The sequence below is a fragment of the Felis catus genome, chromosome C1 (assembly GCF_018350175.1).
Source record: "Felis catus isolate Fca126 chromosome C1, F.catus_Fca126_mat1.0, whole genome shotgun sequence".
NCBI lineage: Eukaryota > Metazoa > Chordata > Mammalia > Carnivora > Felidae > Felis > Felis catus.
Window position 1 is genome coordinate 51755491 of NC_058375.1, and position 72089 is coordinate 51827579.

Sequence of the window (72089 nt, forward strand, 5' to 3'; positions counted from 1 at the left end):
GCCATGGGGATGTAATATACAACATGGTAACTACAGTTAATAATACTATATTGCATAACTGAAAGTTGCTGACAGAGTAAATCTTAAAAGTTCTCATGAGGGGTACCTGGGTGGCTCAGTTGGTTAAGTGTCTGACTTTGGCTCAGGTCATGATCTCATGGTTCGTGAGTTCAAGCCCCATGTCGGGCTCTGTGCTGACAGCTCAGAGCCTGGAGCCTGCTTTGGATCCTTTGCTTCTCTCCCTGTCCCTCCCTGCTTGCGCTCTGTCTCTCTGTCTGTCTGTCTGTCTCTCTCTCAAAAATAAGTAAACATTAAAAAAAATTAGGGGTGCCTGGGGGCTCAGTTGGTTGAGCTTCTGACTTCGGCTCAGGTCATGATCTCATGGTTCATGAGGTCAAGCCCCGCATAAGGCTCTGTGCTGACAGCTCAAAACCAGGAGCCTGCTTCAGATTCTGTTTCTCCCTCTCTCTCTATCCCTCCCCAACTTGCGCTTTGTCTCTGTCTCTCAAAAATGAATAAATGTTAAAAATATTTTTTTAATAAATAAAATTTTTTTAAAAAGTTCACATCATAAGAAAAAATTCTGTAACCATGTATAGTGAAAAATGTTAACTAAATTTATTGTGGTGATCATTTTGTAATATATACAAATATCAAATCATTTATGTTGCACACCTGAAATGAACATAATGTATGTTATTTATACCTCAATTAAAAAAATGTTTTAAAGAGTATAAAAATTACATATGATCTCATCACCCTCAGAAATCCACTTATCACTTAATTATACAGCTTTCCAGATTTTTTTCTATGCAAATATATTTTTTTTAATTTTTAAATATAAATGGGACCATATTATACAGGCTGATTCATTAACAACACCAACATCTTGTCAGGTGAATAACAATTATTTTTTTTTAGTTTATTTATTTATTTTGAGAGCGAGAAAGAGTGAGAAAGAGTGAGGGTGAGTGGAGAAGGGGCAGAGAGAGAGGGAGAGAGAACCCCAAGCAGGCTCCATGCAATCAGTATGGAGCCTGATGCAGGGTTCAATCTCACAAACTGTGAGATGATAACAGCTGAAACCAAGAGAGGACACTTAACAGACTGAGCCATCCAGGTGCCCCAATAATTATTTTTTAAAAAGTTTTTAAGTTTAATTATAGGTTTTTACCTGTATTTACACAACTAGTTGCTTATTGTAGATTTCTAATTTCTTAACATTATAAACTTCAACTGTGGTGAACACCTTACTGGAAAAATCTCTGGGCACATTTTAAATTGTTTCCATAGAATAAATTCTTAGAAGTGGAGTTTCTGGGTCAAAAATTTTGTACATTTTAAGGCTGCTGATACCCTTTGCCAAATCGCTGTTCCAAAAGGTTTTACCAATATTTGTTCCCATCAGCATCCTCACCAAAAATGGGCTTTCAAAATTCTCATTCTTTTTTGTCTTTACTGAGTAGATAGATGAAAATGGTATTGTGTCAGGGAAATCTTCATAATCTGGGCCAAAAGCATGAGTGTGATCTGAGTAGGTAAAAAGTGGGAAGGGCTGGGGATGTAAGATATCAAATATTATTCAAATATCATGAGACCCCAATTATTCAATAAACATTTATTGAGCACTCAGTCTCTGCCCAAAGGAGTTTCATTGTGTGTCTGTGTGGGCAGGGTGGGAGGTCTACCATGACAACAGACAACGACATAATACAGCGTGAAAGCATGTAATGGAGAAAAGTACAGGGTATTATGGGGGTTTTTACAGTCAGGGAAGGCTTCCTGGAGGAGGCAGCCTTGAACTGAGACCTGAAGGAGGAGAAGAATTGGCCAGTGGTTGGTAGGAAAGGTTCAAGAATGAGTCCAGCATGGTTTAGGAAAGGACTGAATGAATTTTCTCCTTTCTTCCTTCATTCTATAACTTTGTGTTTCTGGCCTGCTATATGTCAGGCACCGTGCTAGGAGGCAGGGACATGGTGATCAACAAGAACAGATCCCTTCCCTCACAGAGTTTCAGTTCTAAGGTGGGGGTTGGGTGGAGCCATTGCCTGTAGAGCCCATTGGACTTTAAGCTCTGAGAAAAGGAGGCTTGCTTACCCTGGTCAACCTTGATATCCATGGCACCAAGAACAGAGCCTTCATGAAATCTGTGAAGCTATCAGATATAAGAAAAAAACCAGGGCTAACCCAGATAAAGGGGAAAAAAATGAGTAAGAGATCTGAGTTGCCAAGGAGAGAAGGAAGGCAGAGAACAGAAGCAGGTGAAAGAGGAGGGGAGAATCATGAAAAGGAGAAAAAAGAGAAGAAAGATGAGGATGCAACCTATCAGAGAGCAGCCATGGGGTGCCTACCCTCACAGCGCAGGTATCCATCAAGACCAGACTGCCTGCCCTCTCACATTCCCCACCCCACGCCAATGAGAGCAGACAGGGAGGAAAGAGGGCCATCCCCAGAAGGCAGAGCAGACCATTTCCCTTGCTCAAATATTTATGTGAGCAGAAAGCAGCTACAGCCAGGTGGCTGAGCTGACATCCAGGCCCTTCTATTTCTGAGGACTTTCTCATCAGGCTCATGTCATCTTTGGTTCTGTGACCTAACCAAATTGGACTTTTCATTTCTTAAAAACATACCTGATCCTCCCCCAAATGTTTTTCCTCTCACTGCTTTTCAAAAATAAATAATAAAAACCTACATCTTCCATCCCGTCACATTTCCTGGATTTGGCACATCAGGCTGTGAGGGTCACATCTACTTAAGTCACGTCTGTAGCCTTAGATCAGACAACTTGTGTCTGACTCGACCTGGCGTGACAACTTAGAAAGGATGAGACAAGAAAATCGAGCAGGAATGGGAAAAAGGAAAACGTCATCCCACGTTTTCTTTTTTTTTGTTTGTTTTCTTTTTTTTCTTTTTGGTCAGCACAACTTTACAAATACTTTCACATTTTGTTTCATTTTTTTTCTCCCTCCTAAAGCTGGCTGTCCATAAAAAATTTAGGATGAATGTTCATTCCCTAAATGTCTTGGGTAATTGGATGGAATTTCCAGCAAGTGTCAAGCATTGAGGATAAAAAAATATCTCCTGACTTCAGCAGTATAATCCAAAAACTCTCATTAGTTACTCCACTTTATTTAAATATATATTTTTTCTTCAATGTTTTAGGTGATGAAGAAGATTAAAAATGATCCCATAACAGTCAGTATAGTATTTTACATTCACTGACCTTTTGTGTAATTTGATATGTTCCTTTAGGAAGTCAGCTATGGCTGTGTTAGGTGAAAGCCTGATTTATAAACATTGTTCAGGGGTATGCAGGGAGGGGGTGAGGGGAGTATGTATTTTGTTCCCATCCTCAGTTTTTAATCTTTTAAACCCGGTCACACCTTTTAGCAGTTCATTAATGTATTTTTATTCTTCCTTCGAAAATGACTGCCATATTTCCTCTACTAATGCTCAGTTCCTCAGGAGAACTAGGCAGAGCTGAGGTGGAGGTTTCAGGGCTGAGTCATATGGAGGGGGAGACAAGGGTGTGACTGGGAAAACAAAGCTTCAAATCTGAAGGCAAAATTCTCAACCAGACAGACCATTTCTTTTCTTTTCTCTTTAAAAAATATTTGTTTATTTATATTTCAGAGGGAAAGAGAGAGAGAGAGAGGGAGGGAGGGAGGAATGGGCAAGGAGAGAGGGAGATAGAGAATCCCAAGCAGGCTCTGCACTGTCACTGCAGAGCCTGATGCAGGGCTTGATGTCATGAATCACAAAAACAAGAAAACAAGAGCCAAAAACAAGAGTTGGATGCTTAACCAAATGAGCCACCCAGGTGCCACGAGACAGCCCATTTCTGGAGTGGCTAGAACATGGCACAGGCTGAGGAGAGAGATCAGATCCCCAAACTGCCATAGTGGATCAGATTCACAATGAGTGGTGCATATTATATGCCCCCAAATCTAATGAATTATTCATTTAACTAGTAAATTGTTCATTAGTGAGAAATACCTGGTTGTTCCCTCTGAAGTACCATTCTCAAACATTGACCACGTTTCTCCCAACTACCCTTAAATTCCAAATCCACTGCCACTGATGCCTTATTACAGAGCTTACAGAACTAGTGCTTTATCTAGGCCCACTAGTTCATCTGATCCTCACAGCAGCTAGGATGGGTGTGTTATAAGGTTTGCAAATAGTGAAATGGGACTTAATAGCTTGTGACTTGCACACTCAGATCAAAGGTGCACTCTAAATACCACATCTAGACCCCTCATAAAGAAACTACAGAACAAAACAGGTTTGTTTTTTTTTTTAAAAAAGAAGATCTAAAATTTACCAGAGAGAAGTCTGATTACCTTCCAAACAATGACAGCAGATTTCTCTATGGCAACACAACAGAAGAATAACTTCAAAGTGCTGATGGGAGAAAAAATAAGGTGATGTAGAATCTTATACCCAGCTAAACCATAATTCAAAAATGAGTATGAAATAAGGGCATTTTATGAATAAAATTATAAGGAAGTTTACTGTCTATAGACCCCGTGAAAAGTGACCCATTCACAAGAGGAATGATGAAACAATGGTGAGCAGGCAAAATGGAAATTTAATTAATTTACTTTTCACAAGTAAAAATATTTTCTAAAATATTTTATAAATATTTAGTATTATATAAAATATTGTATAAAATAATATCTAAAGGTGAAATAAAATCTCTAACATAATAATGAATAATAAATAAAATGGGGAGAAACTTAATGGGTTGTTAAAGTTGCTAAATCCTTGTCATGTGAAGAACAATACTGAATAAATTTGAATTCTGTTTGGAAAGAATACAAGTTTGCAGGGAGATTAACATAGAAAGTTTTAGTTGTACCAACTTTTTTTTTCTTTTACTTAAAAAAAAAAAACTCGAGAAAATATGTCTTACCATTAAGATTTGCTCAGTCCAGGGGCACCTGAGCCGCTCAGTCGGTCAAGTGTCCAACTTCCGCTCAAGTCATGATCTCAACGGTTTGTGAATTCAAGCCTCACGTCGGGCTTTGTGCTGACTGACAGCTCGGAGCCTGGAGGCTGCTTCAGATTCTGTGTCTCCCTCTCTCTTTGCACCTCCCCTGCTTATGTTCTGTCTGTCTCTCTCTCAAAAATAAACATTAAAAAAAAAAGATTTGCTCAGGCTATGTGGTGGGTACATGGATATTATCTGTAGTTTTCTGTATATTTTGCATAATTAAAAAAATGAAAGTCTCCCTTTTTATTTGTCAGTCTACAACAAAAACATTTAAAGTATATCCTCTCTCAGGAAAGAATTTGACTCTAGAATTTTAATTTATGAAGATATACAACAAGTACAAAAGTTTAAATATAAGCAAGTTTATGGTACTGAAAATTAGAACTAAACTCCTTGAAGGCTTTATCTACTTTATACCTTCATCCTCTGAAGAACCAGCACTGAACTTAATATTAAGCCTTCAATAAATACATGTGGAAATAATAAGTCAACAGATGTACTAAATGTCAAGAGGCAGGTAAGTATGTAATATGTTAGAAATTTTACCACCAAAAATATTTAAAATTTATATTCTGATATAAGTATAAATATTTTGATTCATATTTCTACCCAGGTATGCCAGAATAAAGCTACTTCCCTGAACTTCCCTTCCCTGTTAACTCTCTCTCTCTCTCTCTTTTTTTATGTTTATTTATTTATTTTGAGAGAGAGAGAGCATGAGTGCAAGTCAGGGAGGGTCAGAGAGAGAGGGAGAGAGAGAATCCCAAGCAGGTTCCGCACTGTCAGTGAGAAGCCCCATGTGGGGCTCAATCTCACAAATTATGAGGTCATGACCTAAGCTGCTGAAACCAAGAGCTGATGCTTAACCAACTGAACCACCCAGGCACTCCCCCCACCCCCATTAATTCCTCTTTCTCCTAAATAGGTCTCAATCAAATTCAAGGGAGAGGCTAATCAGACCTTCATTGGACACTTAATACTTTTAGTCTTCCTCATACAGGTGCTCTCTCCTCCATCTCAACTGAATTCTCCTCACCAGTTCTAGCTGTCTCCTATGTGTCCTGCACCAATCTGTACCTCTGTCCTTTGTCACCCAGTACTTCTTCTCCCCCTGTAGTTCCTACTTTGATGAGCAATAATACAAACAAGAATTAATAATCTTTTTGAACGTCCACTGGTTATTACACGTATTATTTCATTTAATTCTCAAACATTTATGCGAGGTAGAGATTAGTATTACCCCCATTTTACAGATGCAGAGAGTAAGACAGGTGATTAAGAAACTTGCTCAAAATTACGGGCGCCTGGGTGGCTCAGTCGGTTGGACGTCCGACTTGGGCTCAGGTCATGATCTCGTGGTCTGTGAGTTCGAGCCCCGCGTCGGGCTCTGTGCTGATGCCTCGGAGGCTGGAGCTTGCTTCCGAGTCTGTGTCTCCCCGCCTCTCTCTGCCCCTCCCCTGCTAGTGCTCTCTCTTTCTCTCTCTCAAAAATAAATAAACGTTAAAAAAATTAAAAAAAAAAGAAACTTGCTCAAAATTAGACAGAGGGCAGGTGAATTTTTCCCCAGAACTGTAGCTCCTGACTAGTACAAGAGCCTGCATTCACTAGCTAAAGGAAGATGAGGGGAAGGAGGAGGAGGAAGAAGAGAAGAAGAAGAGGAAAAGGAGAAGAACGTGTGTACTTGAATCTGACATGTCCAGCCTAGTGTGGCTAGAACTGCTTTCTCTCATGCTCACTCAGGCAGCTGCAGAGTTGGAGCCAAGTGACCTGCTGGTTTACAGCACAGGAGGGTGGTCATAGTTCAGGATGATGGGGCCTGAGTGCCCCATCCTGGATTTTTAGTGCAAATTTCCAGATTAATGGATGATCAGTGCATGGTTAACTGGTAAAATGGGGGTATCCTGCCCATTGGGATGCGTGGCAAGCCTCTGATTAGAGTTACTATCCAATCCAGGTGTGAGCCAGGGACAGGTGAGCAGAGAAGGATGAAAGCCATGATTATGGAGAGAATAGCACATCCACAGCAATGCCTGAGGAGACTCTGAAGAAGAGAGATCAGAACCACGTTCCCTCCATCTTTCTTCAGGGATAGGTGAGACAACAGTGAGATAAAGATGCTAAATGCCTTGGAGATGGCAAAGAGGTCTTCTGCTCATCCAATTTTAAACACAGACTTCTAGCTCAACTCTGTGAGGCAGGCAGGGCAGAATTTACTGTCCCCATTTTACAGAGGAGGAAACTGAGGCACAGAAATTACATGGTTTGCAAAAGTTACGATATGAATGAATGGTAGGATTAAGACTGAAATGTGTGTGAACTTCCTGTCTCCAGGTCAGAGTTCAATCCTCTACACTTAGGCACTACCTGCCCACACGTGGCCTTTCCAGAATTTGCAATAGTGCCCCCTTCCTCCCAGCAGGAGTAGGAGGCACCCAATGGGGGCCAGGTTAGTGAACAGAACACTAGTTGGATCTCTGCCCCCTCACCCCCCACGGCACACCCTACACCATCTAGGAATGGCATCCTGCTCTGCCCCACCCAGCTTCACTCTTAGATCCTGTTCCTCTTTACCCATTAAAATCCCTCCTCACCTATGTACTGTCCACTGAGCAGCTCTGGTCCTGGGGATGCCATGCCAAATGGTTGTCACAGGCAGGAAGTCTGTGGTTGGGGGCTATGCTTCCCAGGGTTCAACTTGATGGGTATAAGGATGGCATCCATTACCCAGGTCCTGCCTGATCTGACCCCCCCAAACTCTGTCCTCATGAAGCCCCCCTTCTATTTAACATCTCCCCTATTACCAATGTCTTCTCTGGCAGCAAAGGACATCGTGTGATACAGTGCTTCGCACAGTGTGCATGCTCCATAAATATTAAATGATGACAGGACATTTTTTTCAAAAAGATGAAGGTTCCACCTCTTCGCACTCTCCTCGTTGTACATCTTTGCCAAGAGTGGGTTAAGATGGTCTGTCTTTTAGCAAGACTCAGGGTTTAGAGATTAGTGAAGTGAGAATTGGTCGGGTTTAATGGCACAGATAATATTTTATTTTTATTTCAATTTTAATACACTATCAACATGCAATGAAGTAAGATATACGGCAACACTTGAGGAAGGAACTGCCCTCCAACTTATCTTCAGTTACCAATTTGGGACCAGTTTCTGAAGTTATTTTTCTGCCAGTCTTGAGAATCTCAGAAAAATTTGGCTTCATCAAAATGATATATTAGGAAGGGTAAAGGTCACCTTAAACTTTGCACAAGAAATCAGAGTAGTGTTTGACCATGACACTTGGAAATTTTTCCCCCCAAAGATATAAAGAAGCTAGAAAAAAGGAAAACTTCTTTCCTCTGAACAATGAACTTTCTTCATTCTCTGATGGCATCCAAGATATTTATTTTGACCCCAGATACCATTAGATGTACAAATGGCTTAGCAAGCTAGGAAACTGATCTAGCTGTGAAGACCTTCAGGATTGTAATTCCTTATTTATGTCTGTGGCTCCATTGGACTGGGCATCCTTCAGGTCAGGGACCACATCTAATTCACCTTAGTGTCTCTATCACCCAGCACACTGCCTGGTACATAGAAGGTACCCATTATAAGTTTGATGAATAACAACAATAATAAAAATAGCTAACAGGTGTTGAGTATTTACAATGGGCCAAATGTCTCTGAGTATTTTATGGGTAGCATTTTACATTGAATATTCAGTATAACCTTATAGGGTGGCATTATGAACTGAATTGTGTCCTCCCCAAAATTCATTTGTTGAAGTCCTAACCAGTACTTCAACATGTGACCTTATTTGGAAATAGGGTTCATTGCAGATGTAATTAGCTGCATAGAGATGAGGTCACACTTGAGTAGTGTAGGCTCCTAATAGAATATGATCAACGTCCTTATAAAAAGGAGAAATCTGGATATCGACATGCACATAGGAGAACACCAGAAGATGATGAGGTCAGAGATCAGGAAGATGCATCTACAAGCCAAGCAATGTCAAAGATTGCCAGCAAACCAGCAGAAGCCAGGAGAAAGGCATGGAACAGATTTTTCCCTCACAGCCCTCAAAGAAACCAAGCCTGCCTATATCTTGATCTCAAACTTCCAGCCCCCAGAACTGTGAGACAATGTATTTTTGTCATTTAAGCCACTCAGGTTGTGGTGCTTTGTGACAGTTGCCCTAGGACACTAATACAACATACTGTTATTATTCCCATTTTATAACTGAAGAAAACAGAGCCCCAGAGGAATTAACTTTACTGAGATCAAAGAGATAGGAAGTGTTGAGAGCAGGACAGGCACTCAGGCTGTCTGACTCCCCATGACTTACTACATGACTTTCTATGTGTAGGATGATGTCCCTGGCCTGCTGAGACATCTGAAGGAGCTGCTTCGCCTCTCATTCTTGGGTTCCTCTTCATTGAGCCAAATGTATTGAGTGCCCATTCTGGGCATTGGAATACTTGCATAAAGGTAGGAAATACATCCTTTTCCCTCAAAGAGTTGACAGTACTGTTGGAAAGATGAGAAAAGTGAAGAGCCTACAACATATCAGGTGCTTTACACAGGGTATGCCAGACAACAATGTGAGAACACCACACTGTGAAGAAACTGAGACCTACAAAGTGACATTGTCAGCATCCTCACAGCTAGGAAATGACAGATCTGAGAGGTTCCGCCATGTCTGTCTGACTTCAGGACCCATGGCCTTTCTATTCCTCCTGTCACCCTACAAACCTACATAAAACAATCCAAGATTAAGATGTGAACAAGTGAATAACAATGGCCCCCACACAACTGATCAGGGCTCAAACCAGCTCCTGCCAACCCTGATACTGTGGCAGTGATAAGGCCAAGAGATGGGGTTAGAGAGGTGTGTGGGTATGTGTGTCCAGTGGTTTGGGATTTGAATACTCATGGTCATCTTATTTAACTCTCCCAACAGCTCAACAGGAAGACAGCGCTTACACTCTGCATAATGTTTCTCAACTGGAGGAGTTTTCACCCCCTAGCAGACATTTGCCAACATTGGGGGCATTTCTGATGGTCACTACTGGGAGTGGGGTGGAGGGGGGTGTGCTACTGACCTCTAATGAGTAGAGACCAGCAATGCTGCTAAACATCCTATAATGCATAGGACAGTCCACCCTCCAAGCAAAGAATTCCTGTCCCCAAGGTCAGCAGTTCTGAGGTTGAGGATCCCTGCTCCATTTGATGAAACTGAGGCTTAGAGAGGTAGAGACATTTGTTCAAGCTCACACTGCCAGTAAGTGATGGGGCCAGGATTCATACTGAGATCTCTTGTGTCTAGGCTTAGTGTACTTCCTACTCTACCACACTGCCCTCTTTTTGATATGAAACAGGAAGTCACATCCTAACTTTTGGGGAAGAAGAAATGTTTGAAATGTTGGTTGGAAAAATATTTCTGGTAGCTGTATTGTGAGGAGAAACAGGAGAACTCAAATGACTCCCCTTCTTCCTAGGAATATTCTCTCCTCTCCAAACTACCTGGCTGTAGTAAATACTGGGTTGCCCTATCTAGATCCCCCCTTTCTCCTAGCTGCTCAGCACCTCTCCCAGAACTACCCTGAGCCCAAGAGAGCCACCCTACCCAACAGCAAGCCCCCTGGTGGCTGACAGGTAGAAAGGTCTGGTCCCCTTGCCTCAAGATGGGACAACCCTGAAGGGCCATCCCAGCTGCAAAGCCCCCACAGCATTGGCTGGGGCCTCTTTGTGGTTTCACGTATCCCTCTGCCAGCCCTGCTTCTGTCACTCCCTCAAAGGTGCTGTTTTCCAGTAAACCGCCTACCCACAAAACTCCATCTTAGAGTCCTCGCCATAGGAAACCTGATGTAAGTTGCTAGTTAAAAATGATCATTTGAGTACTGTAAATAGCTCATGATGTAACAGTAAGTGAAGAAAATCACAACAAAGACTAGATATATGCTATGATACCAATTCTATATGAAAGAAGACAGCAATAGCTTGAGTTCCAGAGAGAGACAAACCTGAGTTCAAATACAACCTCAACAAGTACTAGCTGTGCAACCTTGAACAAATTGTGTAACTCCTTCAAACCTGTTTTTTTTTCATTTACAAAATGAAGACAATAACAATACCTACCTCTTGGATTGCTATGTTAAGAGTAAATGACTTGGCACATGTAGAATATTTAGCATGGTGTTAACTCGTTCAGGAAAAAAGACTGGAAGGAAATCTGATATGATGTTAATGCTCAATACCCATGAGTGTTGGGGTTAGAAGAGACTTTTATTTTCTTTTCAATTCTCCATACTTCCTAAAATTCTACCATTAACAAATTATAAAGGACATCTATGGTTATAGCATCATTGCCTCCATCTCAGCTGTGCTTAATTTTCATTTGGGGACAATAGTCCAGAGATGCTGGCTCCATGTTTCAACCACTACTCCCATGACCTGCATGGAGCATATAACTGAGACTGAGTCAGTTAGTCCTGGTGGCCCCAGGGACTGTTTCAGGGTAGGCACATGACCTAAGCCATTCCAATCAAAGAGAGTTTTTGGACTTTTTCTTGGAATACTGGGACAAAAGAGGACACTCTATCACATGCTGTGAATGAGGAAGTACTTGTCTTAGGAGCCTTGATAGCCATCTTGTAACCACAAGATGAGCCTGCCTTAAGGTGAATACCTTGGAAGGCAGAGCTAGGAAAAAAGCAATCTCGTCTCTGGTGACACATTGACTCTCTGGCTCAAAACACAACCTATCTCTAGACTTTTCAGTTATATGAGTAAATAAATTCTACTAATTATTCAAGTAAATTTAAGTTGGTTTTCCCACTACTTACAACATAAGGACTTTTGAAACACTTGCATTATTTTCATAGTTACAGTCAGTTGGGCTTCCGACTCCAACTCAGGTCATGATCTTGCGGTTCTAGAGTCCAAGCCCCACGTCAGTCTCTGTGCTGACAGGAGCCTACTTCAGATTCTGTGTCTCCCTCTCCCTCTCTCTCTGTGCCCCTCCCTCGCTCATGCTCTCTGTCTGTCTCTCTCAAATAAATATTAAAAAAAACAACAACAAAAAAAACCCACTCCTTCCACAGGGCTAGATCAAGCCCCTCCTCCTCCAAGAGTGGTCACAGACAGTACTAGCTGAGGCTGCCTTTCCCATCAGTGAATGGCTCTAGTCTTCTTTGTTGGGATCTTCATCTGACATTAAATGAACTCATGCTTTCTGTTGCTCTCTGTCCCAGATGTATATATATATATACATCTGTCCCAGATGTATATATCTGACTTCCTAGGGAATCAGAAAATGGCTTGAGAATAGGGGTCATGTCTTATCATTCTTTCATAAATCTTACAATGCCATTTTAGAATCCCACAGGGTCCTTTTCCCCAGGTCTCACATTAATGAAAAACTTCGATTTAGACTAACATTATCTCTACTGTGGCAAATATAATTAAAAAAAAAAAGTTTAAAGAGGAGAACAAAAACAAAACATTATCTCTAAAAGAGGTTAAACAAATAGATGTACCTTGTATATTAGACACATTAATTTGTCAGTAAACACTTTACCTTGCCAGTAAAATGACTAAAATATATAATTACCATTATCCTGTTTAGATGTTTCTTAACTTTATATATAGAGAGAGGAATTTCCAGAGATTGAAGATGTCCTCTGAAATGTCCTCGGTACCAAGTACAGTGTGAAGGACAGCATTTACAAAGTCATTTCATTCCCAGGGCACTTGGGTGGCTCAGTTGGTTAAGCACCCTACTTCAGCTCAGGTCATGATCTCACACTTCATGAGTTCGAGCCCCACCCACATTGGGCTCTGTGCTGACAGTTTGGAGCCTGGAGCCTGCTTTGGATTCTGTGTCTCCCTCTCTCTCTGCCCCTCCTCCACTCTCACTCTGTCTCTGTCTCTCTCTCTCTGTCTCTCTCTCTCTCTCTCTCTCTCTCTCTCTCTCTCAAAAATAAGTAAACATTTAAAAAAAAGCAATCACAAAGTCATTTCATTGCCAAAGCTTGAAGGAGCCTAAGTGTTCATCTAGTGCAATCCTTTTACATTCCAGTTGAGGAAACTGAGGCCACACAGGCAGAGGGACTTTAAGGCAGCACCACTGATTGGTGTCAGAGCCAGGCTTTGAACTCAGGTCTTCTGGGTATCTAATAAAAACTCATTAAATTGAATAAAACATACCACTAGAATTACCTACAAAATACTGTGCAAATTCACCTTGTAAGGTGCTCCATAAATGCTTCAATAAGAGTTTTAAAGCAGGTTCAAAGTTGTTAACTCATTTTTCAACTTGTCCAAGGCCCCATATGATATAGAGCACTAGGCTGATGTAGGAAGGGATTTTTCTCCACCAGTCAGTCAGGTGGCTTATTTCAGCCCCCGGAGTAGCTGTTAATCAGGTTTCAATAGACTTCAGCGTTTCACTCAGAACCTGTTGGCAATCCTAAAACTCTACCGATCCTGTCATCTCTGCAAAATGAGCTCCAGCTATGGCCCCATCTGTTTTCAGTTTTATTGAGGGATCCCTTCAGAACAGTTCCTGCTGCAGCATTAATACGGACCTCAGCAGGGACCCCCTTCTTTACCCCGAGCTGCTCTCTCAGGGTACAAATGATGTGCTCCCACTCCCAGAGATTTAATAGCATCAAGGCAAGTTTGTAATGTGCTCTTTGTCCCAGTGCCAGTCCAGTCCTTCCCATGCACAATGTGGGAGCTATTTGGAGCTAGTGATACTCTTCTCTGAGCTGTCAGACCCTATCTGATTTTTTCCTTACAACTTTGCAGAGAATTCTCTTGCCCTACTTCTTGATTTTTCTCAAACCTGTTGAACCATTCGTGTGACACTTCTGCATCCTTCTATCCCAACCTCCTTGGCCAAGCAGATCTAACACAAATATCATCTAACACTCTGAGCAACTACTAGCAGCCCAACTTGGATCTAAGCAGAGTATCTCATTCAAACTTCTGATCACCTATGGTAGGTATTTGCTATCAGCCCTCTCAGTTGAGGAAACTAAGGCTTCAGAGAGGTTAAGTAACTGATGCAAAGTTACATTATTAAGAAAAGTCATATCATTAAGAAATTTTTGTGTTGGGATTTTTGAACCCAGGCAGTTCATTTCTAAGGTTAGGACTCTTTTTTTTTTTAATTTTTTTTCAATATATGAAATTTATTGTCAAATTGGTTTCCATACAACACCCAGTGCTCATCCCAAAAGGTGCCCTCCTCAATACCCATCACCTACCCTCCCCTCCCTCCCACCCCCCATCAACCCTCAGTTTGTTCTCAGTTTTTAAGAGTCTCTTATGCTTTGGCTCCCTCCCACTCTAATCTAAGGTTAGGACTCTTTACAAATGCACTGTCCTATCTCAAAGTTTATGAAAGTGATTCCCTTGGGATCTGCTCACATCACGGCCACCCATATGCAAATGATCACCAACGCTACCTTGATAGTAGGCTATCCATTAGGCACTATAGTCACTTTGCTTAGAAACTATGGCTTTCTATGAAAAGTATTTGAAACCTCAAAAATTATTCTCCCCCAAATATTAATAGAATATTGCAAGAGGGCAACACAAAAGATCCTTGTGATATGGAACGGCTCAGCATCTTTATTATGTTGGAATATACACAGGTGATAAAATTGCTTAAGATTTAATACACACACACACACACACACACACACACACACACACAAATGAGTACAAGTATAATGGGAAATCTAAAAAACATGATGGATAGTATCACTGTCAATATCCTGGTTGTGAGATTATCATATTATAGTTTTACAAAATGTTAGGGGTAAGTGGGCAAAGTATGTAAGAGACTATTAGGGGTAAGTGGGCAAAGTATGTAAGAGATCCCTCTATATTCTTTCTTTTTAAAATTCTTTCTTTATTTAATATAGTTTATTGTCAAGTTAGCTAATATACAGTGTATGCAGTGTGCTCTTGGCTTCGGGAGTAGATTCCCATGATTCATCACTTACATACACATCCAGTGCTCATCCCAACAAGTCCCCTCCTCAATGCCCACCATTTATTCTATATTCTTTCTTAAATGTACATGTGAATTTACAATTTAAAAAAAACATGGAAAATAAGAACATTGCAAAATAAAAATTAATCGTGTTTAAATGTTCACAAAATGTAATATTATGTCAATTGGTTCAGTGTAATAAGTCAATGATTGCATCATTTTTATATATAAATTTAAGTCACAAAGAAAATTAAATAATATTTATCAAACTTAATATTATAAAAATCCTTTCAAATTTTGTATGGAAGAAAAAAAATTGTGTATGATTTTGGACGTTACTGCATTGTGATGTATTTGGTATGATGTGGGTAGAGACTTCAAAACTAAGAATGTCTAAGGCCTATTAAGGTTTAAATGACCCTGTTTGCCACCCAGACTTCTTATCCTACCTCCAGTGAAGTATGATCTCTTGAAAAGGATCCAAACTTACCATCTCTAAAAGTAGGCTCCTTATCTCTACAAAATCATTATTTATTTCTGCATTCTCTTAATTGCTAATGGTCCACAAATTGGCATAATCTTCCTGAAGGTAAATTTGGCAATATGTATCAAGAATCTCAAAATTCTACTACCCTTTGGCCAAGGAAATGGTAGTTCTCACTTTTGGAAGACTAAGGACCTCAGTGTGATGAGGTTGGGTGATTTTTATTATTTTCTTTATATTTTTCTGTATTTCTTAGTTTCAAAAATTGGGAGAAAGGGAAACTGAAAAAGGCAGTTCCAATGTTACTAGCCATGAGGGAATTCCTTAATCTCAAATTCAGTGTTATTAATAGGACACACAAAAAATCATGAAAAATGAAATACTAATACAAGAAGTATAAATAAAAAAGAAGAAATTTTCAAGTAGTTAAAAAGCTCAACTTCCTGGGAGTCAAAGGATTGCAGATGAAAAGACAGGTAATCATATTTTATCCAACAGATTGGTGAAGATTAAAGAAAATTGTAATACCCAGGGTTGGAATGAATGCAGGAAGCTAGGTGCTGCTAGTCGAAGTATAAATTCTTATAATCCTTTAGTAGTAATTTGGTGATACATACCAAGAACTTAAATAATTCTCTTACCCTTGGATCCAATAATTTTCTTTCTAAAAATTTGCCTAAGAATCCAGGATGTATACAAAAATATTTATGCATAATGCTATAAAAATTTATACAGGAATGTTGTAGAGTTATTCATAATAGAAAAAAGAAAATAATCTAAAATGTCCAACATTAGGAGAATGGTTAAACTATTATGTATTAGTATTATTGGAGTACTGCAAAGCACATTAAAAGTGATAGCAAAGAGAAATATTTAAAGACATAGAGGGATAATTATGCTTCTTGATAGAAAGGGGGGGGGAAGAAGATTATAAAACAAGAGAAATACAATCCTATTTACATAAACACTCTCTTTACACATACATAAACACATACTACACATGAATATAGAAAACAGAAATTTTGGTTATATGCCCAAATGGTAAAGATCATTTTTCTGAATGGTGGAATTAAGGAAAATTGTTCTCTTTGATTTGGCCTATATTCTTAAAACAGAAACTGAAAAAAGGAAAACATTACTTTTGAAATGAAAACAAAACCCAAACTTTTTAAAAACAAAACAATAAATAAAAAGTATATTTGAATGCCTTCTGAATAGACTAGAACTTACCTCTGGAGAACAGTTATAGACATAAGGTCAAAAGAACCCTGGATATGCCATATATAAAATAAAGTTAATGGTGCCATTTTTTTGTTCACCACACATGGGTGTTTGAGGATTAGAAAAGAAAGTGGATTCAAAGAAGACACTTTAAAACCATATCTATATTATTATTGCTGTTATTATACTTGATAATATGCTATATCTTGTATGATAAAATGTGTCACCAAGAAAAGTATTTCTTGTTGTTGTTTAAGAAAACCATTCCCTTTTTTTTCTTATACATTTTGTTACACAGTAGTGAGTCTGATAACCAGATGATCATCTCAATAAATGAGGAGAAAGCATCTGACAAAATCTAACACTTTTTCATGATAAAAATACTCAACAATCAAGGAAGATACGGGAACTTCTTTAGCCTGATAAAGGGCATCTACAAGAACTTTACAGCTAATGTCAAACATAATGGTCAAAGTCTGAAAGCCTTCCCCAAGATCAGAAACAAAACAAGGATGTGCACTCTTAAGACTTCTTTTTTTTTTTAAGTTTATCTTTATTTATTTTGAGAGAGACAGACATGGTGCGAGCAAGGGAGGGGCAGAGAGAGAGGGGGAGAGAGAGAATCCCAAGCAGGCTCTGTGCTGCCAGAGCAGAGCCCAACATGGGGCTCAAATCCACAAAACCGTGAGATCATGACCTGAGCTGAAGCCAAGAGTCAGACGCTTAACTGACTGAGGCACCCAGGCGCCCCTCAAGACTTCTATCCTACATTGTATTAGAAGTTCTAGCCAAGGCAATTAGGCAAGAAAATGAAATGAAAGGCATCCAGAATGGAAAGAAATAAGTAAAACTATCTTCTATTTGCAGATGACATGATATCGCATACAGAAAATCCTAAGGAATACACACGCGCGCACACACACACACATACACACACACACTTATCAGAGCTAATAAGCAAGTTCAGCAACATTGCAGGATACAAGATCAATATACTAAACTGTATTTCTTTACACTAGTAATGAACAATCTGAACATAAAAATAAGAAAACAATTCCTTTTCAATAGCATTAAAAAGAATAAAATACTGGGGAACAAATTTTTAAATTTTAAAAAATTTTTATTTATTTTTGAGAGAGAGAGAGACAGAGCTAGGGAGAGGCAGAGAGAATGAGGGAGACACAGAATCCAAAGCAGGCTCCGGGCTCTGAGCTGTGAGCACAGAGCCCCATGCAGGGCTTGAATTCACAAACCACGAGATCATGACCTGAGTCGAAGTCAGATATTTAACTGACTGAGCCACCCAGGTGCCCCAGGAATAATTTTTTAAAAAGAAGTGTAAGTCTTAAACCCTGAGAACTACAAAACATTGTTGGAAGAAAGGAAAGAATTTCTGCCTAAATAAATAACAAGCCATGGATTGGACGACTCAGTACTGTTAATATGTTAATATTAATACGCCAAATTGATTTAGAATTCAATACAATCCTTATCAAAATTTCAAGTGCCTTTATTTCTGCAGAAATGGACAAGCTGATCCTAAAATTCATAAGGAAATGCAAGAGTAGCCAAAATAATTGTCAAAAAGAAGAACAAATTAGAAAGACTCACACTTCCTAATTTCAAAACTTACTAAAAACCTACAGTAATCACAACAGGCATAAGAATAGATATATGGAACAAGGGAATAGAATTAAAAGTCCAGGAATAAATATATACATCTATGGTCAATTGATTCAACAAAGGTGTCAAGATAATTCAGTGAAGAAAAAACAACCTTTTGAGGAAATGATGTTGGGAAAAATAGATATCTACATGAAAAAGAATGAATTTGGACCCTTATCTCACATGATATACAAAAATTAACTCACAGTGGATCCAAGACCAAAATAGAGGAGCTAAAATTATAAAACCCTCAGAAGCAAACCTAAGTGTAAATCTTTGTAACCTTGAGCTAGGCAATAGCATGACACCAAAAGCACAAGCAACCAAAGAAAAAATAAATTGGATTTGATCAAAATTAAAAACTTTTATGTGTCAAAGGACACTAACAAGTAAACAAAAAGACAACTCATAGAATGGAAAAAAATATTTGCAAGTCATATATCTGACAAGGGTTTAGCATTCAGAATATATAAAGAACTCTTACAACTTAACCATCAAAAGACAAACAACCCAATTTTAAAGTGGGGCAAAGGATTTGAATAGATTTTTCTCCTCAAAAGATATGCAAATGGCCAATAAATGCATTAAAAGATGCTTAACGTCATTAATTGTGAGGGAAACACAAATCAAAACCACAATGAGATAATCACTTTACACCCATAATAATGGCTTTAACAAAAAGGACAGACAATCACATGTATTGGTGAAGATATGTAGAAATTAGAACCCTCATACATTGCTGGTAGAACTGTAAAATGGTGCACTCACTGTGGAAAACAGTTTGGTTGTTCCTCAAAAAGTTAGACACAGTGCTACCATATGGCTGAGTAATTGCACTCCTACATTTATACTCAAGAGAATTGAAAACAGTGGCACCTGGCTGGCTCAGTCGGTAGAGCAAGCAACTCTTGATCTGGGGGTCCTAAGTTTGAGCCCCAAGCTGGGCATAGAAATTACTTTAAAAAAAGAAAAAGAAAATTGAAAATATATGTTCACACAATAACTTGTGCATAAATGCTTATAACAAGCATTCAGAATAATCAAAGAGTGGAAATAACCCAAATGTCCATCAAGTGATGAATGGATAAACAAAATGTGGTATAGTCATACAATGGAATATTATTCAGCCATACCAAGGAATGAAGTACTGATATATGCTACAAGATGGATTAACCTTGAAACATTATGGTAAGTGAAAGAAGCCAGATACAAAGGGCCATATACTACATGATTCCATTTATGTGATTTATGTGAAATATCCAGAAGAGTCAAATCCACAGAAATAAAGTTTCTTTTTTAGGCTGATGAAAATGTTCTGGATTTAGCTAGTGATGATTGTTGCACAGCCTTGAGAATATTCTAAAAATCACCGAATTGTACACCTTAAGATGGTGGATTTTATAGTACGTAAATAATATCTTTAAAAAAATAGAGTGAGTCTGGATGCAATGTGGCAGTCTCAGCTGAACCAGACCCCCATTTTGGTGGGCAGTTGGCTTGGAAGCTGCTTTCCCAACCAACTAGCCTAGAGCAGTAGCTAAGCCTGTGCAGTTGCTAAGAAAGCCAGAGCAATGTGTGTGTGTAAGGGGTAGGTGTAGAGCTGGCAACAAGGGAGGGCTGGTAACTTGCACACCTCTGACTTCTTCCATACAGACCAACAGATTTCCCCACATGCTCTAATCTTTCCCTCCTTGGTGTCATTTGACTTTTTAAAGATGAAGCTCAGGACTTGGGTTGCTCTTCACCTATAGCACCAACCGGCCATTGCAATCAACTTACACTATGCTTCCCCTCCATAATCACCTTTTCAATACTAATAGAAACAAGCTTTAAAGATTTTTATTTTAAAATGTAGCCAATAAAGTTAAGTGTTTCTCAGGAAAATCAGCACTAGAGTGTTGTCATCCTCTCCTCCCCAGAGTTTTGTCAATATTTTATCTTCATTAAAGAGGCTAAAGATTTTTATATTTCCCAAGCTGAGCCAACCCTAGGGGTACTGTCTCCCAATTCACTTAACAGTGAAGCTCGCGTGGTTCTTTTTCTGTAAACTCTAGGCCTGGGGAAACAAGAGCTGGAGCTAGGTTTCACAGCCTTCCCTGCGTGGGTTAAGGATCACCTGTGATACTAATAATTGTTGTCTTTGGTAACTTCTACTTGAACAGTAACAAAAGGTATAAATCACCCCCAAGGCTCTTAATTACTCCCATTAACAGTTGCTTTGTTATCCCGGATGCAGAGCAGTTTCACTGCTCTGTGAGTACACACTGTGAGTACAGAGCTACAAGCCTGGCTTCAAGCCAGGAGTTAAAATAAGTTATGCTAAATGGATGGCTCAATTGTTCCCCTGGACTCTCTCTAGGTTTGGGGGATGTGGGCCTAAGCGAATGAACACTATAGGAGTCCGGGGTCTGTGCATCTTCTAGGAGTTCCTTGGGGTGTTGTGCTGCGTCTTGCCATGGTTATTTTATTTTTCTAATCTTTCTTAGTTTTGCTTCTAGTGTCAGTGTTTTCTTCCTCCCTCCCTCTCCTTTATCCCACCCTGTGCCACTACAAATCTTTCTTCTTTTCTTCCATGCATTTGGTAACTTGCAAAAAATATAAGTGTAAAATTTAGGAGGAAAATCCATGAAAGAAAGAAAGAAAGAAAGAAAGAAAGAAAGAAAGAAAGAAAGAAAGAAAGAAAGAAAGAAAGAAAGAAAGAAAGAAAGAAAGAAAGAAAGGAGAGGAAAGAAAAGAAAGCCACTCAGCCATTCAACTGGGGTATTTGAACTGGAAGCCTGGATATTTTAAGCTCTCCTTTTCAAAAAAATGCCACAGTACTTAGGTTACCTATACAGTCAAATCTCAACTCCTCAGCAAGGAATTCAAGAAGCTTCATGATGTAGCCTCAATCTCCCTTCAAGTTCACACCCAGCTGCCATTACGAACTGTGATCCTCTAGAGCACAGGCTTTGTAAATGGGGGTCTGACCCAGCACGTTCACTTCCTCACCGTGTGACCCTGGTCAGATCATTTCACTTGCTGTGTGACCCTGGACAGATCATTTACACCTGCTGAACCTCAGATATCCTACATGTACCTAACTCACAGATCAGGAGGGTTAAATAAGATGATACCTCATAGTGTTTAACACAGTTGGCACAAAGTAAGTTCTTAAAAATGTGAGATGCCACCTGAGAATCTGAAAAGTATGCCCTTTGCTTTTAATTACTAACTAATTTTGAAGATTTTCAGGTCAAATGCCCCAACTGTCCTTCACCAGCACCCTGCCCCATGGCTCTGATCTCCTCTGTCTTCTCCATTCACATTCTCAAAACTTGCATTGAATCTTTAAGCTGGACCTGGCTTCCTTCTGCCTTGATTCTGCTTCCCCCCACTGGGTTTTAAACTTTTTGAGGACAAAGATTATATCCTGCATGTTTGTTGAGTGAATAAATAAATAATAAAGAAATGAATGATTATGAAGAAATGCATGTCAAGTGAACACAGACCTTTCAGAAATAATGAAACTTTTCCAGACATCCTGATGTATCAAGAGTCTTGAAACTGCTACCTAAGAAGAAATAACCTCAAAAGCCTTAAAAAATTCATTTGGTAACAAAAAGTATGCTCCTACTATTTTTCCTCCCCTCAAACTTCTTTGGAATTTCCTTTCCACTGAATCAGCCAAAGCTAGATCACAGGACTACCTTTCCATCAGGAGCCAACCCATCTTTCCTTGAGGTCAAGGAATCTCCTTCTAACACATGAAAAAGCCCAGGCTCTGTTAGTGGAGTCCAAGAACTGGAGAGGAAACAAATCTCAGTCTCCTTCTCTGTCTCTGTTTCTGTCTCTTCCTCTCTTTCCACATATGTACACATACATACATAAGAAGTGATCAAAATCTCAACGGTGGTTAGGCATTCCTGGATGGCTCAGTCATCCAACTCATAATTTTGGCTCAGGTCCTGATCTCATGGTTCATGAGACTGAGTCCCAAAACAGGCTCTGGATTGACAGTGTGGGGCCTGCTTGGGATTTTTTTTCTCCCTCTCTCTAACTCTCTCTCTCTCTCGCTCTCTCTCTCTCTCTCTCTCAAAAAAAACCCAAAAACAAAAACCTCAACAGTGTTTATATCTGAGTAGTAAGAATTTGGATTAATTTTCTCTCTCTCTTTTTTCTTTCTGTTATTTCCAAGGTCTCTATAACAAATATTATTACCATGGTAATTAGAAAAAAAGTTAACAAGAGTTCAATGGGAGGAAAATAGAGCCTCCAAAGATAGAAATACGTGCTAAAGCCATAAGCCCAGATTTTCTAGGACAGTTCTAACTAAATACTGGATTCCACTGACCCCAAAGTACACTCTTTTCATCTATGTTATGACAGTCTAGGTGAGATGCTCCTTTAAAAACCTGATTAACATAGGAAAACAAGCCACACAGGGGCCCTGGGGCCACAGTCTCAGCTTGCGTAAGTCATTTGCATCCTGACAGCTATAGGCCTGTTGCAGCTCCAACTGCACTGGGAACATTGAAACAAAGCTCTTCCAAGCGCATAGTTGAAATAAACAGCATGCATGATCCTATCTTCATTATCATCACTGTTATCACCACCAACATTTATGGAACTCTTGCTACTTGCCATAAACAGCATTAAATGCCTGCATTTTCTTACCTCACAACAACCTTGAAGTAGAAATCATTACTGTTTTCCAAGGAAGCAGAAACTTAGAAAGATTATCATCAGAGAAAACATTCACTTTACCATATTATACTTTAAACCAGTTCGTGTGAGAGGGGCGCCTGAGTGACTCAGTCAGTTAGGCATCCAACTTCAGCTCAGGTCATGATCTCACAGTCTGTGAGATGGAGCCCTGCATTGGGCTCTGTGCTGACAGCTCGGAGTCTGGAGCCTGCTTTAGATTCTGTGTCTTCCGCTCTCTCTGCCCCTCCCCCACTTGTGCTCGCGCTCTCTCGCTCTCTCTCTCTCAAATAAATAAATATTAAACCAGTTCATGTAAGAAAGATATATAAACAATTGGGTGAAGAATCTAATCTGTGGAAAGAAAAAGAAGGGGGCGGGGGGAAGGCTGCCAAGCTAAAGTCAGTCAAAACATGCATGTGCTTCTGCAGCCCAGAAATGAGACCCACTAAAACTGACAGGGGACAGAAAGACCACAGGAAAAATGTTTGCACTTGAGGGTCATTATTTCTGTGTAACCTGATTGGAATTCGGGATGCCTCTGTACACATGGAGCGGAGACTGGTCCCAGGCTGGGTGGCAAAGATTTTGAATTAGCATGCTGCCCGAATCATTCAATAGTTCTCTTTCTAATAACGAAGTTATTATTTTTAAAGGCATAGCATATCTGAGATCTCTTGTGCCCCTTTAGTAGGCTTTATTTTTGTTGTTGTATAGTTTTATTTCATTGCTTAGGCTAAGGTGAAGCTGTAATTCAGTTTAAATGCTATATGTTACAGGAAGGCTGCTTACAATATATGGTCTGAGGAATTTTTGGAAACTTATCTTTAGATGTTATTGGCACAAAATAACAGCCTAGAGTTTGGTCCTCTGGGTGTAAAAGACAGATAAAGCTTCCTGTGGCTTGACAACTTATAAAAGTTAACCCTGCCACAAAACATGTTGGCAGGCGGGCGTGGAGGGGGGGGAAAGCTCTGAAATCCTTTCCTAGCTCTGGAATAGAAAAACCAGAGAGGGTTGTAAGAATCTAGAGAGTATAAGACTATGATCAGGAAAAATTCAAGATGTCTAATTTAGAAGTGACAAGCTACAGACAGAGAAAATTTTCAGAAGACACTCTGATAAAGGACTGCTATCCAAAATACACAAACAGCTCTTAAAACTCACCAATAGGAAAACAAACAACCTGATTAAAAAATGAGTCAAGGACTTTAAGAGACCACTCACCAAAGAAGAGATACAGAAGGCAAATAAGCATATGCAAAGATGCTCCACATCATAGGGCATCAGGGGAATGAGAATTAAAATGACAATGAAACACCACTACATACCTCTTAGAATGGCCCAAGCCCGCAATGCTGGCAGCACCAAGTGCTGGCCAGGATGCGGAGAAACAGCTCCCATTCGTTGCTGGTGGAAATGCAAAAGAGTACAGCCACTTTGGAAGACAGTTTGGTAGTTTCTTTAAAAATTAAGCATATTCTTGCCATATGATCCAGAAATCATGCTCCTTGGTATATACCCAAAGGAGATGAAAACTTATGTCCACACAAAAACCTACCCACAGATGTTTACAACAGCTTTATTCTTAATTGCCAAAACTTGGAGGCAACCAAGATGTCTTTCAGTAGATAAATGATAACTAAACTGTGGTACATCCAGACAATGGAATATTATTCAGAATTAAGAAGAAATGAGTTATTAAGCCATGAAAGGACATAGAGAAACCTAAAAGCATATTAGTAAGTGAAGGAAACCAATCTGAAAAGGCTACATACTGTATGATTCCAACTATGTGACATCCTAGAAAAGACAAAACTATGGAGACAATAAAAAAGACTAGTGGTTGCCAGGTATTAGTAGAGAGAGAGAGGTAAAGAGGTAGAGTAATGAGAATTTTTAGAAACTATTCTGTGTGATACTACAATGGTAGATAAACACTATTATACATACGTTAAATCCCAGAGCATGTATAACACCACGAGTGAATCTTCATGTAGATTATAGACTTGGGTGATAATCTTGTGTCAGTGTTGGTTCATGGATTGTGGTGGGAGAGATTGTGCATGTGTGGGGACAGTGGGTACTTTGTACTTTCCATTCAATTTTGCTGTGAACCTAAAACTTCTCTAAAAAGTAAAGTCTATGTTTTTAAAAAAAGAAAACTGTGTGTGAGGGGTGCCTGGGTGGCTCAGTCAGTTAAGCGTCTGACTTCAGCCTAGGTCATGGTCTCACAGTCCGTGAGTTCGAGCCCTGTGTCGGGCTCTGTGCTGACAGCTCAGAGCTTGGATGCCTGCTACAAATTCTGTGTCTTCCTCTCTCTCTGCCCCTCTCTGCCTGCACTCTGTCTCTGTGTGTCTCTCTCTCAAAAATAAACATTAAAAAAAGAAGAAGAAAAAGAAGAAAGAAAACTGTGTGTGTGTGTGTGTGTGTGTGTGTAATCATTATCATCATCTTTTTTGTACAAGATTAATAAGAAGTAAAATTGTGAAACTGGAGAAAGTTTATCCTTGGGGTTTCCTGAGCTCTACATTGAGTCCCTATTCTCCATGCTAGAGTTCAGAGGCTTCTCTACCACATGCTAAGTATGGTGTTTAAATCCATGGGATGGGGATGCCTGGGTGGCTCAGTCAGGTGAGCATCTGACTCTTGATTTTGACTCAGGTCATAAACTCACAGTTCTTGAGATTGAACCTTGCGTCAGGCTCTACACTGACAGCATGGAGCCTGCTTGGATTCTCTCTCTCCCTCTCTCTATGCCCCCCAACGTGCATGCTCTCTCTCTCCCTCCCTCTCTCTCTCAAAAATAAATAAATAAATAAATAAATAAATAAATAAATAAACAAACAAACAAACAAACTTTAAAAAAATCCAGGGGCATCTGTGTGGCTCAGTCAGTTAAGCATCCGACTTTGGCTCAGGTCATGATCTCATCATTCGTGAGTTTGAGCCCCACATCAGGCTCTGTGCTAACAGCTCAGAGACTGGAGCCTGCTTCGGATTCTGTGTCTCCCTCTCTCTCTGCTCCTTCTTCACTTGTGCTCTGTCTCTCTCTCTCTCTCTCAAAAATAAATTTTAAAAAATTAAATAAAAATAAATAAATAACTCCATGGAATAGTGATGAACCAGCCCTGCCCTTATAAAGTTTACTATTCAAAACAGAAGAGAAGCATTAAACAAGTAATTACAGTAAATACATAGGTGATTGAATTGTGATAAGTGCCCTGAAATAACATAACAAGATCAAACCAAGTCAATGGACACAGGAATGATTTTCCTGAAGAAGAAATTTAATCTGCAATATTAAGTTTGGCTAAGAAGCTAGGCAGGGCAAGATGTATTCTTAGGTTAGGGTGGGGCAGTTGGATAGAGAGAAGCTGGGCATAGGAAACACCACATGATCAGACTCTGAGGGAGGAGGGCTGTGGGGCATGAGGGAGAAACTGAAGGGTCCAGATGACTGCAACACTAAGAGTGTGAGAAGTGGGGAGAGATGGGCAGAGGACAGATTGAATTTAAACTACTCTAACAGTAAGGGCCAGCCACTGAAGGATTTTAAGCAGAAGAATGATGGTGTCTTATCTCTCATTTTATTTCCAGAACCTAACTCAGCGCTTAAAACATCATGGATGGCTAGGGGTGCCTGGGTGGCGCAGTCGGTTAAGCGTCCGACTTCAGCCAGGTCACGATCTCGCGGTCTGGGAGTTCGAGCCCCGCGTCGGGCTCTGGGCTGATGGCTCAGAGCCTGGAGCCTGTTTCCGATTCTGTGTCTCCCTCTCTCTCTGCCCCTCCCCCGTTCGTGCTCTGTCTCTCTCTGTCCCCCCCAAAATAAATAAACGTTGAAAAAAAATTTAAAAAAAAACATCATGGATGGCTCAATAAACATTTGAGAAAGGAAAGACGGAAAGAAAATGAGAAAGAGATGGGCATACTCATTTACTCAATTATATACTACGTAATAAGTGAAATTCCAGTTGTCTGGAGTTGGCAATGCACCCACTGACATAATTCATTTTCTGAGTGAAATCATCATGGTTATCATCATCACCATCATCCATTATTATTCAAAGAATCATTTTCTTCTCAAAAATCCCCAATATGTTATTAAAATTTTTATTATAATTTCAAATCAGAACATTCTCTTGTCAATTTTCTGTGTCCAAGATCTGGGGGTCACTTTACTTTCCATGTTTGCCATATCTGAAAATTTGTGTGTATCTCTTGATGAGAGATATAAAACTCAACAGCAACTTTACTACTAATGATGAGAGGTATTGGTTTTTATTTGAAACCATTGCTCTTTAATGACCTAAATAGCTTTAGCACTTTTCTTAGGCTAGACAAAGGAATATTGATTTGCCTCTCCCCCCCGCCTCTCTCTCTCTTTTTTCCTGCTAGAGAAATCTTGCTAAAGGAGTGACTCAGCTAACCTGGCTCTTTTGGCATTTTCTTCCAGAGTTCAGCTGGGATTCTAAAGAAGATAGAAATTCTAAGAATGAAGTGTTCTCCTTGTTGGCAATGCTATCCCAGAGGTAATTTACTTCTGTTCAGAGTCTAAGAGAAGTCCCTTCTGCTGTTTTGTGTAATGTTCTCTTTAGACAAATAGAAAATATGATCAAATATCATTTAAGTGAGGAGAAAATACTTCTTCAAGTTATGAGAAAGAGGAAGGAGGTAGAAGAGGTAGCCATACTTACAAATCAAATAAAGTCAAGACAACTAGAATGCAGATGTTTCCTAAGACCCTGGGCAAATAAGAAAAGGAAGAAAAGAAAGCAGGACAGTAAACTGACAAGGCCTTTGACAGCTCTCCCCCAAAGTGCTCAGGCTCCCTGGCAGCATTGAGTTGGGCTCCATGCAAACTATGGACAAGCATTACCTCTTACATTCCCAGAACTCAGGGGGTATCTGCCCTATAGTATATAGTTTGTAAATGTGTGTTGAATGAAATGGAAGAAATAATGGGTAAATGACCAAATAAGCAAACACAAACTGATACATTTTGGCTGTTACATATTGGAAAGGGGACAGATAACTACCATCTTGAAATTACTTGATTATCATACGCAGCAAAGCTGGTCAGGATGTACCTGTGTGTATGGAGGCCAAGGAGGAAAGATGGGGGTGAAGTGAAAAGTGTTATGAAAATACTTTAGGTTAGAGGTCATAAACTATTGCCAGCGGACCAGTCACCTGTGTTTGTAAATGAAGTTGTATCAGAGCCCAGTGACACACAATCCTTTATGTGTTGTTTATGGCTGCTTTCATCTATAATGACAGAGTTGAGTAAAAAAAAAAAGCCTAAAATCTTTACTATCTGGACCTTTACCAAAAATTTCTGCCCATACCTGCTTTAGGTCAAGGCAGAAGAGGATCAAATCCAAGGAGATCTAAGCAGGCAGGATCTGGCTGGAGTCATGGGACTGTCAAGAGAGTGACAGTGTGAGGCTGAATCTCAGACATGTAAAATGCTAGAATTGGAAGGGACCTCAGTGTTCACTGGACCCACCTCCTCAACCTTAGAAGAAAAGACTTTGGCTCAGAGAGGAAAAACAACTTGCTCAAGGTCCCACGGTCAGTTAGTAGAAGCTTTAGGACTAGCAGACACCTGGTGAAACACCAGGTGTGGACTGTAACCAGCTCAGAGGTCCAGGGTGAGTCTGTTCCCTGATTGTACAGCAGAAACACAATTTCTGGGATCATGTCACATCTTGGGGCTCAGGGACACATGACTATTTCTCTTCTTTAAGAAAAAGGCAATATCTAGGTGAAGAAGGGAGGGAATGACTTCTTTCCCCAATTTCTTTTTAATCTTCTGGACTTATGGTTGATTTTCTTACTAAATATGTGAGGGTCAATGCCACCCAACTCAAAATTAACTTTGCGAGAAACCTGGGGAGGCTTAGAAGTACCAGGAAGATGGGTGTGTGTTTTTTTAACCTATCCAAGAAGCCTCATGGAGGAGCAGTTTTGACAGGTCCCATTAAGTGTTCTGTCAATTGGTAATGCCAACGGCATTCCAAAACATAAACATAAACATAAACATAACATAACATAACATAACATAACATAACATAACATAACATAACATAACATAACATAACATAACATTTCTGGGTAAATAATTAAATAAAGATAATGCCTACCAGGCTTGGAACCACTCTCACACAGCCCATGTTGAAGAAAAACAAGTTTTTCAAACTCCAGAGCAATCTGAAGTCCTGAACGGTAAAATAAATCCCAAATGTGTTAGAACAAGGCTTCCCAGTTGTAGTCTAAGAAAACATTCCTTTGTGGTGTGAGCCCACCAAGTATCACTGGCTAAAGAAACAACTCCTTGCCACCAAACGTGGCCAAGATAGGGTTCACTGAAGAACTGTATTGCTTTCCTGTGACCCGTAGACTGGTAGCCTCCATTCCTGGGAAATTGTGGCTGTGGAAGAGACAGAGAGCTCATGCAGCCAGTCCCTTGGTCTATTGGGTGAGGAAAATGAGGCCCAGAGAGGTACATTTATTGCCACAGGTCATAAAACATAAAACAAACAAACAAACAAACAAAACAAACCATAAGCCAGTTTCAGAACGCTGGCCTCTTTTCAACATACTATACATAAGAAAGCCTACCATAGTGCCTAGCAAATAGTAAGCACTCAATAAACACTTGATAAACACTCAATAAACACATTCAAAATAAATGAATCAATGAATAAATTCAACAACTGTACTCTTTGAATGCTTTCTATGCTCTATACACAGATTTAGGCTCTGGGGACACAGTGTTGAACAAGGTCCCTGCTGTCATAGAGTTCACATTTGTGTGTGTGTGTGTGTGTGTGAGTAGTAGTAGTAGTAGTAGTAGTAGTAATAGTAGTAAGGTAATTGGGGTAATGTATGTTGAGGAGCAGAGAAATAATTATAATAACTAATATTTAATAAAAATTTGCTACATGCCAGTCAAATACTGTTCTAAGCAGATGTTTTAGCTCAGGTAACATTGACAAAATACCATAGACTGGGTGGCTTAAGCAATGGGCTTTTATTTCTTGAAGTTCTGGAGGCTGGGAAGTCCAAGATCAAGGTACTAGATGATTCTGTTCCCCAGTGAGGGCCCTCTTCCTGGCTTGCAGACTGTAACCTGCCCACTGCAGCCTCCTCAGGATATGGAGAACAGAGGAAGCTCTGGTTTCTCTTCTTCTTAGTACAAGAACACTAGTCCCTAATCCCATCATGGTAAACCTAAACCTAATTACCTCCCAAATGTCCAACCTCCAAATACCATCATATTGGAGACTACTGCTTCAACATAGGAATTTGGGATGGACACATTCAGTCAAAAACAGCACTGTATATAAACCAACTCCTTTAGGACTCTTTTAAAAATTATTTTTATTTCATTTATTTATTTTTAAATGTTTATTTATATTTAGAGAGAGAGAGAGAGAGAGAGACAGGCAGAGAGAGAGGGAGAGAGAGAATCCCAAGCAGACTCCACATTGTCAGCAGGGTTCAATCTCACAAACTGTGAGATCATGACCTGAGCTGAAATCAAGAGTTGGATGCTTAATTGACTGAGCTACCAGTCACCCCGAGGACTTTCAATAACATGTGAGGGAGCTACTCTTATGCTTATGTTTTACAGGTAAGGAAACTGAAGCACAAAGAGATTAAATAGCTTGCTCAAGGTCATACAGCTATAAATGGCAGAGCCAAGAATCAAACCCAGGCAGTCTGGCTCCATAGTCCAAAGTCTCATCCAAAGATCAAGTGATTAAGTGAGTGAGTAAAAAGATTAGTGAATAAAGAAATGAATATGATTCTTCATTGTGAATATTTTGTAGAGAAACAAATACGTTTCATGAAATTGATTGGAAGTTACTTGTTTGTAAGTATATTACAGCTATTCTTCGACATATGATCGGGTTACATCCTGATAAACCCATTATAAGTTGAAAATGCATTTAGTACGCTAACCTACCAAACATCACAGCTTAGCCTTGTCTACCTTAAACATGCTTAGAACACTTATACTAGTGTACAATCGGGCAAAATAATCTAACACAAAGCCTATTTTATAATAAAGTGTTGAACATCTCATGTGACTTATTGAATACTGTACAGAAAGTGAAAAACAGAATGGTTGTACAGGTACAGATGGTTATAAGTATATCAGCTGTTTACCCTCATGATCACATGCCTGACCGGGAGCTGTGGCTCACTGCCACTGTCCAGCATCACCCGTGAGTATCTTACCACACATTGCTATTCTGGGAAAATATCAAAATTCAAAATCCTAAGTATGGTTTCTACTGAATGTGTACTGCTTTTGCACCATAGACTATCATTTAAGACTATCATAGACTGTATAAGAAATTCTGAACATGGGAACTCTTTCTAAATCTTATTGAAAAAATTTAGACACATAAATGGTTTTTTTTTTTAAGTTTATATATGTGAACTTCTTTCCTCAGGTGACAGTTTCAGATTATAAATCTAAACACGATGAACATCGCTAATGTTTAGTGAGCCTTACCATGTGTCAGGTACTAAGCGCTCATTTTAATGCATTTAATCCTCATGTCCACCCTAGGAAGCAGGTGCTTATTCAACTTAACTTTACAGATGAGACAACTGAGGCACAGAGAGGTTAATTACCTTTCCCAAGGTTATAGAACTAATAAGTGGCAGAGTTGGAGTCTGGACAATCCAATTCCAGAGACTAGGAAATACTCCCCCTAGTGTCTCTATTTTTATTTAGAGCCATGTTTCTCAATCTGACCTCATCATGTAGGCTTCACCTGGGGAGCTTAAAAAAATGCTGATGCCTCGGCCCCATCCCAATAAAATAAGGAATGGACCCTTGGTATTGCTCTTTTAAAAGCTCCATTATAGGGGCACCTGGGTGGCTCAGTCAGTTAAGTGTCCGACACTTGATTTCAGCTCAGGTCATTATCTCAGGGTCATGAGATCAAGCTCCACGTCAGGGCTCTTCCCTGGGTGTGGAGCCTGCTTAAGATTCTCTCTTTCTCCCTCTACTACTACTCCCTCTCTCTTTCTCTAAAAAAATAAAATAAAATAAGTAAAAGCTCCATTATAACTCTGATGCACAGTAAGAGTCCAAATATACTGACTTAGGGAACTTATAATTGCCTCAAACCCCCTCTATGCTTTGAGCTTTCTACTCAAAGCCAGCATCACAACAACCATCTTCCCAATGACATCTATGACCCCCAGTGACAGTTCACAGCTCAGGTAGCAATGCTGGACCCCTTCCAAAAGTTTCTATGGATCCTGGAGACTGGCTCTTCTGAACTGCCAGATACACCTACTGGGTCTTCTTAGCACTACCTATAGAGAGGATCAAGTGGGAGCAAGTCTAATATATCCAAAATCACTCCTAGTTAAGATTAGCTTCCCTTTATTATGCCAGGAGCTGTACCAGGTGCTTAATATACACTGTTGGGGCACCAGGGTGGCTCAGTTGGTTAAACACCGGACTCTTGATTTTGGCTCAGGTCATGGTGTCACAGTTTGTGAGTTCGAGCCCTGTATCAGGCTCTGCACTGACAGTGTGGAGCCTGCTTGGGATCCTCTCTCTCTCCCCTCCCTCTGACCCTACCCTGTTTGCTCTCTCTCTCCCAAAATAAATAAATAAATTTAAGAACTTAAGAAAAAAAACATACATTGTTGTCACTCTCCACTCCTGTGATTTGAAGGAGGCCCAATCAAATAGGACACTTCTTTCTACACGAGTTCTAAAGAAGTTGAGATAAGCAAAGGAGTTAGGCACATGGAGATCAAAATGTTAGCTTCACTAAAGATAAAGATTGCTCGAAAATATGGGGTTGGTGTGAAGCAACAATGAGCTTCCAGAATTGGACATTGAGCAGAAGTTTAGCAGATGGACAGATGTAAGCGAACCTGGAAAAGATACTCCACTGGCACTGTAATGCATGTTTATAAAGCACGATCCAATTGTAAGTTACTATTACTAAAATAGAAACTGCACAATGACTGCCTTACTCAGTGCAGGCACTATGCTTAATTATTATTAAGTCTACTACACAACAACAAACTAAGTGCAAAGTCATTTAAAAATTTCCTTCAATTTACATGTAGCTACTATTTGCAACATTTCCCCACACCAACCCCCCAGAAAAGTGAAAGAGAAAGTGTATTTCCATCTTTTATACTGTACTTATGGGCGCCATATGCAAGACACATGTGAAAGGCATAGCCACAGCACACCCCACATGGGCATTGCAAACCATTTACATTAGATTTTCCTGTTACAGTAGCTGCAGGCACGTAAAATGTTTATTACTGTTATATTGCCATTGCTTTCATTCTACATATACTTGCTGCTGAGCATCTGGTCTTGTGTTGCAAAGAAGGGGAGTGCATTGATGTTTTCTCTGAAACTCCAGTTCTCTTCCTTTAACCATACACTGGCCCTCCGTGGCCTTCTTCCCTGGCTAGTCCCAAAGGCTAGACAGAGTAAGTAACCTTGATATCCGTTGAACATAAAGAAGTCATGACAAGATGGCTTTTGCTTAAAACAAACAATCAAACATAACAAATCTTTTTAATAATGAGGTAATCACTCTTCAAAGAGCAGTCCATGAAGTTATCCCCCCAGGTTTACTAAGAAGATAGTAGACCATGAACCTCAACTGCCATTTATCAGCTGTCTGACTTTGGGTAACTTATAAAACTATTCTATGTCCCCGATTCTTCATCTGCAAAGGGGGACCTGATACATAGGATGACTGTGTACATTAATCATAATATTCATAAAGCACTCAGCAGAGTGCCTAGACCATAGTGGGTGTTCCCATAGGGGCAGCTGTCATTACCACTAAGTAAAAAAAAAACCTCTGTGAAACCACTGGTAAACTACAATGATTATAGAATCAATTGTCAAATGAGTGGTACTAATGATTGGTAATTTCAGAGTTGAGGGGTAAAGGTGTTCTGAGGGAAGGAATACACTGAATTTGGCTTTGAAGAAGGCCTAGAGTGGAATGGACAGTCGGTGGGTGATGAGGAGATGAAAAGCAGGATAATGGCTTAATCAAGGGCAAGGAAGAAGGAATGTGCATGGAATAATTTATGAACAGTGAATATAGCAGCTTGTTGGAGCAAAAGATTCACATGCGGTGGGAGGAAGAGGAGAGGAATGGGTAGCAGAAAATAGGATTGGGAAGGAATACTCAGAGAGCCCTTCCAGAAAAACAAATTTGGATAATTACAAGGTAGTGGGGTACATTTGAATGTCTTTGAGTAGTGAGAAGATATGATGAAAGGACGATTATCCTGGTAGTAATGGATAAGACAAAATGCATATCTTGGAGGTTCTTTTTTTCTATTTTATTTATGAATAAGGCTATTTCAACTTTGATGAGGTTCAGGGGCTAAACAATGATTTGTAAAAAATTAACTTTCCCAGTTTTTGTCCATAACTTAGTAAATTATTAAATACTGCTATAGCTAACATGTGTACAGCTATATACAGTTATTGTAACATTAAGTAGCACATAAACAGTGGTCATAAAAGAATAAAATCCCACGATGTTCTCACCGTGGGGAGTTGTCTAATAGTGCCACAAAAAAACCCAACTTTGAGGTGACAACCTTCGGGTAGTGGGTCATAATCTTTTGGAATTGTGTTTTACTCTAGAAGTTTTCCCTTAATGACAAAAATTAGATAATACTAAATTGGGAACTGCAAGAATTATAATTATAGAACACAACTGGTGAAGATTTAAACTCTCAGCTTGGAAAAATTATAGGCAACATGAAAATTCTCTAAAATAATTTTAAAGATCCAGAATTCAGGAGATAACTTTTCAAATCTGAACATGTAACCACAATGACAAAGGAGAGGGCCTGAACAGGATAGTTTTCTATAGAGGAGGGATTAGTGTCAATACTAGAACCAGAATACATATTATGTGTAGATAATATTGGTGATAGCAAAAGTTACTATGTATTGAGCAAAAAGCTGAGGTAATGATAGAGTATTTGGTCTTATTTCACTCTCATAAGAACCTATTATCTGCATCTTACCAACTAGGATATTGAGATTTAGTGTCACTTGATAACTTGTCCAAGGTCACACAGCTAATGAATGCAGGACTGAACTGGGATTTAATGGCAGCTCTGTATGACCTCCTAACTCAGGCTCTTTCTACTGTACCTACACAAATGTGCAGGTACTCACACACACACATGTACACACACACACGTCTACACATTTCCTGAAGGTGAATAAATGTAATTAGCATGTATAACATAAGGAGCCAAAAATTATCCATTGATTTTTATTATTTTCCTTATAAGGTCTTAAGTTTAAAGAATGAGTTGTTAAGAAGGATCTAAACTGGATGGTTCCAGGTGATGTCAGCAAGCACTGTCCTGACACTCCAGAAGGATAGGCCAGGTACGCACTGTAGCCCTTCATAAGGAGGCCTAAGTCAGTACCTTGGATTAGTCCTTCTGAAACGCTTCTCCTACTGTTCACATAGCTCACAATAACCCTATGTGGTCAGCAGGGTAGGTATTATTTTCTCATGTTAAGTGGAGAACACTGGGTCCTAGAAGCTAAGTGGCTTCCTAAGGCCATACAGCTAGTCTGTGGCAGGGCTAGGATTCACATCGCTCTTCTGACTCCAGATCTGGACTCCTCCCATTGCAACACAGCTGCTTCTAGAAGGTGAATCAACTTAGTATTTTAAATGTGAAACCTGGGTTTAAATCTACTGTGGTAGAGGTACCAAATTCCACCGATATTCAGTTTTCCCTTAAGTAAAAATACAGACAATAGATTGATGTGAAGACCAGATGAAAGAAAGGAAAACACAGCTCAAATTACTTCAGTCATGTATATTAGATCCTGAGCTTTCTACAGATGATTTATGCAAAAGAAGTTGTTAAATACCCACTCTGTGTCAGGTATATGCTGGGTTCTGGGGACACCAAAATAACTGTCTTATTAATATTTGAATTTTTAGTGCTGAGCACAGTGGCAGTCAATTGCAGGGATGCATAAACATGATATGAATGGGAGGGATAAGAAGAAGAGGGATGAATGAACCAATTAAACATAGGTGTGAAAGAGGAATTTTTAACCTTGTACATCAATTCATTCATTCAGCAAACATATTGAGTCCCTGCTATGTGCACTATTCTAGGTATTGCAGAAGACACAAGAATAAATAAAGTATATGTTCTATTATCAAAGAACAGCATGGTATATTGGTAAGAACATAGGATTCAGAGTTAGAAGAACTACATCTTGAGACTCCATTCTACCACCTGCTAAGTAACGTTGAACACATTTCTGAGCCTCAGTATTCCTATCTATAAAGTGAGGATAATACTAACCTTTCATGATTGTTGACAGGAATAACATTTGGAAATGTGCTTTGAAAATTGCTATATGATGTTGTCATTATTATAAAAGTATTTCCATAAATATTTTCTAGTAGCTATCAAATCCAAGGCTTATTGAGTTACCTGGAGAATTGCTTTAATTCCCTGCTTTGCTCTAGAGGTGGAGACATGGTTGAAGGTCAGTTGTGATGGGATGAATGTGATCAGTGTTATCATCAATTGTTTTCTTCTTCCCTGAAATCTGCTCCAGACCATCATAGAAGCAGTTGCTCTAAGGGGAGTATTAAGTAAAAGGAGATTGTCTGTGAATAAAATACAAAGGACCAGTAACAAGTGAGACTTTGAGTCTAATGGTATGACTAGTAAGTTGCAAGTTCATTATTTGCTTTAAATAACACTGGGTTATAGCACTTCTGTGTCTTTTTGCCTTTGTCTCCCTTTCTGGGTTACTCAAGTCAACTAATGTACATCAGTCACCCATTATGTACTAGACTAGTGAATACTCCCTGAGTAAGCCATGATCCCTGCCTTCAAGGATCATGCACCTGAGACAGATATGAATATAAATAATCATAATATAGTAAGAACACTTTACAATACAGCCAGGAAAAAATTATTATAGCAAAAAGAGTTGTGATTGACCAGCCTTGCCATTAAAAGCAGGGAAGCTTCTATAGAGAAGGTAACACCTGAAAGGGCCTTTATGTAAGAATAGTAGTTTAGCAGATCTTGGAGGCAGAGGAAGAGCACTCCAGACAGAAAACAGCACAAGGACAGAGTAAAGAGAGAGGGAGGGAGTACATGGCACATTTGGAGAGAAGAGATTATGTTAGTATAGTTAATGTATAGGTTGTGTGAGAAGTGGTTCAAGATGAGGCTGGAAAGGTAGGTTAGGACCAAATTATGGTAGGCCATGCTTGAGAATCTGGGGCCCTAGCTTATAAATCATGCATCTCCATCCAGTACCTAACAGAGTTCCTCAAAGTAAATCTTCGATAAACACTTGCTGAATGAGAAAACTATGATTGGTTATGTAACTGAAATGGTTTTCCATTTATCCAACTATCCCAACTACTTCTCCCTTTAGACTTTGGAAGAAGGAAAAAAGAAGACTCGTTGGGAAAGAAAGAAAGAAAGAAAGAAAGAAAGAAAGAAAGAAAGAAAGAAAGAAAGAAAGAAAGAAAGAAAGAAAGAAAGAAAGAAAGAAAGAAAGAAAGAAAGAAAAGAAAAGAAAAGAAAGCAAAGTGAGGGGAGAAGGTGCAGATGATGGTGCAGAATAAAACCACCAAAAAGCAATGACATGAGAATTGTTGCTCCATCCCTGGGTTTGAAATCTTGCCTTGCTATTTACCATCTGTGAAAACATCAGCAAGTCAAACAACTACCTGAGCTTCGGTTTCCCCATTGGTAAATGGGAGTAATAGGGAGTAATTTTTACTGAACTATAACATTGTGTGAAAGATCAAACCAGATTTCTATGAAAGCTCTTTAGAAGTGGCAAAAATTATGCACATTTCAGGCAAACCTGAGGTCATTTAAATGAAGGGTCTCTGGGTGGAGGAGTGTCGGGTAGAGAATTACATACAGTGTAGAGGCATGGAACCTGACAGCCCAGGATGACTGATGCCAGTTTTCAAGAGCAGTGAGAGCCTTGCTAACACTGGCAAATGATTGCCATTTCCTTTGTCAGGCAGTGACAGGAGTTAGTTGACCTGAAAATTCACTAATAGTTCCATTAGAGAGGCCTTGGAAGTAGCCATCTTTTTACTCATCCTGGTCAATTAACAATGAATTAATGCCAGACATATTTTCAATTGAGCTGAATGGTAATTTCCCCCCATTTTGCTAAAAATATCCCCTTCTGAAGGGAATACTAGCCAGCAAACAATCTGCTTTTCTTCCCAAAATTACTCTGGAGGATTTCTAAACCATTGTCAGCTCTAAGCATTGATAAGGTAGCAGGTCAAACCCTGAATTTGACATAGGAGACTCAAGTTCAAGTACCAGCTTCCCTACATACCAGCTATGTGTTCTTAGACAAATAACTGAAACTTTCTGAAGCTCAGTGTTTTCACATGTAAATTGAAAGGAAGAGTAGACACGAATGCTTAGGTCTCTTTCAGCGATAAAATATTATGAGAACATTCTTTTAAGTTTATTCATTTATTTTTAGAAGCCGGGGGCGGGGGGAGGGAGGGCGGGAGTGGGCAGAGAGAGAGAGGAAGAGAGAAAATCCCAAGCAGACTCCGCACTACCAGTGTGGCTCAAACCCATGAACCTTGAGATCCTGACCTGAGCTGAAATCAAGTGGGATCCTCAACTGACTGACCCACCCAGGCACCCTGTTATGAGAACATTTTTAAGTGGTTTTAGGCGTGTTGGTGGAATGGTAGGCTGAACTTGGGAGTGGGGGAAGAGTGCTGGATTTCTTCTACGCACTCTGATCTAGGAGTCAGAACGCTGGATTAAGCCCTTGGTTCTCAACCAGAGAAGGTGGGTGGGGGTGGACATTTGGCAATACCTGGAGATATTTTTGGTTGTCACCACTGAGGATTGCTACTGGCATCTAGTGGGTAGAGGCCAGGGAGACTGGCAAACATCCTACAATGCAGAAGACAGGTCTGTACAACAAAGAATTATCCAGCCCAAAATATCCATAGTGCAGAGGTTGAGTAAATCTCCTATGGATATTGGATAGTTTTGTCCAGATCATAGCATTTTTGTTGTTGATCTCAGTGTCTTCATTTGCAAAATAGGGATGATAATAAAATCTGCCTCTTTCTATCATCTAGAGAAGTTGAAAATCAAATAAGATAATAGATCAAAATGTATCTTGAAATATAACGTGCTTCAAAACAGGGAAATACTATCCTCATTATTTTCGCTGCTCCAAGAGCCACTTCATTGGGGGTCTATCCTCTTATTCTTTGCTTGGATAAGGGGTTTAAGATGCTTTTCCAGTTTGTGGGAATTGCTTCAACATTTGACCTTGTTAAATTAATTAAACAACAAACCTACATAACCAAAGCAAAATCTAAGGCTGTAAATGCCTCAAGGTTATAAAATTGAAACCTAAGTATAACAACCAATCCCAAACAGCAAACTAGGCTTTAAGCTGCAGCCAATCAGTAGTTTCCTTAGTTTGCTTCTGCCTTTTCTCTATAAAAATCTCTCTTCTGCTGCTCTCCATGCAGTGCTCCAAAAACCACTTCCAGTTTGGTGCTGTCCGATTCCAATTAGTTATTATTCAGATAAACTCCTAAAATTTTTCACATGCCTCAGTTTTATCTTTTAACAGCTCCTAGGAGTTATGAACCTTGCTCTCAAGCTCAAATGTGCAAGAAATGTTTTTTTTACATTTTTATTATCAGAGTGTATTTCTATTATAAGCCCCCATCAGGTGGGGGCCAAACTCTCAAACTTGGATAGTGCAGGTTCCCCCCACATTTTCTTGAGGTTGCATTCTTGTTCCAGGGATTTCTGTAGGGCCAGGGCCCTGGGGCTGGGGATAGGGGGGAATTATCATAAATTCAGTAGTAGCATTCCCTGGAATGGGTCATTGCTTATCAGGTGATCTGTCCACCTAGGACGCTGCACAGCCCTTCTTGCTAGGTGCACTGCATCTCAGGAACACTCAGAGGGGTTTTTGCTGCCTCCTCACCACTCTGCTATGGGCCATTGTATGTGGTTATCTCCCATCCATCCATAGACTCTCCTCGGGCCATATTTACCTTGCTCTTCCATGCCATCTGAGGCCTTGCCTCTCCAGGTTATCTGGAAAAGTTATCCAGGCTCAGGTTATTTCTGCTCTTGAATCCCCCCAAACCTATCTGTGGTTTCTGTCCTCCCTCCCTCCAGTTTCTGCGTGGGGGACAAGAGTGGCAGGGCAGGAGCCCCTTCGATAAGGCATGTATCCCTGTTGAGTGCCCTTACTTCTTCCTTGACTCTTACTCCTCCTCTAGTCCATCCAAATCATCTTACTTAGCCGTATTCAAATTATCTTTATCACACACCTTCCCTCCTAAGGATTTTGCTACTCCAAAACAAAATTTTTGAAATTAAAAAAAAAATTTTCCCTCCAAAGAATATATACAAATGACCAATAAGCACATGAAAAGTTATTCACTAGTCATTAGGGAGAGACAAAACCACAATGAGACATCACTTCATACCCATTAAGATGGCTATTATCAAGACAAAACAAAACAGAACAAAGAGCCAGAAAATAAGTGCTGATGAGGATGTGGAAAAACTGGCATCCTTGGACTTCCCTGGTGGGGATGTAAAATAATGTAGCTGCTGTGGAAAACTGTGGTGCTTTCTTAAATACTAAACAGAGAATTACCATACGGTCCAGAAATTCCACTTTGGGGTATATACACAAAAGAAGTGAGAGCAGGGACTCAAATAGATATTTGTACAACCATGTACATAGCAGAATTTTTGATAATAACCAAAAGGTAGAAGTAACCCAAATGTCCATTAATTGATGAATGGACAAACAACATGTGTATGCACATACAATGAATTTATTCAGCCTTAAAAAGGAAGGATATTCGGACTCATGCCACAGCATGGATGGACTTTGAAGGCATTTATGCTTAGTGAAGGAAGACATAAAAGGACAAATATTATAAAATTCCAATTATATGAGGTACCTAGAGTAGTCAAATTCATAGAAACAGAAAGTAGAATGGTGGTGTCAGAGGCCGGGGGTGGGGGAAAGAGGGAATGGGATGCTAATGTTTAATGAGCACAGAGTTTCAGTTAGGGAAGATAAAAAAAAGTTCTGAAGACTGGGGTGCCTGGGGTGCCTGGGGCTCAGTCTGTTAAGCATCTGACTTCGACTCAGGTCATGATCTCACAGTTTGTGAGTTCAAGCCCTGCGTTGGGCTCTGCACTGACAGTGTGGAGCCGGCTTAGGATTCGTTTTCTCTCTCTCTCTCTCTCTCTCTCTCTGTTCCTACCCTATTTGCACTCTCTCTTTCTCTCTCAAAAATAAATAAATAAACTTAAAAAAAAGTTCTGAATATGGACAGTTGTGGTGGTTGCACCAGAATTTGCATGAACTTAATGCCATAGACTATATGCTTAAAGATGATTAAAATGATAAATTTTATGTTATGTATATTTTATCATAATTAAAAAACAAAACATTTTTCTTTTGTAGCCAACACAATCTACTTGAATGGCGGAAAGGTGCTACAGGAAATAAATTGCTAAAGACAATAAATACAGTTAATATATAAAAAAGGAAAAAAAGAAAAAATGTAGTTAATATATAAACATATTATGCCACCCAGACCTAGAAAATGTTTTTTTCTTACTTTTTCTTCTCTTCAGAAAAGCAGAATCATCTCTGGAATATAGATTCTGATTGTCAAAGAAGCACAATTAGGATTCTGAGCACAATTAGGATCAATTCATTGTAAGTTTACTGTATCTTTATTCTAACTCTCCAGTCTAAATTTGGATTCCTGGCCAAACATCCATCCATCTCTCTCTCTCTCTCTCTTTTTCTTTCTTATTCCCTGCCCCACCTCCCTCTTTCCTTCTTTCAAGATTTACCTAATTAGGAACAACCAATAGTGGTCACCATTTTTCCAGTTTTTGAGTACATCATTAGGAGAGTAATATACATGGGTTCCAGATAATTTAACAAATGGTGTTGGGACAATTGGTTTCAAAAAACGAGTTTGATCCATTGTACATCTTGCACTAAAATAAATTCCAGATGGATCAAAGATTGTTTTTAATGATTCATAAAAGTTGTGGAAGGAACATGAGAGAATTTGTTTTTATATAATCTTGCAGTGGGAAGAACACTATAACTATGACATAAAATTCAGAAGCCATAAATGAAAATTTTAATCAATTTAAACTTGTAAAAACTTAAAAAAATCTTCTTTGTAGAAGAAAATCCCTTAAAGTCAAAAAGCAAATAAACTGGGGAAACATTCTTGCCTTACATATTGCAGTCCAAAGGCTAATTTCCTTAATATATAACATGTTTCAACAATACTATAAGAAAGAGATTCAATACTAAAAATGGGCAAATGATACAGATAGCCTGTTGAAAGAAAGGGGAAAGTGAATGGTTCTTAAACATGTGAAAGGTGTTCAACCACATCATAATAAAAGAAGCAGAAATGAAAACTCTATAAGAGATTGATGAAAGAAAAATTTGGATAAAACATTGGCTTGTTGAGAATGTGGGGGAAACAATCACTTTCAAGGGTGGTTGGAGGGAATGTGAATTAATACAATATTTTTGTATTGATCAAAAATTTAAATTTATTATTTGACCCAGCAATCCTGCTTCTGGAAATTTACCCCATAGATACAGTCACAAAAAGAGAAATAACACACATGCAAACTTGTCTTCCACTGATAGGAGACTGCTTAAATAAATTTTGATACATCCATAAAATAGAAGATTATATAATCATAAAAGGAATAAGGCAGCTCTATAAGTACTGGTATGAAACAATCTCCAGGATATATTATAGAGTAAAAATAGAAACAGAATAATCTGTATAGTATGCTACCATTTGTGTAAACAACAGAAGAATTTACAAATGCATATAGTTGGATATTGGCATACATTATATCTCAAAGAATATTTAAAATCCTGGTTGCCTCTGGGAGTCAAAGGCAGAAGAGAGTTTTAGTATTCCGTGAATACTTTTGTACCTTTTCAATCTTGTATTATCTAGTACTCAGTAACAGCAACACCATTTCTGGCCCTGCCCCCATGTGTTCCAAATGGGCTTTGTATCTGCCTATAGACATCTTGGCATCTGCTTAGGACTTGAGTTTCCCATTTGTGTCTGCATCTATGTCTTTGAATCTGGTATCAGGACATTCCTTTCTTTCCTGAAGTCCAGCTTTATATTACATTTTTGCTGTATGTAACATCCAGAATATTGTGTGGTGTCAACAGGAGGAGGCCTGCACTAGGCAAGACCAGTCTCCAGCAGAAGATCACACTGGGAGGGTGAAGTCAGGAGTTGGGGAGAGAATCTAGTGGAGTAACTTTCTGTCAGCTACTTGCCCTCTTTGGCATCAGTCTTTTTATTTGTAAAGTTAGTTTAGATTAGATAATGTCTAATAGTGTTGTAATAGTTCTAGATTAACTTCCCCTGTTCCTAGCAAAGTCAGTATAGAAGACACAGACTTTGGAGCCAGATTATATGGGTTCAAATCCTAGCTTTCCTACTTATTAGCTGTGCCCTTAGGCAAGTATTTTTAACTTCTTTGTGCCTGTTTCTTCATCTGTAAAATGAAGATAACAATAATAGAACCTGTCTTATAAGGATATTGGGAGGATTAAATGAGTTACTATGTTTAAAATGCTGAGAAGACTGCCTAGCACATATTAAGCACTACTGGAGTGTGACTACTTCTTCCTCTCTTCCTCCTCCTATTATTATCATTATTGATTTAGGAAAGGCTCAAGGGATCGTGCAACATATGGCCTGGGTTAACTAAGCCTGAAGAAAGAATCATTCCTTGCTACCCTCAGAAGTATTAAAGCTCTAGAAAAGTTCTACCTTAAATGGAGCATGAACAGAAAAGGATCTGCAGGTCTCATCCTACCTCTGACAACTTCAATCAATCCATGCATCATTTTTAAATACTTACTGTAATACTTCAGGGCCTGTGGAGGAAATATGCAGTCTGGCCTTCATTCTTGAGTTGTTAACATCAAGGTTGGGGAGGACAAGTTTCTGATAGATGAGGCAACTAAAACAAAGGAAGAAATTTTCATTTATTGAGATGTACTATGGGTTATGTATTAAATCTTTTGGAAAAACATTCTCATTTAACTGGGTCAACATAATCCAGTACTGTATTGATTCTTGAATTGTGTCAAATAGCTTGCAAGTGTAGAGGAAACACTGAGACAAGACATCAAGAGAGACTAATCAACGTGTTTGCAAACTTTCCTAATGAATCAACTTAGATTACATATTAAATATACATATTCTCAGGCTGAACCTTAAATCCACTGAATCTGAATCTCTAGGGATGAGAATCCAGGAAACTATGTGTTGTTTTTTTTTTTTAAGTAGGCTCCACGCCTAACATGGGGCTTGAACTCACGACCCGAAGACCAAGAGTTGCACACTCTAAGGACTGAGCCAGCCAGGTGCCCCAGGTAGCCATACATATAATTTTTTTTTTTTTTTTAGAGAGCACACACATGTGGAGGAGGGACAGAGGGAGAAAGAGAGAGAATCTTAAGTAGGCTCCACCGCCCAGCACAATGGAGGACTCAATCTCACATCTGTGACATCAGGACCTGAGCCGAAATCAAGAATCAGATGCTTAACCGATTGAGCACCCAGATGCCCCAAGGAAACTATTTTTAAGAGAGCTTCAGGCAATACCTCTCACCAGAGAAATTTTGGAAACCCTGTTAGAGGATATCTTGAAGGGTCAAGAGGAGAGAGTTCTATTCTCCACATCTGAGAGTTTTCATTTGCCTGTCACAAAGCAAACAAGGAATGAACTGAGTAGGAGCCAGCAGGAGGCTCTCATTGGCTACCTGGGGGCACAGCTGACCTTAAGCTAGGACATTACACCTCCATGTGCTTTTCTCCTTTGAACATCACTCAAGGAGGCTGTAGTGTATGTCTTGATCCACTAGTTCTATACTCGAGTACAAGGATTGCCTGGTTTTTTAAAAAACCTCTTTAAGCTGTGTTCTCACGCACTGTGACGTCAGTAGAACCCCAAGACTGAATTATAGCTTTGCATTCAATCAAGAATCATGTATTATTCTCTATGTTATCCATCATTGCTTCCCCACTGCTCCGAAGACAGAGTGACAGCAATACACACAATGGGCAAGCACCTGAGGTGCTTTAAACCTATCAATAATAAGCATTGTTCTCAGAAAGATTTTGCTCTGTGGAAAAAGCAGAATGGAACAGCCTTTCCAATGACTGGCAGAGTCTTTGAAATTGTTGCCTATTAAATGTGCAAATTCGAAAGCCACAGAATTCAGCCACTACCTCATTTGTGTCCTAGGGATTTGGTTTGGACTGCATCAAAAAAACATATCTGTTCATATGAAATACAAAATGATTATTGGATGTTTTGCTTCTCACATTTAACTGCATACAAATACTAAAATTCAATCTATGTGAAATTAATGAGTTGATGGTGAGTCTGATGCATGTGTTTAATCAGAAAATTACATTCAGAGTACTTGAAAACATATTAATTGAAGTTTATTAAGAAGGCAGTAGATATTTAGATACAAACACAAATGCAAAATATATCAATACCGTACCTGTAATTATCTATCACTACTGCCTTGTACATTCTAGTGCTTTTAAATACAAATGAAACATAATGCATGCTTGGGTCATTTTAGACATAAGGAATGTTAAATAAAGATATTTTATTTCAGTTTTCCTTTTCAACTGGATTGAGTTTCACAGTTAAACACAGAATATGCACTTGTGGTTGTATTGATGAATAGAGGCACTAATAATTGGCATATTGTACTTCCTCTGATATTATTAGCCACAAATTTCTCAGGTTAGAATGAATGTAAAACATTCCTTTACCCAGATTGATTCTTTGTGTAAGTAATTAAAGAAAACAGGCTCTTGACACGATGCATCCCATAAATGCTATCATAATAAGACTTATTTACAGACCAAACATAGCAATGACCAACTTGGTGCCTTTAAACTTGTTTTCCCAGATTTAGTTCCAGGGAAATGCAATGGCCTTGGTTGATATTTGTGGTATCTTCTAGTATCACTACATCCAATGGACTTATTAACTCACTGGATGGGCAAATATTGGTCTGGCTTTCTTACATATGTGGATTGAGATTCCTTTTTTTTATGTCTTTGGCTGTGTGTCTACCATTTTTTTCTAGTGATCTAAATACCTTTCCTTCTTTCATATTTGAGAATCCCTGCTCACACCCACCTGACATAAGGCCTAAAACAAGGCAATGAAAACGTTGGCAATTTCCAAATATCTTTGTGGATATTTCCAAATATCCAAATATTTTAAACTTCATATCTGGAAGTTTAACTACATTTTTATGCATTCAGTGGATGTTGGGAAGTGTGGACAAAGGCACAGTCCATTCAGCATCTCTGAGGTCAGTGCCTTCCTATGATGCTGCACAGGGAACAAATGGGGGTGACTCTCAGCTCTCTGACAGACTGGGGGTACAACCAACTACCAAGTGTTTATCCTTATTCAGGAACTCTGCTGAGCTCCTGACATCCATCATCTCATTTAATCCTTGCAACTACACTGGAAATTAAGTGGACATTATTTCCTTGTTTAACAAATGAGGAAATTGAGGCACAACACAGTGATGTAAAATGCTTAAGATTCACATATAGGAAACAACTAAGATGAGAAAGAGCAGAAATTTTTTGGCTTATAAATTACAGAGTTGGGATTTGAATTAATGATGGACCATCAGCTTTAAAACACACTCTGGGGGCGCCTGGGTGGCGCAGTCGGTTAAACGTCCGACTTCAGCCAGGTCACGATCTCGCCGTCCCTGAGTTCGAGCCCTGCGTCAGGCTCTGGGCTGATGGCTCAGAGCCTGGAGCCTGTTTCCGATTCTGTGTCTCCCTCTCTCTCTGCCCCTCCCCCATTCATGCTCTGTCTCTCTCTGTCCCAAAAATAAATAAAAACGTTGGAAAAAAAAATTTAAAACACACTCTGTACTCAGCTGGACTACCTTATTTTTCCATAATTATGCCATGTATCTTCCTATAGCCTATACATTTATTTTAAATTATGGAATTGGCTATCATGCCCTTGGTAGCATGATTTTTAAAATCCTTTCCTCAGAAAAGAATCAAAAGGTCTGGGGGGAAATCAGAAAGTATGTTATTGAGGGGTCTGGGGGGCTTAGTCGGTTAAGCATCCAACTCTTGATTTCAGCTAAGGTCATGATTACATGGTCATGAGATCGAGCCCTGTATCTGGCAGCTCTGACCATGGAGCTACTTGGGATTCTCTCTCTCCCTTTCTCTGCCCCTCCCCTGCTCATGCTCTTCTCTCTCAAAATAAATAAGTATACATTAAAAATAAGATATTTTATTTATTTGTATCAAGGACCTAGGCAGTGGAATCTCTTGCTTTTTCCTCAGCATCCAAGTTTTCGTCCCTTTTGTGTGTATGTTATCACCTATACTTTGTTTATTAACTTTTATTTGTTAGCACAAACTTTCCTGTAAAAAAATGTGTTTGCCTAGCAGTGTTGAGTAGGCTGCTTAGTTAAAAAAACAAACTCCTTCATTTATTATTCAACCTTGGGCAAGCTGCTTAAGTTAAGTCTCAATGTCTTCCTCGGTATCTTCCTCTGTTAAAAAAAAAAACATACTGAAGTCTCAGTATCTTCCTCTGATGGTAGCTATCTATGGATTGAATGAGATAATGCAAAGACAGTGACTGGCACCTAGGAAGAACCTGAAAACATTGGCTACTATTATTTGTACAAGCATTAAGCTTTAACTCAAGACTACCCTAAGAAGTCTTACTAACTATTCTCTATTCCCTTTGCAGTTAACTGGAAAGATAAAATCCTTAAATCCAGAGGCAGAACAAGGTCATCTCCCAGGAGATTAGGCCAAATACTATAGTCCCCATAAATTGGAAGCAGACAGATCATCTCAGCCCTACTATTAGCTGTATGACTTTGGGCAAGTCATATTTGGTCTTCACTTTCCCCTTGTCTCAGACATGTAGAAATCAATTTGCCCCCTGAGAGTCCTACCGGTGTTATTCTTTGAAGTACCCATGCAATCATGAGTGAGTACTCATTTCCAAGAGCTTGTAATTTCCATGCCCCACCTGAACACCACCTTTCAGCCCAGGAAGCCAGGAGCCCAAGCCTCTCCTGAACTTAGCACTTGGACACCCAGAGCAGCTGCTAATACCCCCAGCCAAGCCCCACACCTCCTTAATCTGAAATCCTCATTAGCTCCAACTGCAGGCCATCTATTACCTCACACCCATAATGGGAGTTAATTTCTGTTGGGATCAGATGGTCTTCCCCCTGGAAATTTTTATTCATATTTCTTTCCTGTTTTGTGATTCTCAATCGGAGTTTTCTAATAACAGATCATTTCTTTTTGTCTAACTTTAATCTGGTCCTGCTTGACAAGCCCCATCCTTTTCATTGAAGGGTAAGACCACTTAAAGGAAGGCCAATAAGCCCTTGCGCTGCTCGGCCGGCTGGGGTGATTTGTCACCCGGTGCAGTGGTGGTCACACCAATGGATTTATCTCAAGGTAAATGGAGATGCTGAGACCCGGGACCTGGAGCTTTGATTAAGGCGCCCTTTTTGTAGTGTTGATAGATGTTGCTTGTGTTTATCTATTTGAAATGCCACTAAATCTGTGAATACAATGGAAAAAGAGAGTACTTTGCTGCTGAAAACATATTAGTGATTTATGTTTCAGTAAGAAGCACAATAAAGAGACAGAGGCTATTAAGAGCAGCTATTTTCATGAGAAATAGTTCTGCTTTAAAACATTATTAACCCCACCTTGATAAAGACTTACATGCATGCATAATCATGTTTACTTACCCCTTTAGTTTGGTGCGATATGCATTTGAAGCACACATTCTCCAAATATTAAGAAGTTAGCAGAATATTTACAGCAAAAGACACCTCACCTAGGACTGTTCTGCATGTAAATTTTCTTCTCTCAAGATAGGGACACATAATAAACTTATCTAGGAAGCTTTGGAGTTTATATGGACTTCATATTGTTCAAAGTACTCTCAAATCCTGCTCACCATCATTTTCTGTGTCTGCACACACACACACACACACACACACACACACACACACACACACACCGCCCCCACTGCCCTGCATTGTAGTAGATATAACCAGTACGGTGACACATAAAGATTATAATGCATGGATATAACTTATAACATGAATCAATGTCATCAAGACGCACCCATTTAAATGAATAGGGTCAGATGAGAGTGCTGTATCACCCTGACTTGTGTGACAGTTACAAATGCATCACCTCGTATGCATAATAGGAGTGTACAAACCAGAAGAGATTTGTAAACTTGGTTCATTTCAAGCAGAACTGACCCACAGGAATGGAAACAAGAGAAAAGGCAACTGGGCTGGAGCTGTCGGGAAATAAGTGATTCTGTGTTTTGCGGTTTCTTAAAACCCTAAAGAGGATTTCGTGTCCTCCAGCTCCACTGTGAACCTGAAAGCAGATCAGATCAAGCTCAGGACGCTGCCTGTTTATTTACCACGTTCACTTTTAAAGGTTGCAGTGCTTGCACGGAGTAGAGGTGGGGATAACAAATGGGGTTGGGGGTGGGGTACATAAGATGCGTAGAGGAGGGAGTTTAAGGTGTGCGATTCTCACCAAGTCTGGGGGGTTGGGGGAAAACACAGGCGAGTCGGGCCTGGCAGAGTTAACAGCGTTCAGAGTGCAATTAGTGTTTGGAAGGTTCTATGCCGTGTACTCTGATTTATTGATACGTTCCGGGGATTTCTCTGCAGCAGGGTGAGCAAGCGTGGGGGGCGGGGGAGGGCCTGGGGCGGCGCGCGCCTGGGAGACAGGCAGCTGACAGCGGGGTCTGGGGCTTGGCACCACCACGCGCCGGGTGTTGAGCGCAGCGCTTAGCGGAGGCCACACCTGCACCTCATTTGCTTCCGAGCAGCGCCATGACCCGCCTGCTGATGGGGCGCCTTCCCTTTCATCCTCGGGATTATGACAAGTTATTAATTGCCACCATTAGCCGCAGCAGCCTGCCCGAGATCTCTGCTGCTCTCTGGAGGTGAGAAACTGCGTGTCTGAATGCAGAGGGAAGAGGCATCGAGCTGCGCGGGGCAAACGGAGCAACAATCTGCCCAAAAGGGATTGTGAGATGGTGAATAATTTATTAGAAAACATTTTTCTTTGTCCTTCCCACAGACCCACAAATCCTCCCCAAGCGCTCTTTACCAGCCTTGCAGATAATGTACTTACACATCCCAGAGCCTGCTAAATAGACTGAAGAGGCCATCAGGTTCACCCTCCACACTGCGGCTGCCAGGACCGCGCAGACCCAACGCGTGGCCTCTGCCAAGGGCCTGCTGATGGAGGTGAGGTAATTAGATGCGTTTGCAGAGGCAGATATGAAAAGATGGTAGATGGCCCCCCACCTCCTTCCGGCTCCTGCTTCCCATGTAGAACAGGTATACTCGCACACACATAACCCCATAATTTCGTCCTTACTACAAGCATTTACTGAGTTTCTACTATAATAGGGAGTTGCTCTGTCCCTTGCACCTTCTTGACAAAAGTAAGGCCACGCCATCTTCACAGCCACTCCTTCACAGCCATGGCTTCACATGCGTTCCTTTGAAAGAATCAGGAGCCTACTCTAGTGGAGATGCAAAGAGGGAAGACTCAGGCCCTGTGCTCAAAGAGCTGGGAGCCTGTGTTCACGTCAGTGATGCTACTGCAGGCTGAGATATTGTAGGCTCTCCATTCCCAGAGATTTTCATGAGGAGGAGAAACAGTCATATCTCCTCATAGGGTTTTGGAATAACAGAGTTTGAAATCAGGCCAAGCATATATGACATGAGTATCTTCTAAGTCACAGCTTCTATGATACCATGGTCTCTTCCTGTTTGAAGTCATGGAATCTCTTAAAATGATGCTCTGAGATCTGTCTTTCTAGGGACATTCAAAAACTTTTAGTACGCACTTACTACGTGCCATGCCATGTCCTGGGTTCTGGAGATACTGTGGTAAACAGGTGTATTCCCTGATATCCTGGAGGACTACTCAGATTCTAAAGAGACAACCTCAAGCCTGCAGGTGCCAGATGAGCATCTTAGCTGAGAATGAATCAGGCAAAAATGAGACAAGACTGGCTGCCTCCATTGTGTGAATTTGAATGTGCTTTAATGACAAGCATGATAAGTGTTCTAATCCTCCTGCAATTACTGACAGTCCCAGTCTAACAGGTAAATTCATATCAAATATAGGCCTACACACACACACACACACACACACACACACACAGTAGAAGACTAAAAGGGATGTTAAAAAGGGATACAATCCAAAAGACCTATTAATCCATTTATTTATTTGACCAACACATTTTGAGTACCAACATGAGTCAGGCCCCATGGCTGGTGGCAAGCATCTCACACCTACCAGTCCCTGCTCTGTAGGGGCTCACAGACCAGTGTGGGAGATGGTTTGATGTGTAAAAAGTTATACTTATGTGTGATTAGTACACTAACCAAGAAAGGCATCAGGCATTCCAGAAGAAGAGAAGAGCAAACAACTAGTTCAGGCTTGGGAAGGTGCATGAGGGTGTGTAGGTCAGAGAAATTTCCTCAGGCAGCAATATGCTAGCTGGGTCTTAAAGAATGAGTGGGCTTCACAATTGAAGAAAGAATGAGGGAGAGAAGAAGAGGGGGAAGGGAAGATGAAAAAAAAAGTGGCACATGCTCACTAAACAAAGACTATTGGTTAATTGCAATCATTCATTCATGCACTCATTCATTCAAAAAATATTGAAGCCTGCCATGCTGTTATGGACTGAATTTTTCTATTCCCCTAAAATTCATATGTTGAAGCCTTAACCGCTGTGTGACTGTATTTACAGGGAAATAATTAAAGTTAAATGAGATCATAAAGGCCGGCGCTTGATCTGATAGGATTAATATCCTTTTAAGAAGAAGCACCAGAGAGCACTCTCTCTCTCTCCCCATGTATAGGCATAAGGAAAGGCCATGTGAAAATATGACTGCAAACTGGGAAGAGAGTTCTCACCAGAAACTGACCATGTTAGCACCTTGATCTTGGACTTCTAGCTTCCAAACTGTGAGAAAATTAATTTCTGTCACTTAAGTCATCCAGTCTATGATATTTTGTTATTGCAGCCCAAGTAAACATGCTCCTAGCACTGTACCAATAGTTAATTGGTTTTGCATGAAATAAGCAAAGATAAATAAGACTACTCACTGCCCTCAAAAGCTCAGGGCTATGTAGGAGTGACTGACCAATAGGCAAACAATGGCCAAAGTAACTATTCTAGTGGATACATGATCACCTGCTTGAAATAATCATGATTTATTTTCTTAAGTGAACCATTTTACCTGTTCTCTTAAACACATTTGAGTATGATTGAAGGATTTGATGTTGGAGCCATTAATGCTATTTACCAATATTTCTTCTCATTCTAGGCAAATTCACCATCACATGAAGTTAGCTGGGTCTATGTGATTTGCTTTAAAAATGAATTGTGAGCAAAAGTGAGAGGTATCTGGGGTGTCTGGATGGCTCAGTTGGTTAAGTGTCTGACTCTTGGTTTTGGCTCAGGTCATGATCTTACGGTTTGTGAATTTGAGCTCCGTGTCAGGCTCTGTGCTGACAGCAAGGAGCCTGCTTGGGGTTCTCTCTCTCCCTCTCTCTGCCTCTCCCCAACTTTCTCTGTCTCTTTCTCTAAATAAATAATAAATAAACAAACTTTTTAAAAGTAACAGGTATCACTTGCAGGCAGAAAGCTTTAAGAACCAGTGAGTGATTTGCCAAGTTTCCCCCTCTTGCATAAATAGCAACCAGCAAATCCTAGGTGTGGGAAGCTCCATCAGCCCACATCTCTATGTGAGACTTTCAGAAGTGGAAGACCTATGAAGAACAGGCAGTGTGAGTAAGAAATAAACTTTTATTGTTTTAAGCCACTGACATCTGGGGTATATTTGTTACTGGAGTGCAATCTAGCCTAGTATGACTAATATAAGAAAGAGGCTACTCACATTCTGACCCTGGTAGACATTTTGGAATATTGGTTTTGCCACTTGTAGCCCTAAGAGTGACCTACTGTACAGAGGTTAGAGACTGGACTTCCAGTTTCTGCTTGGCCTGGGAGTCCCATTTATCCACCATCAGGTTATAAAATACATTAGTAGATTTCCTCACAAGCAGTGATAAGTTAGGATTTTACTTGTTCATGTATCATTTCAGTGTTACATGCTTCATGTCCCATATAAGATCTGTTATCAAAGAGGCCCATGTGTGAAGCTATGTACTTCAGAGATGCAAACTGCAAATGGATATGGCTTTCTAGTCTTTCAGAGGATTTTGCCCTTTCATGTCCTGTTCATGGGCCCAAGAGCAGAGGGCTCTGGAATTAAGTGTCTGTTTTTGTTTGTTTGTTTGTTTGTTTGTTTGTTTTTCCTTTGAGAGAGAGCATGGGTACTTGCCCCGTGAGTTGGGGGAGGGGCAGAGAGAGAATCTTAAGCAGGTTCCATGCCCAGCCCCATGTGGAGCTTTATCTCACCACTGAAATAACCTGAACTGAAATCAAGAGTTGGATGCTTAACCAAATGAGCCACCCTGAGGTGTCTGGTTTTAAATCCTATCTCCATCACTTACTAGCTATGCTGTTTGTACATGTTACTTAAACTCTTTAAGCCTTAGCTTCCTCACCTGTAAAATTTGAATACTAATAATGCTACTTTATGGGGATGTTTTGTGCATTAAATGAGATAATGCAAAAAATAGTAATCATTATTGTTGGTGTTATCATTACTTTTCACCGTCAGGATAGTCTTAAAACCAAATGTCAAAAGTCGTTATCACAAAGCCATGACTATTCTTAGAGAGTTTACTTAAGCATCAGCTGGGAGGCAAGCATCTGGAGTAAACGATTTTCCAGCTTGTGCTCAAGGTCTGTGATCCTCCAGCAACACAGAGTATCTTAATGGAAATTAAAGCATCTCCTGAGAAAGGTTCGACCCTAATGGGAATCCTGCCAAGAAGGGACCCAAGTTAAAGCTGGTGTGGATGCTGGCATGCTGCTTTCATGAGCTCTGGAAACTAGCTTTCTTGTAAGGCTTCTCTTTTGGATATTTAGCAACTCACTTTGGAGAAAGATTATCTCCTTTTTGAAAGTAACCTGACCACCTGTCAAAACTGGACTTGTGTGAGGAATCGAGAGGCTAACCCTTGGCAGTCTGGCCAGGCTCTCGTTTGGGTAATTACACTGGCAGTGCCTGCTTTACTCGGCATGAACTTGGCTTCCAGTCCCAACCATCTTCTGAGTCTCTGATGATGTGACTGAAAGAGTGTCTGGGATCTGCCCCAGACTGCCAAAGAAGTAGGAAGGGCAACTGACGGACGTAGATGCTCTATGACGACCCCTTGTAATTATGGAAATGAGTTTCTATTTGAGGAAAAGTGGCAACCAAGAAAAAAAAATAAAGGGTACTAAACATTCTGCTCTACTCCCTTCTGTCATCTATGTGGAGTATTCTTTAATTCTGGGATTTTTTGTTTACCAAGTGCTGGCCCCATGCAGTGGACAAGTGATACAATGATTCCTAATGCCTTGCTTTTCTCAACAAGGAGCTCTTAGTCATCTAATCATTCAACAATCCATTCATTCAACACGTTCACTGACATCCACTGTATGCCAGGCACTGCATTGTACTGGGTATGCAGAGGTGAACAAAACAGAAAGTTCCCTGCTCTCATGGAGCTTAGAGTTTAGTGGCATAACTTGAAAAGGCAAGCACAAAAAAGTATACAGTAATGAACTGTTTTTATGTCAGCAAAGGAAGACAATGGGGAGCACCACCAAGGCCATGTGGTGGGTGTCAGGGAGCAACATAGAAACAAATACTGACAATGCACTAGGAAAGGTACACATTCAAAGCGCTTTCAGAGGACCATATAGTCAGTGTGCTTGTCCATTTTGACTGCAGGCCAGACTAAGCATGGGGAGATGTGCATACAGGAACCCAGGTGCACAGGAATGATAGAAACCAATACACATACATCTTGGAAGTGTTTTCTCAGAATCCAAACCATTAGGGATCTAAAAGCCTGACTTAGAGAAAATTTCATTTTATAGTGTTTCTGTAACTGTATAGATACACAAGAGTCGTTTTACAGATCATTTAGTCTACAAATACTAAACTATTTTATAGCATGATACTTATCATTGAAGCAAGCAATTAACACATCTTGCCTCCTCCTGCAAGCTCTCTCTGACTGCTCTACACCACCCACCTGCACACTCCAGTGAGTCTTCTGTATACTCCATAACCCCCTCTGTATGCCTTTACTATAGCATTTTTCATACTTTCATAATCACTGATTTGTTTTGTCTTTATTGTCTTTTAGACTATGAACATCTTGAAGGCAGAAATGGTCTTGATTGTTTCTATATGCCCAAAGCCTGGCTGTCTTAGTTTGGGTTTCCTCAGAAGCAGAATCTAATGCAAGCGTTCAAGTGCAAGTAATTTATTTGGGAAGAAGGTGCCAGAGAATAATAGGAGGGAAGTGGGGAGAGGAAACAGCAGAGGGAGAGAAGCTAATAAGAAGTGTGTTATCAAGTAAGTTACCAATCCCTCTGGAGAACTTGAGAGACAGTGTAGAACACATCCCAGTGTTGTCCCACTAAGGAGTGGGGGAATGGGGCATTTATCCACCACCTCCCCATCTGTTGTTGGTTGAGGGCTGCTCCCAGGGGCATGAGCTTTCCAGCATTTCTGACTTGCTCTCCTTACAGGTCAAGTGTGCTCCTATGACCCGAAAAAGACCTCAGGCAGAGTCATGTGTGTTTGCTGTAACCCCCTTCAGAACATGGAGGTGAGTGCCTAGGGATATGGGTGGGGCACAACATCTGCTGGACCAGCTCAGAGCCTGGCACCCACTTGCTGCTTGGTAGGCTTTTATGACTCAATATAACAGCTGAGCAGCACACATTGTTAAAGGATCAAATTTAGTATGAGCTCCATGGGCAAACCTCATGTTATTGACATGGCCGTCAAGCAAGCAGTGAAGTTACTAAGTCTGGAGGCAGCTTGAGTACATTTACAGAGGCTGCTCATTTCTGCAGCAGTCAAGCAGAATTGTTGGAGAGAGTAGTGTTATTTTAATCCCTCCTTTCTCCTTTGCCCAGTTCACATGTAACCAAATCTCCTATTATTGGAGTGACTCTATCTGTGTTTTCTCACTTGCAGGTGTTGGGGGCGCAATTAACGGTGCTTGCTAATACGTTGCTACTTTCTGAAAGGATGTGAATTATAGCAGATGCTATTTATGAATGGCATTTAGTAGTAATGCAACCAACTAGTTTGTTAACCTACACATTCACAGTCAGATGAGGCCTCTTCATGTGATCTTCCAGAGCATAAAAACCAGCCTCCGTGGCCCTCCCTCACATTTCTGCAGGTACCTCTGGTTGCCCTTTCTATTTAAAAGTAACAGTGATGATACTAGTCCAGGATTTCACCTAAACTGGAGTTTCTTGTGGCACAGTTTACATGAACAGACCCACCCACAGCCTAAACCAATAAAAAAAAACTACTCAATATACCCTATAACTTCAAGAAATATGACTCCGGGAAAATAACACAGTAAATTCCCACATGTGTATTCTTTCCTGCCTATTCATTCATTCCTGAGACTCACTTTGAGGCAGCAGAATGTAGTGGGTAAGAGAACAGTTTCTGGCACCAGACTGCCTAGGTTCTGTGCTTCCAATTCCTCATCTGTAAAATTTAGTTAATAATAGTTCCCATCTTATAGTGTGGTAATGATAATTAAAGGAATTAATACATGTAAAGCTCATAAAACAATTCCTAACTCTTTGAAGAGTTCCCAGGACTATGCTAGACCCTGATAACCAAAGAATGATTGATTGATTGATTGATTGATTGATTCATTCATTCATTCATTCATTCAACAAATATTTATTGAGTACCAACTCTGTTCTAGACACTGTGCCAGGTGTGGGTTCACCACAGTGAACAAAATAAACCTGATCCCAGCCCTTACAGAATTTACATCATACCTGGGAGCACAGATGGTGATGATGGGAAAAGACCCCCACTGACAAGGTAAGGGTCAGGGGAGACTTCCTGGAAGTGACTTTGCTAAGACCTGGGGTCTGGGTGGGGATTGTGGGTGCCACGTTCTGGAAGCAAGAGATTGCATACCAGAGACAGAGTGGTTCACTGTGGCTGTGATATGCAGGGGAGGGATGGTGAGTGGGAATCTGGAGAGGAAGGCAAGGAGGTAAGTCATGAAGGGCCCACTGGCACTGTTAAAGTGCTGCTCTCTCTCCTTGGAATAAATAGGTGGCAGAGGGAGGGAGTAAACCCTGTGTTTCTTGTGTACCACTCTTTTGACACCCCTCCTACATGGCCTTACATTATGATTTTTTACAGTGTAAAGTGCACACATACTTTCACTTAATCACATTATGAAATCCTTCAGGGCAAGAACCATAGGCCTTCTATTTCCTTGAGTCCTCCCTAGCTGTGGCCAACTTTGTTAAGAATTCAGCCCACAACTAGCCATCTCTTAGCACATCTTACATAATTTCAGTTCTAGTGTTATTCTCTTTAGTCTAAGGAACAGCTCTCCATCACCGTGGAGGACCCCAACACTGTGCCTTGCTCTCATCAGACATTCTCTCCACCTTTGACTGACCTCCTCCCTTCACCCACTGCCCTGAGGTTTCAGCCAAAGCTTCCCTTTGGCTCTTTCCCTGGGATACCTGATCCCAACATCCTGTCATTCATTCCCTGCAGTAATTTTGTTATCACTCACCAGGCCCTCCCTCCTACTCCAATGCAAATGGATTGTCTAGACCAACTGTTGTAATTTTTTACCCTCTAGATATAGTGTAGTAGAATAGCAATAGCTTTGGAGTCACACAATCTGAGCCTGAATCCTACCTCCTACCTGTGAGGTCTTAAACAAGTTACTTAATCTTTCTGAGCTTTATTTCCCACATCTGTAAAATGGGCCTAATACCTACCTGTAGGGTTGTTGTGAGGTTGAAATAGCGGCTACGTAACTGAGATGCTCACTAAGTGTTGTGCCTGTGTCCCTGACAATAGATACTGCACATCTAGTTCACAAGTCATAAGCTCTCCATGTCTGTACTTTATTTTTGTGGCAACTGATTCTGTTCCCAGAAATCTTGTGAGACAGTCAGTTAGGGTCAACAAAAGATAATTTCTTGGCACAAAGAGCTCCCTTTTTGAGATCTACCTACATGCAAGTCATTCTCATTCTAACTGCTAAGACAGTTTTCAAACTTACCTATAAATGGTAATTCCAGATTTAAAAGACATATCAGAAATGGTCACTAAAAGAGAACAAGTGATGCTGAAGTTGTTTTTCTCCAGAGCAACATGTACACAGCATCCAGAACAATTAGATTCTGATTGCCAGACCAAATTTCCATCAAGACACTGATGAGTTATAAACCTCTGGAGCTCTGCTCAAGTCACTGATGGAACCAGTAGTAGTATCCAAGCCCTTGGATAGAATCACAGCTTTATAATTAGTATGAGTCCATTCATTATCATGGGCCTGGGTGTGTGCATATGAGAGGGAAAAAATGAGGGATGAGGAAACAAATTAAACCATGTAAACTGAGAAAGGAAGAGAGATTAAAACCACTTAAAACTCACAAATGTAATTACAGGATCTTCTTAACTACTCAAGTTTGGGAAACAAACTGATAGCAGGAAGGCTTGACGAATAGAGTACTAGCTGCAGGGCCACCTTAGGGAGAACTGTGAAATGCTCTGTGTCTCTTTCTGCCCCTTTTTTATGTGTCTCTCTTTCTCTCTCCTGTTTCTGTGTTCTCACGACCTGGGCACTTAAGAGTGAGGATGAGAGGAAGCATGAATGGGAGGAGAATAGGAGGAGAGGATGTTAACTCATGGAGCACGGACGCCAATATGTGCTCAATGCTCTGCCAGCTGCTTCCCACTCGGTAGTAGTGTCAGGAACACATGCATTGGTAGCAGACAACCTGCTTCAGGGTCCACCCAGGGCTGGCTTGACAGTGGCCCATCTCTCTTTCTCTCTTTTTTTTTTAATGTTTATTCATTTTTGAGAGAGGGAGAGAAAGAGACAGAGCGTCAGAAGGGGAGAGCAGACAGAGAGCGAGACACGGAATCTGAAACAGGCTCCAGGCTCCAAGCTGTCTGTACAGAGGCTGATGTGGGGCTCGAACCCACGAACCGTGAGATCATGACCTGATCTGAAGCTGGATGCTCAACTGACTGAGCCACCCAGGCACCCTGCCTGTCTCTTTATATAACATCGAGGTGACTGGGAGCATGAAATAAGATAAAATGTATGAAGCCTTTAGCATACAAACTGGGGCTCTTATCCCCATTTTGTGGAAGAAAACACTGGCAGTCGGGGACAGTAGGTAGACAGTGGGCTCCACCTAGGTGAGGGCTGCACCAAGCACAGACATGGGCCCATGTAAGCCTTCACCAAATATCTGTGGTTGAGGGGGAATTCAAATTCAACCTGACCAACCCAAGGCCAGTGTCCTCTCCAGTGCCATGTACTATCCCTAAACAATCCTTTGTCTTTGTGGGTAGACTTACAACAGTAGTTAAAACCATAGGCTTGAGAGCCAAACGGACAGGGTTCAAGTCCTCTGTGAACCAAATATTGATGTATTTCTTGAACTCTTCACGTTCTTCAAACCCCCAACCCCTTCATAGAGTCTCTTAGTCTTTTTTAATATTCCAAAGCACTTCAAAGGGAACCAATCAAAAAGGATCATTTGGGGACCAGAGCCTTAAAGAAGAGTCCCATCCCTGGAGGCCAGAATACTGGCAATAGAAAAGAAAAACCTCAGAGACACAGTTAGGATGATGCGTCTGGGGTTTGTTTTATTAGATGGAAACACAAATAACAAAAGAAAAAAAGATTTCGGAGCTAAAAATTACGGAGCAGCTATTGTATACTCACTGTGCTTGGTGTTTATATGTGGTGTCTCATTTAATCCTTATAAAAATCCTGGAAGGAAGAGTCCCATTTTACAGATAAGGAAACAGAAGGTCAGAAAAGTTAACCTGTTTTGGTAAGTCACAAAACAAGGCTCATTTCCAGGTCATTTTGGCTCCTAAGCCCATGTTCTTTCCACAAGTACAGTCTGACTCTCTTTAAGTAAAAGAAATAAAAACAGATTTGTCAGGCTTTTAAGTTGACCAAAAAGTATCATCTTCTAATGTGTGTCCACTGGAAATTGATTTCTCTGGAAAGAATACTTAATGTTCATGTTCTGCTCTCTCTTCACCTAACCTCTTTTCAACACTATATACCAATCAATGTAATGTGGAGTCTATAGGTCTCTGGGGTTTTAGTTTATGGTCAGGCCACAAATTTGTGACTACCTCTAAAAATAATGATTTGTACTCAACATGAGTTTTTGTAGCAGAGAGAGCAATAAGCATTTAAAAAATTTTAAATATAATATTGATTCTGTTTCTTATAACACAAGAGAGAAGTAGGTGAGAAGTCAGAATTCTGGCTTAAAGATTGAACCCTGTAAAGTTTACAGGCAATCTACAGTGAAGCTAAATCTAACAGCCATGAAACAAAAAATAGCACAATCACTTTACAGGGGTTTTCCAGGCAACTCCGGAATTCAAGTGTCCAAGTTCAGACCGTGTAATAAAAGAGAGTTTATGATGGTTTTCCAATAGAGGTAGAAGATGGAGAAAAGAACACTTGTATTACTGAGCATCCTAAAGCCAAAAGCCTCATGAGGAAAGTTTACTAGGTGTGAAAAGTTTGCTTTAAAGGGAAAGTGACTAAACCACAAAGGGAACAAAATCCGTCATTAATCCAGGCAGCCCAAGAAATACTATATACATTGATTGATTCATTCATTCATTCATTATTGCAACAAACCTTTATTAAACACCTACTATAATGGCAAACAAATGCCCAGTACAGGGGATACAAAGCTAACTAAGGCATGCTTCCTGCCCTTAAGAAAATCTTGTCATCTAAAGGGTGAGACAAATATTTCAACAGTGATTAGCCCACAAATGTTGTATTTGAGATTTTATAATAAGAGCAATAATAGCTAATGTTCATTAGGTGCTTACAAAATGCCATATTTGGTTTTAAGCACTTTCTGTGTTAACTCATTCACTGCTCACAACAGCCCTATGAAGTAAGCCCTATTATTAACGCCATTCTACAGATGAGAATAGACAAGGTAAGGGACTTGCTTAAGGTGAGACCTATGTAGGAAGGACCATGAAAACATACTGGAAGGATCTGCTTGAGGGTAAAGATGCGTGTGACCTGGATCTTAAGGAAGGATCAGGAATCTTCTGGATGGAGAAGTGGAACATGGAAGCACATTCTTAACATGGGGAACAGTACATGCCAAGGCAGGGAGAAGCTCATGAGCCTGATGTACGTGCGGAACTGAGAGTAGTTCTGTGGGTGAGCATAGGACTCACGGTGAATGGTAGTCAGAGGTGAGGCAGATTGTGAGGGATTTTATGAGTCATGATAAGGAGTTTGGGCAATATGGAACCAAATGACGATTTTAAGCAAAGGATTCGAGATAACTTTGCAGCTAACTTTGTCAGAGAGTATACTACAAGGGAGAAGATTTGAAGTAGGGTAATTAGTTAGGACGTTAAACTAGTAATCCAGATCAGAGCTGGTGACCTCAACTAAGCCAGTAATTGGGAGGATGAAAATGGGAGGATTTGAAAGATTTACGAATAATGCATTCATATTTCTGCACTTATATTTCTGTTTATGGCACTAGGTAGGAATTATCAAGATACCAATCCTTGGATTGGTAAACCCTAAAAAAAATTGTGGAAGAACTTTTTTTGAATGAGTCTGGACTCACCCATTCATGTTTACCTAATAAACACTAGTACATATTTTAAAAGGGCCTTGTATAGTACATGGTACATAATAGATGCTCAAAACTACACATGCACATACACAGTATCAAAGTGGCCTAATAATACGGGGGCAACCCTGAACCTCAAAGCCAACAGCCATTAATTTAACAGTTTTCACTAATCTGTAAGGTAACATCTTAAACTGTAGAGTAAAAGTTGTGTTTAGATTTAAGGAAAATGAGAGTCTTTCCTTGGCATAAAAGGAAGGTTATACCTCACCCTTTCATTGTGTTTAGTAAATTACCTCTGCCATCCTTTTTTATTGAGATGGAAATTGGATAACAGAGAACCCAAGCTACCTGCCCAAAGCCACACAGCTAGATGATGTAGGAAAAATAAATATTTATATAGCTATCATCTGTTCCCCTCTAATGTTGCTTCTCTTTACACTTTAAGAGAAAGTTAGAAAATTATGGAGAGAGAGACAGAAAGAGAGGGAGAAAGAAAGCAAATTCTGCATAAAAGAAAACATTTTTTTAAAAATACAAATGTGGCCTAATTTAATTTCCAATACATGTCTCCACCTTCGTCTTTGAAAAAAAGGTTAAAATGCAATTCTCTGAAACGAAGTTATTCGATAGAGGAATATTAACCTCCTCGCCCCTGTACTTTGACTCGTTTTATCTCCTTTTCATTTTTGTTTGTGGGTCTATTCATTTTGGTGAGGCCAGGCACGTTGCTAGGTAACGGGCCCATCGTGGGCCAGCATGTTAGTTTGTCTGCCTGGCCTGGGTGGCAGACTTCCCTAGCGCTAGCTGCCGGCAATGCAGTCTCTTACAAAAAGCATTTATCACGGAGCAGGCACTGTAATGGCCACTCAGTGGAGGGGAAATTGAGCTGACCCGAAGGCCAAAGCTGTTAGGGAGACTGGTGGGAAGGGTAAGAGGGTCACAACACCCTTTTCCCACCCACTTAGTGGGCAGTAAGCGCTAGCACAGCCCAGTCACTGTTTTCACTAACATATCCTGAGGCTTTGCACCTGAAATAAATGTTTGCTTGACATTAACGATAAAAAAAAGAGGCAAAAAAATAAAATCGGTTTGCTCCAAGAACAATGACCTATGTGATTTAAAGTTAGCCAAAGTTTCCACAAGATTTGATTTTTGGTAGTTATGCTGGAGGGGAGATTTGAAGAGGATATGGGGTGGTTCCAAATAATTAGTATATTCTGATAGTGGTCATGCAAACACTTATTTACTTAGCTCCTTGAATTTGAAAGTAGAGAAATCTAAGTATCTGTGCTTTCTAGTCCCCCATCCCTATAAATGGCACCAGTTTTGCAAGTATCAAATGCTGGTCATCACCAAATTGACATGATTTTCAAATTTCTATTTCCTTCAATATTTATTTATGCTTAGCATGAGATAAAGTTTAAAATGCAAACCAGGAATTTTTTAAAGTGTATGTTAGGGCACTTTTGCAATGTTGCATGACAACACGCTTGGATGTGATTGTGTCCTATACAATGTTATAGATTCTTCTGGAAACATTTAGATTTCTTTGACTTTTTTTTTCAAAATTATTGTATGTGTATAGACACAGAACAAAGAAAAATGGCATTACAAAAATAAATACATGAGTAATACATGGGATGAAATACCATTATAAACAGTATAAAGGTTATAAACAAATATACTAGCAGTGTAGAAATCTTGGTTCCATTGTGGAAGAAAACAGAAAACAGAAATGCCTTCTCTAGACCATTTGTTTTTCTCAGTCAACCATAGGCCATGTCATTAGTGTTAGAACTTGAAAATTATATGTAAAATTATATAAGGGGTTTTCTGTGTCTTTGTATGAAAAAGTATTATCCAGAATTTAATTTTTTATTATCTTTGTTATTAAGCAATATGTTGTCTCAATATTTTTCTTTACTTGGGTGCAAACTCTTATCTTTCACTCTTATGTGGACCCTGAGAAACTTAACAGGAACCCATGGGGGAGGGGAAGGAAAAAAAAAAACAACAGGTTAGAGTGGGAGAGAGCCAAAGCATAAGAGACTCTTAAAAACTGAGAACAAACTGAGGGTTGATGGGGGGTGGGAGGGAGGGGAGGGTGGGTGATGGGTATTGAGGAGGGCACCTTTTGGGATGAGCACTGGGTGTTGTATGGAAACCAATTTGTCAATAAATTTCATATAAAAAAAAAAGGAAAACCTTAAAAAAACAAAACAAAACAAAACAAAAAAAAGCCTCTTATCTTTCAAATAGGAACATGTAAGCACCTATCAGAAGTCCTCACTCTAAATAGATTAGTTGTGGGATTTTAGCCAAAGGGCTTCCTTTCTCTGAGTCCTAGTTTCCCTACCAAAGAAGAGGAGAAGATAATATCTGCCCTGATTACTTCCCTGAGTAATCTAGAGCATCAGATGAGATGTTAGCTGTAAAATACTGTACAGATGTGAGATAGCAATTTTGTTATTGTAAAAAATAGAAATTTTTGGCAAAACAGAAAGGATGAGAGGTAAGTTTTCAATAGCACTCAGTGTTCTCTCATTGTGGGTAGAACTGGGCTTCTTGCCTTGGTGAGATGCCAGTTACAAGCCCGTTAGAGCCACTGTGTTCTTTTTGACCAATTAGTCTCATTTTATACGTAGACAAGAGGAATTGCTTCAGCTTTTCTTCAGAAATGGAACAGAGGTAAGAGCACAAGAAGGGCCCTGTTCTTCACTCCAGCTCCGCTGCTTTCAAACAACAATATTTAACCAACAAAAGAAGAGACCAAGTCAATCTCAGTTTTAGTGATTCCCTTGAAAGTCATCAAATAAAAATGTGAACTTTAAAATTGATCAGGATTAATTTCACTGACACTGTATCATAACATATATCTCTTCAGAGACTCATTTGTTGGGCTGCAGATGCAAAGAAAGTAAGGAAAGAAATAAATCAGAATACAATAAGGCAATTAGACTTTTGCCATTGATAGAATACTAAAAATGTCTGATTTATCAAAGCATTAACAAACAGAAGTAAACACAAGACTTATATTTTCTTACAAATACCTAGAGAGGAAGATTAAAATAATAACCAAGACCATGTGTATCAATAAATTTAATTTATAAATATTGCTCCATTGCCAAAAGATGCTCTTTTACTTGCTAATTTAAAGAGTGCAATAGCAAAGGATGATTTATCAATACAAGTGCCACTCTGATATGTAACTGCTGTTCTCATCTCCATAGACATTTTCCTACCCAGATGAGAGAATTCTAGTGAATCTGAAGCACAGCTTAATAAGTTATTTAATCGTTACCTGAAGTCATTATCTTTAGTCTGAAATTAAATATATTTCTAGTGTTTTTCTTCACAATGATTTCAATCCAAGGGTGGTTACAGTAAGAAAAATAATTATTTGTGCGAGGCATTGTCCTAAGTGCTTACATACATTATCTCACTTAATCCTGACAACAGTCCTATAAAATATTATTATTAATATTTATCCCCATTTACAGATGAGAAAAGCAAGTCTGACAGAGGGATGGCAACTTGCTGTTAATAAGTGTCAGAGGCAAGATTTGAAACCAGGACTGTCCAAATCCAAAATATGTGCTCATAATCACTACAGTATAATTACTTCAAAACATATACTTGAATGTCTTATGGATCAAATTTCTTTCAAGATGAAATGCAGTGACAATTACAGAAACTGTATAATTTAAACAGGCTAATAAATTAAAAGTTAAATTTTGATCATAGAATTTTAGTGGCGAACTCTGGAAAACAGTATGGAGGTTCCTCAAAAAATTAAAAATAGAACTACCCTGTGACTCAGCAATTGCACTACTAGGCATTTATCCACGGGATATAGGTGTGCTGTTTCGAAGGGACACATGCACCCACATGTTTATAGCAGCACTATCAACAATAGCCAAAGTATGGAAAGAGCCCAAATGTCCATCGATGGATGAATGGATAAAGAAGATGTGGTATATATATGCAGTGGAGTATTACTCGGCAATCAAAAAGAATGAAGTCTTGCCATTTGCAGCTGTGTGGATGGAACTAGAGGGTATTATGCTAAGTGAAATTAGTCAGAGAAAGGCAAAAATCATATGACTGCACACATATGAGGACTTTAAGAGACAAAACAGATGAACATAAGGGAAGGGAAACAAAATAATATAAAAACAGGGAGGGGGACAAAACAGAAGAGGCTCATAAATATGGAGAACAAACAGAGGGTTACTGGAGGGGTTGTGGGGGGGGATGGGCGAAATGGGTAAGGGGCATTAAGGAATCTACTCCTGAAATCATTGTCGCACTATATGTTAATTTGGATGTAAATTTTAAAAAATTAAAAATAAAATTAAAAAAAAAGAATTTTAGTGGCAAAAGAACCTCAGGAGCCATCAAAATTAAATCTGCATTTCTCAAATGAAGAAGCTGAGGTGAGATGATACATGGTTTACCCAGGACATCTGAGGTTATTAAATGGACAAAGGGCGGTGATTGTTCTCTCAAGTACATAGTCATACAGTTGCCTCTTATAGCTAATATGTTTATAATATTGTTCAATACACAGCATTTCAACCTACACAGAAATATCAGGGGCAAACGGCTGTTGCAAAATGAGGTGGCACTTTATTACAAGTCAGAGGGAATCCGCCTATCTCATTCCCCTTGGGCCTCTCATGTGCCAGCCCTATTCCAGGTACTGGGTCGTAGAGATGAAGGGTTCTCGGTCCAGGCTTTGTACAATTATAAAAATCACATGAATGCCTATGAACTTTATACAATTTACTTGAAATTTAATTTTGAAGACCTAGAGAAAGGCTGAGGTTAATCTAAATTATTTATATGAACACTGGAGCAGATGTTAACCCCTCAGTATGACAAAGCTTGGCCTCATAGACAAAAGGTGACCATCTGAAGTAATTTTCCTCTTGGAGGTGGGGATGGAAGCAAAAATACTTAGACCAAAATGCCCCTTCCAAAAACCAGTCTACCCAAGCAAATATTGGACCACCTTGTGATTCTGTCCCCAAATAGTCATTTAAATAGTATTCCCTACAGGCTTTTCCTAATCAGACCAGGTGGGCCTCAGAAAATGATGAAATCAATCATATTATTGTGTAAAAAGAGATTCAAAGAATAGAAAACAAAATAAATCAACAAATATAGAAGAGATGAAAAGAGGACTTCTTATTCTATAAATAGCTGTTTAATCTCCAGAAGAGCAAATCTAGAAGGTTTCAGTAATTTGCCCAAGGTAATACAGTTTGATAGGGGCAGAGCCAGGATTGGAACCAAGATCTCTTAACCTCGGTTCCATGCTTTTTCCTACAGCCTCAGATTGCTTGGACAAATATCAATGCACAGTTACACATGGGAAAGATAGAAAAGGAGTAGAAAATTGGTACATTCATATTTGATTTTGTATATAAAACCAAGATGGAATAAAATCGATAGTACAACTTCAGGCTGACTTTGACCAAAAAAAAGCTACAGATTTCTAATTTCGAAGTTACTTTAAACATGTCAAAAATATTTTTATAGTATTCACATAATGAGACATGTAGTAATAGCCATTTATTTGAACCTATCAGCATTAAAATTTAAAACATAAACTGCTCAGTGCACTGTCTCTAGTATCTAACATTTTCCTCCATACAAAAGAATGCCCCAAAATTGTCATTAGCATGATAGACTGCACATTATAAATGCCCTCAAACATGCAAATCACTCTTATCATATCTGACCTGTCGTGGAAAGTAGTCAAAAGAAGAAAAAAGCAAGGATTAAAAATACTATGATATTTTGAAAGTGACAATTTTGGGGGGGTTTGACTTTCTGTATTATAAGCTCCTCGGAATGAGTATTTTCTTCTTCATTTGGCAAATTTATCAGCTACAAACTATTACATGACTATGTGTAAATTAGCAATAAAGAAATCCCAAGCATGTGGAATACAAACTGAAGAAATTCAATAAAATATCCATTAAATGAATGAGTGAATAATTATTATTTTCTTCAATCACCTTCCAAATGATATCAGGCAAACTGCATTTACAAAAAATTACAGCATCATTTTAAATAGGTAAACTTTGAGCTTTCCTGAGGAGAATAAGCTCTTCCTCTCTAATTGATGCTTAATCAAGTCTTCAAAATATAATAACCCTATGTTACAATAAAATAAAGCTGTTATGTCACACCTTTTTCTTTCAATAGGACCCCATTTTCTCTACACTGCCTGATTGAGAAAATACCTTCCTTAATGGAGCACAAACTAGAACTTAAAACAGTCTTAGCAATAGCTCTACTCTTATTCTCTTTTAGAAAAGCCTAATCCTCTCAGAGGATGAAATAGAATTATTCTATATGTCTTAAAACATCAAGTGTAGGACTCCAATTAGCTTCACTACATTTTACTATGGATGTGAAGTAGAGATTTAAGGAATTAATTCTTATTAAAAAAATTTTTTTGAACATTTATCTTTTTTGAGAGACAGAGACAGAGCATGAGCGGGAGAGAGGCAGAGAGACAGGGAGACACAGAATCCAAGGCAGGCTCCAGGCTCTGAGCCTGTCAGCACAGAGGTGGATGTGGGGCTCAAACTCACAAACCGTGAGATCATGACCTGAGCCGAAGTCAGACGCCCAACCGACTGAGCCACATGGGTGCCCTAAAGAATTAATTCTTATAATTCAAGCAGGGACATCGTTATCAAACCTCCAGGTGAATAGTTTAGTTCAACAAACATTTCTTGAGTAACTACTATGTGGCATGGTATATTTAAGGTGAATAAAACATAGTACCTGCCTTCAAAAACAAATCCTGTACTGTTTCAGTGAAAATAAAATGGATATGACAGCATATTTTTTGGGAAGAGTTAAGACATATTAATAATGAATGGAATACTGAGGTATGGGAATGGACAATGGGATAGTCAGGTGCAAGCATTATCTGTAGAGAATTTTAAAACTTGGACACATCTTGGTCTATTTCTTATTATCACCATGTACCAGCAATTCAGTTGGGGTTGCATAGTGCCCCCCGCCGGAACAATTCATGCCCTCCGTAGAACCTCAGAATGCAACCCTATTTGGAAAGAGGGTTGTTGCAAATGTAATTAGTTAAGACAAGGTCCTATTAGAGTGAAATGGGACCTTAATCCAATGACTAGTGCCCATATTTTCTTAACAGTGTCTCATTTTCCAAATGAAGAAGAGGAAAAAAGATACAAAGGTATATATAGACAAGGAGAGAACACCATGGGAAGATGGGCAGAGATTGGAGTGATGTGACCAGAAGCCAAGGAATGTCTAGGATTGCCAGCAACTGCCTGAAGCTAAGAGAGAGCCATGGAACAGATTCTCTCTCAGTGCCTCCAGAAGGAACCAACCCTCCCAACACCTTGATTTCAAACTTCAAAGTCCTGATATCAAGACTGTGGGATAATAATTTCTCTTGTTTTAAGCAACCCAGTTTGTGGTACTTTGCTATGGCAATGTCAGGAAACAAATACAATAGCCATTCCCAAACCCTGCCCTCTTGATATACCATTTAGTATTAATAATATAACATGGTCATTACTGAAGTACATATTGTAGCTTACAATAGAAGAATAACAGTCTAAAAGGAAAGAGAGACATGTAAATACAAATTTCAATGCAGTAGGGAAGACGCTATGGTGGAGATGTATATAGGCATCTATGGATCACAAAGAAGGTGGGATTTCACGCTTTTTTGAACATACAGGACATGTTCAGGAAAAAACAGATGAATCCAATTTGACTGGAACAGATCACTGTGTGAAGGAAAGGAAGAGTGGGAAAAAAGGTAAGGCTCTACACATAGAAGGACTTAAAAAAATGAAGATTTATGTGGTGCTCTGAACCCTCACTAGTCAAAGTATGTTTATGGGCCAGCAGAAGTAGCATTACTGGAAGCTTGTTAGACATGCAGAAACCACTCTGGGAAACACTGCTATAGTCCTTTACTACTCAAAGAGCTGCTCGGGACTAGCAGTATCAGCATCACCTGGGGACTAGTTAGAAACACGGACTTTGCTGACTCTCTGGCCCCACCCCAACCTGCTGAATCAAAATCTGCATTCTAACAAGTTGCCCACCTGACTCGTTTGTACACTGGTGTCGAGAAGCACTATTCTAGGGGAGATTATGCTGAGAGGAAGTAAATGGGTGAGGAGCTGGCTGAGTGGGAGTTTGGGGAAAGGAATAACACACCAGGGCATTCTGAAGGAACAACATGAGCAAAGACCCTAAGCAGTAACAGCAACAAAACAGCAACTAACCCTTACAGAGCCAGGCATTGTGCTCGGCACTTAAAACATTTTTTTAAAATTTTTTTAATGTTTATTTTTGACAGAGACAGCGTGAGCAGGGGAGAGGCAGAGACAGAGGGAGACACAGAATCCGAAGCAGGCTCCTGGCTCTGAGCTGTCAGTGGAGCCCCATACGGGGCTCAAACTCACAAACCATGAGATCATGACCTGAGCCAAAGTCGGACACTTAACCGACTGAGCCACCCAGGAGCCCGGACTTAAATTTTTTTTTTTTAACATTTATTTCATTTTTGAGAGACAGAGAGAGACAGAGCATGAGTGGGAGAGAGGCAGAGAGAGAGGGAGACACAGAATCTGAAGCTCCAAGCTGTCAGCACAGAGCCTGACATGGAGCTTGAACTCACAAACCATGAGATTATGACCTGAGTCACGATCACAGTCAGTCGCCCAACCAACTGAGCCACCCAGGCGCCCTGTACGAGGCACTTTATATGCACTTACCTTTGGATCTTCACAGCCACTCTGTGTTTTTATTACAAATGTTTTTCAGTGACCCAGCTAGTAAGTGCCAGAGGTGGGTTTGACCCTAGCATTTCTCAGCATCTGACAAATACCCCATACATTTGTGAATTTGCATAGCAAATTCCCTCTACCTGGAATACTCTTCCTTATCTGTTAAAATCTCATTCATTCTTCCAAACCCAGCTCAAAAGTCACCTCCTCTGTGATCACCTTCTCAGTTTCCCCAGTCACAGTCGATTTCATATTCTTTGGGTCTTCCTAACATCTCTTTTATACCACAACGGTAGAATTTGTTGTGGTCTGGCATAGTTGGTGCTGTTCTCTCCCCTCCTCATCCCCAAATTGAATGGGATATTTTGGAGAGTGGAAGCATGTTTCAGTAATTTCAGTCTTCCCAGTGTCTAGTTGAGAGTTTACTACCTATGAGACAGGAATACTTTTTTTTTCTTTCAGAGAGAGACAGAGCATGTGCAAGGTGGGGGGGGTGGCAGAGGGAGAGAGAGAGAGAGAGAGAAAGAGAGAGAGATAGAGAGAGAGAGAGAGAGAGAGAGAGAGAGAGAGAGAGAGAGAGAGAATCTTAAGCACGCTCCATTCTCAGCACAGAGCTAGATGTGGGGCCCCATCCCACAATCCTGGGATCATGACCTGAGCCAAAATCAAGAGTAGGATGTTCAACCAACTGGGCCACCCAGGTACCCCGTGAATACTTATTTATTAAAGATGGACCTGGATGTCAAGTCTGGCTGCATCCTTGACTAGCAATGTGAACATGACAAAAATCCCTGAGCCCCTCTATCTACAGTATTCTCAGCTAGAAAATGGTGATGACGAAACCTACTCATAAAGTTGTAGTGAAGATGAAAAGAGAGCAGATATCTGAAAATGACCAGCACAGTTCAGGGCACAAAATAAGTGCATGATAAATACCTTGTAAAGGAACAAAATGAATGAATAAAGTGCCCTAGTGTAAAAACAAACAGTAATAGTAAACAGTACTTCTTATTAAGTAAGTGTCAGGCACTATTTAAGGTGGAACATACATATTACCCATCATTCTTCAAAAACCACCTGTTATTGTCATTATTATCATTTTCTTTCAATAAATAGCTAAACCAAGGCCTATACAGGTTAAAA

The 72089-nt window shown here is 39.8% G+C and overlaps 1 long non-coding RNA gene across 2 annotated transcripts; it reads right to left on the reverse strand.

The window, feature by feature from the left end:
* Positions 1-32680: 32680 nt before the first annotated feature.
* On the reverse strand, positions 32681-51360 carry LOC123379643. 2 transcript variants are annotated; one of them, XR_006584357.1, is made up of 4 exons: positions 50445-51360; positions 44083-44184; positions 36562-36709; positions 32681-33595 (listed from the first exon to the last, which is right to left on the reverse strand). It is a non-coding gene; the product is annotated as an uncharacterized LOC123379643 (long non-coding RNA). The 2 variants fall into 2 exon arrangements; XR_006584356.1 differs by having other exon boundaries at positions 36562-36740.
* Between the last annotated feature and the right edge of the window lie 20729 nt (positions 51361-72089).